General features: G+C 41.8%; 1 protein-coding gene across 1 annotated transcript; it reads left to right on the top strand.

Annotated features, from left to right (window-relative positions):
- Positions 1-26,906: 26,906 nt before the first annotated feature.
- Positions 26,907-37,305, top strand: LOC120063733 (endoplasmic reticulum junction formation protein lunapark-A-like). Its single transcript, XM_039014028.1, has 13 exons — positions 26,907-26,977; positions 27,943-28,044; positions 30,820-30,861; positions 31,441-31,628; positions 31,727-31,785; positions 31,880-31,920; positions 33,469-33,549; positions 33,853-33,904; positions 34,011-34,259; positions 35,278-35,368; positions 35,550-35,620; positions 35,917-36,069; positions 36,205-37,305. The coding sequence occupies exons 2-13, from the start codon at positions 28,018-28,020 to the stop codon at positions 36,372-36,374; spliced, it is 1,224 nt and encodes a 407-aa protein (XP_038869956.1). The 5' UTR covers positions 26,907-26,977; positions 27,943-28,017; the 3' UTR covers positions 36,375-37,305.
- Positions 37,306-72,089: the final 34,784 nt, after the last annotated feature.

Consider the following 72,089-nt stretch of genomic DNA (forward strand, 5'->3'; position numbering starts at 1 on the left):
ACGGCGTCGGGCTGTGCGCGGGGGAGAGATCTTTCAGGAAGTCATCAAACGAAATCTCTCGGACATTCGGTTTCCGTTTTATAAAAATAACAAATTTTGGTCATTTTTCCGCAGTCTCGGAAATTCCCACCAGAGGGAAAATAAATCATATTGCAAATGCACAAGCACATTGCAAATGCACGTGGCCTTTTCTCCTAAACTTATTTCGAAGACGAAACTTGGTGAGCGTAGGTTTGGCGTAATGGACAGTTGGCCCCGAACAAGATGGAGTCAAGGCCTCAACGATTTTTGAGTTATGGCCATTTTTCTGGGATTAAAGGTCAAAAACGCAAAGTAGGGTGCTAATTTGACCGCTTCACGTCAAAGTACATAAGCATACGGTGTCAGGAAAAAAAGAACCAGCCATTTATCTATCGTAATTTAAGAGAAATCGTACATTGACAAATTGGTAATGTTCACAAAAAGGAGTTAAAAAAAAAAAGTTACAGATCCAGTTGCAGTGTGTTCAGACGAACATTTTTGAAGTGGGTCTCGAAGCTCTGCGAGAATTCTGTGATTTTATGTGATTTTATGAAATAACACACACTCATTTAACCCTCTGTAAATAAGTCAGTTCTTAACATAAAGACTTAAAACTCAATATTATATAAGAGCCTACCCCAAGGAGGATATGTGTTCACTTTCAGCTTCCTATGTCAACCGGAAGTACCTTAAAATGGTGCCATAGGGTCAGTTTCGAAGGGTTAAAAAGGTCAGATCTTTTCAAAACTTCACTTGTGTGATTAGGCAACCCTCATGAACTGTAAATCAGTCATTTCTCTCAACAGATGTCAAAGAAAAGCTCTCACACACACACACACACACACAGCAAGGATGGAGTGAAAAAGTACGGTGCTTAAAGACACACAAAGCCTGCAATGGCATTACCATTATCTCCAGGCCGTGCCGAGTTCAACGAGATGCCCCGCTTGACCGTAGCTCGCTCGGTCTGAGTGCAGTGACAGTGACAAGAAGAAGGACCCAAATGACCCTTTGACCTCAATTTCATAATTTTTTGCTTTTGGGAGACAGAGAGAGAACCGTTAAGGTTAGAAGCACAATTTGACCTCAGGAACGTTCCTAAGGTCCTCCCGATCTGTGCAAGCCTAACATTGACCGTGTGGCATTAACCCTTAACAGTTAAAAGAAGGTGTTAACATCAAACAGTTTACAATGACTGTTTGAATACATTGCCTGCTCCCCTAAATTCAACCTGAAGCCTATGTGGGTTAATAATTCCTTATGAACCTGTCTTCGATGACAATCCATCAGGCCACTATGAGGTCTACCTGTGTCGATTCTAAGCTTCCTGGAGCAACCGGAAGTGGTAAAATCACCCTAAAAGTGTTTGCCATAACCAACCTGCAGTTTGAGAGAAATAGTGCATTCAACCCTATGTAAATCAGTGAGTTCTTATAGACTTAAAACTCAGGATTCTGTAAAAGCCCACTCCAATGAGGATATGTGTTTACTTTCAGCTTCCTGTGCCAACCGGAAGTGCCATAATTGGTGTCAAAAGGGCTGTTTCGAAGGGTTAAAAAAGTCAAATCTTTCCAAAACTTAATATATGTGAATAGGCAACCCTCATGAACTGTAAATCAGTCATTCATCCCATCAGATTTCAAGGAAAATTTTACACACCCACACAGAAAGGATGGAGTGACACACTGAGGCAGACAGTGCCTGCAATAGTTACTTTTGTTCAAACTTTTAAAGAACCGTCAGACCTAGAGTTCTGAAACTTTACAAACCTGTTCTAGAGCTCAGGTCGATTAAGCACGGTGAGTTATGTGGCTCTAGAAGGTTCTCGGACCGATTAAAAGCCTCGTGCATTTGCAATGACTTCAATTCATTTTGAGCATTACAAAATGGCGACATTTAGAAAAGTCTCAGAGTTGCAAGACTAGGTGCATTGAAACCGGCTCGGCCCATAGAGACGGACCCCGACATTTCTGTCCGATAGCTCATTCAAGGACCCCGTAGCAAGGCATGGAAAAAAGTGGAATTTCAGCACCAATTAAGGTCTTGCTCGGGCACCGAATGACCTATCGAGCCGAAACTTGGGATTCGAGGTCGCCTCACATAGGGCTAAACATAATGCGAGAACTGGACCCGCAGCTAGAACATAACTACGTATTATTTGTTTTATTATGGTTTAAATGGAAGGCGCTGTGAATTTCGGGCCTGCTCTGAAATATGTGATAGTTGGCTTCTAAACGAGTTGGAAAAAGTGAGTTTGGAGTCAGATGGTATCAGTTTGGTGTCTGAAAATATGTAATTGACTGATGGACACTGACTTGCTAGTTGACTTTTGTGCATTTGCAATATGTTTCAACAGTGAGGTACCATCACCAAAATCGAAATGATGAAATTTAACACAACGAGCGATGGAGAGGAACCACTATCACTGCCTGGCCATCCTGAGGTCATCAGGCCAGTCATTTTTGCATTTCTGCAGTATTTAAGAGAATGCCAAATTCGTAATGGTACATGCCCATTGAATCCTATTGCAAATGTAACGTTACATTTGCAATATGATGTGATGTTTTTCACTGTTGAATCATATTGCAAATGTAACGTGCATTTGCAATATGTTTAAACAGTGAAAAAACACCAAAATAGCATTCTGAAATCACCACTAAAAATGACATCACCATAGTCTCCAGGCCGTGCCGAGTTCAACGAGATGCCCCGGTTGACCGTAGCTTGCTCGGTCTGAGCGCAGCGACAGTGACAAGAAGATGACCCTTGACCTACATTTCAAGTCTTTTGCTTTTGGGAGACAGAGGGAGAGCCGTTAAGGTTTAGAAGCACAATTTGACCTCAGGAACGTTCCTAAGGTCTCTGTGCAAGCCTAACCTTGACCGTGTGACATTAACCCTTAACAGTTAAAAGAAGGTGTTTACATCAAACAGTTTACAATGACATCTCACCCCATAGGAGCTCATTGCCTGCACCCCTAAATTCAACCTGAAGCCTATGTGGGTTATGAATGTCTTATGAACCTGTCTTCAATGACAATCCACCAAGCCACTATGAGGTCTACCTGTGTTGATTCTAAGCTTCCTGGAGCAACCGGGAGTGATAAAATCACCCTAAAAGTGTTTTGCCATACCCAACCAGCAGTTTATGATATATAGTGCATTCAACCCTGTGTAAATCAGTCAGTTCTTAACTTCTTGCGACTACAGGGGGTGCTGTTCCGAATTAGCATTTTGTCGTCTCCAAATTAAACTGCCTAGTACTCAATTCTTGCTCGTACAATATGCATATTATTAATTCTATTGGAAAGAAAACACTTTCTAGTTTCATACAAAGTTGGAATGATGTCTGTGGGTGACCCAGAACTCTTTCTACAGCGAAATCCATGACAGACAGTGAAAGGTCTGAGAGCGAAGCTCTGGTTTCAGATCAGTTTTTAAGGTCTCTGTCTATCCTATGGAACGACACGAACTGCACCCGCCTTCCCCTGGATGTCAGTAACCAATGAGAAGTGGAATGGGCCTTCTCCGTAGCTCTCAGAGGTTATAAAAGACCAAGGAGTGAGAGTAGCCCCCCTTTCGACGCTCGCCCTTACGCAGGAAGGGACCTCCGGACGCCATTTTCACAGGCTCGGTTATCAACTTGAAATGTATCCGTCTGTAATTTAATTCGATATAGGACTTAGAAACATCATAAGGTAGTTAATTTAAACCGTTTTATAGGAAATTATATCCGTTTAGTGCGATTTTGAGGAATTTCTTTGTTGTGCACTCTGAAACTTTGGACACGTTTTGGGGTCCCGTTCGATCGTTAGTGGATATTTCGAAGGACAGAGGACATCTATCGACCAAAAGACGTTTATAACATAGAAAGGATACATTGCCCAAGAATATGATGGAAGAACAGCTCATAGTAAGCAATATTTAATATGATAAATTGTTGTTCTGTCGAAATATTTTAAACGCATATTTCGCCATTTTGTTTGGTGTAGCTTCACTTGGCGAACCCTGTATTGAAAAGTAAGGATAATTTTACAAATGTAAATCAGCGGTTGCATTAAGAACTAATTTGTCTTTCGATTCCTGTCAACCCTGTATTTTTTAGTCAAGTATATGATTAGCTTTCAATTAAACTAGATCACTCTGATAGATGACGTCAGACATATTGAGGCTTGATTTCCTAGTATTTTTATTGTGTAACCACGGTTTTGTATGGCTAAATATGCACCTTTTCGAACAAACTGTATATGTATGTTGTAAAATGATGTTACAGGAGTGTCATCGGAAGAATTCTGAGAAGGTTAGTGAAAAAATTAATATCTTTTGGCGATGTTGACGTTATAGCGCTCTTTGGCTGGAATCGATGCTCTGGTAACGTTTGCACATGTAGTATGCTAACTTATCGATTTATTGTGTTTTCGCTGAAAAACGCTTAGAAAATCTGAAATATGGTCTGAAATCACAAGAACTGGGTCTTTCCATTGCTATGCTTTGTCTATTTTTATGAAATGTTTTATGATGAGTAAATTGGTCATACACGTTGCTCTATCTAGTAATTCTAGTCGATTTGTGATGGTCGGTGCAATTGTAAACTGTGATTTCTACCTGAAATATGCACTTTTTTCTAACAAAAACTATCCTATACCATGAATATGTTATCAGACTGTCATCTGATGGTTTTTTTTATAGGTTATTGGCTATCAATATCTTAGTTGAGCCGAATTGGTGATAGCACCTGAAGGAGTAAGAAACTGATGGAGTTAGAATAGTGGTGTATTTTGCTAACGTGTTTAGCTAATAGATTTACATATTTTGTCTTCCCTGTAAAACATTTTAAAAATCTGAAATGGTGGCTTTATTCACAAGATCTGTATCTTTCATCTGGTGTCTTGGACTTGTGATTTAATGATATTTAGATGCTACTATCTACTTGTGAAGCTATGCTAGCTATGCTAATCAGTGTGTGGGGGGTGGGGGGTGATCCCGGATACGGGGTTGAGGTTCGGTAAAAGTTAACGTATAGACTTAAAACTCAGGATTCTGTAAAAGCATACCCCGATCAGGATATGTATTTACTTATAGCTTCCTGTGCCAACCGGAAGTGCCTTAAAATGGGGTCATAGGTGCTGTTTCGAAGGTTTAAAAAAGTCAGATCTTTCCAAAACTTTAAATGTGTGAATCGGTCAACCCTCATGAACTGTAAATCAGTCATTTCTCTAAACAGATGTCAAAGAAAAGCTCTCTCTCTCTCTCACACACACACACACACACACACACAGCAAGGATGGAGTGAAAAAGTATGGTGCTTAAAGACACACAGAGCCTTAAATGCTTTTAGGGGGGATCCAGACTTCCATACCCGCTCTGGGAGCACTATACTACCGCCCCAAATCAATGGGTGCTGGCCTGAGTGATTTATGGAGGTTTTCAAAAAATATTCTATGTTTTTTCTTCTGGAAAATATTTTATGTTTTTTCTTCTCGAGTCAATGGCCTGAGTGATTTATGGAGGTTTTCAAAAAATAGTCCAAACTTTTCATGCACCTGGTATTTTTTGGGGGGTTACCAGGCGTCATTTTTCAAAACGGTTGAAATTGCTTTTAGGGGGCATCCAGAGTGTCACATGACCGGATGAGGTAACTATTCTTGTTCTTCTTGTAACTTTCCGGTAGGCTAGAAGCTTTCCGGTGTTTTGCTGCTCGACACAGGTCGACGCAGGTATTGCACTTGATTTATCGTTATCGTAACCGTAGGTGCAGCCAAGTGGAAATACGAAAGCTTTCTAGCTATTTCGTACTGACGGTAATTTGAACACAAGAACGTTTCTAGTGAAAAGGTGCTTACACTCAGAGCCATGTATTTACACTCAGCCACCCTAGCCTTATTACGGGTTAACGTTTTGGTAATTTTGGTTGGCCAACAAAATGTAAGACTACAATGACTGCATACGTTTCCCCAAATGTTATACGAAAAAAAAACTTTTTTTTATTGATGGACAATGGCAAGGCTGCCATTGTATTTTCAGTTACATTCTGGTCAATAAAAATGGTTTACACGTTTATTTTTTAAGAAATACATGGAACTACAACCGAATAAAACACCATTAACCATCATGCATTGCTTACATTCATTCTATACTGAAAAGTCTGTTCAGAAAAATCGAAAACAGTACATATAGGCATAAAACCACAATGTTTTAATAGGGATTAAAAAAAGACAAAATATCTATATATTCATAACGTAAAATAAATAAATACAGGCGATCGCGTCTATGGTTGTTGCAACGGCTTGTGTGTCGCCTACTGGTTAAATTCGTGTCTTTTCGCACGAATTAAGTAGCACAGAAATTCGTGTATTTTCAAACGAATTGAACCACCCCAAAAATGCACAAAAACGCACGAAATCTGCTGAAATACATTTTGTACATATATGCGCGAATTGAATGTGAGGCTGGGCTGGGTGGAAATACAAAATAAGAAACTGACCCGACTGCTCCATCTATGGATTTGTAAATTGTTTAAACATGTTATTGCTGAAGTTATTGAATAATGCGTTATGTTGCCTTCTGCATCAGTACTGAGACTTCTGATAGTAATTTGGTTATAATAGCGTGGTAAAATAGACCTCTATCACCACAGTAATATAGATCTATCTAAATAACAGAAAATCTACATTTTTTTTTGCATTTTTGCATTTTGGCATCCAACTCATTTACAAACATGACCTCACATAAACAGACACATGACAACTTGACTTAAATCAGATTTGGAGAGCCTTCTCTGGCATCATGTTAGGAACACATTGTCCTTATTTCAGTCTGATGCTGTAAACAGTCTAATGACATGCCAGATGTTGCCATATTTGCCGTGCAGGCTAAATGTATAATTGTAGGCCTATCATGGCTTTCAAAAAGGGAGATTTATGCTATTATTAGCCTACTGAAGTAAAATAATCTCCACCCCTGTTTGTCTCAAATGAATGCTTCTGTTCAAATGTTACTTTCACATATTACATGATATAAATGTAGCTATAACCTATTAAGACAGAATTAAATAGTTAAATTAACTTATCAGGCCATAATGATGATGAATGAGATATTAATTCAGATTCAAGCCTGGCAATTTGACGCATTTTGACGCATTTTGATAGTTCTTAAATAACATTTAGAATAGCAAGTCATCCCCTCAATCAATATAAGCATGCAATTCGGTCTCTCGTAAAATATATATATATATTTTTCATGAATATGTATTGAAACATGTTCGCAATTATCTTTGGAAATAACCTTCACTGGATTAAACATAAATTCTTGCACGGTCTTTCTTGCTGGAGACTATTAAAGTGTTATGATCCACAAAGCATTGTTTTTAACGTGACTTTGTTCTTCTACCGCCTGCACCAAACGCCCGTTTGCCAATATATTATTTTATTTTCGTAAAGGATTTGCCCATATTAGCATACATCTCAGGTTTGCGTTTCAACTCTGTTCATGCAATCAACATTACACGTTTTTCTTCATAAATGCATTTAGAAATCCATTTGATTGAAATACAGAACTATCCCTGTGCTTTAAAATTTGTAGTGTAGCCTATACAGTATGGCCTACTGAACTTCACACAGCTTATCGGATACACCTGTCTTCTGGATTCACATATACAGTTGAAGTCGGAAGTTTACATATGCCTTAGCCTAATACATTTAAACTCAGTTTTTCACAATTCCTGACAATTAATCCTAGTAAAAATTCCCTGTCTTAGGTCAGTTAGGATCACCACTTTATTTTAAGAATGTGAAATGTCAGAATAATAGTAGAGAGAATTATTTATTTCAGCTTTTATTTCTTACATCACATTCCCAGTGGGTCAGAAGTTTACATACACTCAACTAGTATTTGGTAGTATTGCCTTTAAAATTGTTTAACTTGGGTCAAACGTTTCGGGTAGCCTTCCACAAGCTTCCCACAATAAGTTGGGTGAATTTTGGCCCATTCCTCCTGACAGAGCTGGTGTAACTGAGTCAGGTTTGTAGGCCTCCTTGCTCACACACGCTTTTTCAGTCCTGCCCACAAATTTTCTATAGGATTCAGGGTTTTGTGATGGCCACTCCAATACCTTGACTTTGTTGTCCTTAAGCCATTGTGCCACAACTTTGGAAGTGTACTTGGGGTCATTGTCCATTTGGAAGACCCATTTGCAACCAAGCTTTAACTTCCTGACTGATGTCTTGAGATGTTGCTTGAATATATCCACATAATTTTCCTTCCCTATGATGCCATCTATTTTGTGAAGTGCACCAGTCCCTCCTGCAGCAAAGCACCCCCACAACATGATGCTGCCACCCCCGTGCTTCACGGTTGGGATGGTGTTCTTCGGCTTGCAAGTCTCCCCCTTTTTCCTCCAAACATAACGATGGTCATTATGGCCAAACAGTTCTATTTTTGTTTCATCAGACCAAAGGACATTTCTCCAAAAAGTACAATCTTTGTCCCCATGTGCAGTTCCAAACCATAGTTTGGCTTTTTTATGCCGGTTTTGGAGCAGTGGCTTCTTCCTTGCTGAGTGGCCTTTCAGGTTATGTCGATATAGGGCTCGTTTAACTGTGGATATAGATACTTTTGTACCTGTTTCCTATAGCATCTTCACAAGGTCCTTTGCTGTTGTTCTGGGATTGATTTGCACTTTTCGCACCAAAGTACGTTCATCTCTAGAAGACAGAACGCGTCTCCTTCCTGAGCGGTATGACGGCTGCGTGGTCCCATGGTGTTTATACTTGCGTACTACTGTTGGTACAGATGAACGTGGTACCTTCAGGTGTTTGGAAATTGCTCCCAAGGATGAACCAGACTTGTGGAGGTCTACATTTTTAAATCTGAGGTCTTGGCTGATTTCTTTTGATTTTCCCATGATGTCAAGCAAAGAGGCACTGAGTTTGAAGGTAGGCCTTGAAATACATCCACAGGTACACCTCCAATTGACTCAAATTATATCAATTAGCCTATCAGAAGCATCTGAAGGCATGACATAATTTTCTGGAATCTTCCAAGCTGTTTAAAGGCACAGTCAACTTAGTGTATGTAAACCTCTGACCCACTGGAATTGTGATACAGTGAATTATAAGTGAAATAATCTGTCTGTAAACAATTGTTTAAAAAATTACTTGTGTCATGCAGAAAGTAGAAGTAGACTTGCCAAAACTATAGTTTGTTAACAAGAAATTTGTGGAGTGGTTGAAAAATTAGTTTTAATGACTCCAAACTAAGTGTATGTAAACTTCCGACTTCATCTGTACATACGGTGTATGTAAACTCTAGCCTATGAGCCTCTCAGTCCAGGATAGTTGCCACAGAATAATCCAAAGCACATAAGAACTAGGCAATAAAAAAGAAAGTACTCTGTGTCCTAAGAAAACTCATCGTGCAATTAACTTGTGACATGCACGGTTATAGTGACAATATCAGGAACATACCTATTGGAAATATGCATTACATTCACTATTGCTTGAACATAACTATCTGCAATGAGGCAGGAAAAGGAGCTGACCAGTGCTGAAACGGACTGGTTTCTACTGTGTCCCATCAATATATACAAGGGGTGACAGTTGTGACTATTGTCAATCACATAATGTAATTGTACAGTGCCATATATTTAAGTAATAAGGCCAAAGGGGGTGTGGTTACGGTGTATTGGCCATATAGCATAAACCCGAGGTGCCTTATTGCTATTATAAACTGGTTATCAACATAATTAGAAACAAGTAAACGAGTATGTTTGTGTCATTCCGTGGTATATTGTCTGATATACACAGTGTAAAGCACTTGGGTGAAAATACATTTAAGTACTAATTAAGTAGTTTTTTGGGGTATCTGTACATTACTATTTATATTTTGGACAACTTTTACTTTTACTCCACTACATTCCTAGAGAAAATTAGGAACTTTTTACTGCTTACATTTTCCATGACACCCAAAAGTAGTCGTTACATTTTGAATGCTTAGCAGGACAGAAAAATATTGAATGCTTAGCTGGACAGGACAATTGTCGAATTCACACACTTATCAGGAGAACATCCCTGGTCATCCCTACTGCCTGTGATCTGGTGGACTCACTAAACACAAATGCTTCGTTTGTAAATTGTCTGAGTGTTCAACTGTGCCCCTGGATATCCGCAAATAAAAAAATCAAGAACATTCTATCGTCTGGTTTGCTTAATATAAGACATTTTAAATGATTTATACTTTCACTTTTGATACTTAAGTAGATTTAAAACCAAATACTTTTAGAATTTTACTCAAGTAGTATTTTACTGGGTGACTTTCACTTTTACTTGAGTCATTTTTTGTATGAAAATTGGGTACTTTTTCCACAATTGAATATAAGAGCGGATGAAATGCTGTTTCAGCCAATCAGCAACCAGGACCCAAACTACAACTATATTTAAGAAATAATGCACGAGGGGGTGTGGTATATAGCCAATATACCACGACTAAGGGCTATTATTATGCACGACGCAAAGCGGATACAGCCCTTAGCCGTTGTATATTGGCCATATACCACAAACCCCCGAGGTGCCTTATTGCTATTATAAACTGGTTACCAACGTAATTAGAGCAGTAAAAATAAATGTTTTGTCATACCTGTGGTATACTGGTCTGACATACCACGGCTGTCAGCCAATCAGCATTAAGGGTTCGAACCACCCAGTTTATAATATTCAATAAACCATTAAAAAGCGTAGTTTAGGATTTTCCTGAGAAGGCAGTTTTCTTCATTTAAAATTGACTATTTTTCTGTATAACCAATCCAAGCTGACAATATTGGAGAGGTTAAACCACTTGTTTTTCTTATAAACAGAGAACATCTTTCGGACTTTGCAGCAAAACGTACACAGCATTAATCTGAAGGAAATCAAACAAACCCAATGTAACCCAGAACTCAAACCTCAGTCTTGTTTCCATCTTATGGAGTTGATTGTTGATGGGGTGGCAGGAAGTCACTCTTTTATCTAAGGACCAAACCTGTTTTAGGAGACATGAAACATAATTGATATATAATATTATGGTTTTGTTATTGATGTTGGACACTGCACTTCATTTGGTAGGAACATGACAGAAATGTGATTAGGCTACTATAAAAGTAATATGCTTTTCTTTGGAATAGCCCATTACTTCATGTATCTACACATTTCTCTGCAGTGTTGAAAGATACATGCTGCTGATTGAAAATTGCTTTGGAATGCCACTAATGCAATGCAGCAAATGTTAAAGAATATGGAGCCACATAGCATGAACTGTGTCAATTGTATGGGCTATGGGTTCATATTATGTTAGCTGAGGGTTACAGGTTTTTACTGCATGAAGGTCTACACATGTGTGACTAAGGCCAAGCTGCTTGCTTAGCAAGTAGGCCTATTGCTTATTCCTGTAAGACTAACTGTAAGTCGCTCTGGATAAGAGTGTCTGCTAACTGAGTAAACTGTAGGAGAATGATTAACATATACTCTTTCTCTATGCATTCACATGTAATAGCGATCCTAATGTTGGGCCTAAGCTTTCATGGTTAGCCATCTAGCAATTCGTTTTTGGTGAGGCAATTGGTTATAAAATAGATTAAATACAACAACAAAAAAACACTCGGAATGCATCAGATCACCTATCCCATTGTGTGATGTTTGTGTAGAGTTTGGTCCTTGTTTGCGCATTGATAAGGGATATAGATCAAATTTAATTTGGTTTAGCACTTGCTCCTTGTAACTCTAGTAATCAATTAATTATTAAACAAACGGGTATAATGTTTAGAATCGAACATATTTGTTATTTACTTAAGACTTGTTGTACTAGCACAATTTATTTTTGAACTCAGTGATAATTTATTGGCGGCGGCGCATTTCAGGAAGTGGCTTGATCAAGACCGTGCTTCGGCGACTCCTCTACTGTATTCAACAGCTTTCCAAGCAGGAGTGAGTAGCTTGGCAAAAGGTGAGTATCTTCTTTAAAACAATACAACCACTAGCATGTTATTTACCTACACGGTATACAGTTAACAAGTGCCCTTTATAAAAATAATGACAACTTTCAGCACAAGAATAGCAAGGACATTAGCCACTATGTTACATGCTAGCTAGCTGGTTAGCACCGCACACACACCATGTTAAAATGGCAATTTGGTTAAATTAAGAAAATCTGATATTTGGTTACGTTTGGCAAATAGTATTTTACTATATCAGTTTAAAATCGGATTACTTGTGCAAGTCTGCTACGTGTACTGTAGTATAATTGTAGCTAAACTTGATGTCATCATGCTGTTAAATAGTACCGCTCTAGCCAGCAGCACGTATGGTGCCAACTTGCAGACATGCTGACTCACTTGTCAATTGTTTGATATCCCGTTTAACAGTAATGTTAGCTAGCTACAAAGCAAACTGTTGCTACTGTAGCTATGCTTGTAGTTATTATTACTATTAGATTGGGTGTTAAGGAGCTGTTATCAGTTTATTTTACTATTGTGATTGTATTCAGTGACTTGCTAGCCAAACATGAGATATAGGCATGTGTATCTAAGTAAATTATCCAGGCTATGTTGTGGCATTTAGCTGGTATGCTGTTAGCTAGCATCGTGCTAAACTAGCATCGCACTATCTAGCATGGTGTTGGTTAGGACCGTTAGGACACGTGGTCGGAATTGCACATGTGCTGGTTAGTTAAAGTGCGTTTAGTTAGCATGGAGCTAGATAGCACGTGGTCGGAATTGCACATGTGCTGATAAAAGCTGCTTGTTGGCTAGCTTGGAAATAGTTTGATAACCTGCATAATAGTAGAAAGGAAAGATGTTTGCTAGCCATGCTTCTAATTAGTATTGGATTTTAAACCCTTATTTTTTCCAAAACATATGATTTAAAAACCTAAGAATATTCTAATGATTAATTAGTCTAATCTTGCAAGTAGTAATGTTAGTACATATTTTGTTATTTTACAACTGTTAGTTTAGGTGTAATGAGATATTATGTTAAACAAACCATGTTATAAAAATGAATTTTGCAGTTAGTAAACAGGTTTACCTAGACAACACCTATATATATATATATTTTTTTTTTCAATTTCAGAATAATTTGTTAATAATTAACATATTAACTAAAGTGAATAAAACATGTTTATGTAAACATTCTTTTTTAAATTCTTGGAAATCCAAAAGCGTTATTCCTTCAATGGATAAAGTGGAACTATAAGTACTACAGATTTGACACATCAAATCAACACATCCTAATTAGACATTACAAATTGAAGCATGGACGTTATACAAGAACCTGTCCATTACCATGTATCCATCAAGACCTGTCCATTACCATGTATCCATCAAGACCTGTCCATTACCATGTATCCATCAAGACCTGTCCATTACCATGTATCCATCAAGACCTGTCCATTACCATGTTTCCATCAAGACCTGTCCATTACCATGTATCCATTAAGACTGTCCATTACCATGTATCCATCAAGAACCTGTCCATTACCATGTATCCATCAAGAACCTGTCCATTACCATGTATCCATCAAGAACCTGTCCATTACCATGTATCCATCAAGAACCTGTCCATTACCATGTATCCATCAAGAACCTGTCCATTACCATGTATCCATCAAGACCTGTCCATTACCATATATCCATCAAGACCAGTCCATTACCATGTATCCATCAAGACCTGTCCATTACCATGTATCCATCAAGACCTGTCCATTACCATGTATCCATCAAGACCTGTCCATTACCATGTATCCATCAAGACCTGCCCATTACCATGTATCCATCAAGACCTGCCCATTACCATGTATCCATCAAGACCTGACCATTACCATGTATCCATCAAGACCAGTCCATTACCATGTATCCATCAAGACCTGTCCATTACCATGTATCCATCAAGACCTGTCCATTACCATGTATCCATCAAGACCTGTCCATTACCATGTATCCATCAAGACCTGTCCATTACCATGTATCCATTAAGACCTGTCCATTACCATGTATTCATCAAGACTGTCCGTGCACCTTTTAAAACAGAAATAGCACTCAAGAAGCATTTGACTCAACACCGAAGAAATGTCCATGAAACAGTTACTGCTTGTATAAAATGTGACCTCTGTAATTTTTCTGAGCCCTGTAATGTTAAGCAGTTCTTTTCTCATTTGAGAAGTCATTTCTACAACATTTTCAGACAAGATAGAACGGCCAAAGGGGGCGGTGTTGCAAAGATAGCCTGCAGAGTTCTGTCCGACTATCCAGGTCTGTACCCAAGCAATTTGAACTTCTACTTTTAAAAATCCACCTCTCTAAAAACAAGTCTCTCACCGTTGCCGCCTGCTATAGACCACCCTCTGCCCCCAGCTGTGCTCTGGACACCATATGTGAACTGATTGCCCTCCATCTATCTTCAGAGCTCGTGCTGCTAGGCGACCTAAACTGGAGCATGCTTAACACCCCAGCCATCCTACAATCTAAGCTTGATGCCCTCAATCTCACACAAATTATCAATGAACCTACCAGGTACCACCCCAAAGCCGTAAACACGGGCACCCTCATAGATGTCATCCTAACCAACTTGCCCTCTAAATACACCTCTGAGGTTTTCAACCAAGATCACTGCCTCATTGCCTGCATCCGTAATGGGTCAGCGGTCAAACGACCTCCACTCATCACTGTCAAACGCTCCCTGAAACACTTCAGCGAGCAGGCCTTTCTAATCGACCTGGCCGGGGTATCCTGGAAGGATATTGATCTCATCCCGTCAGTAGAGGATGCCTGGTTATTTTTTTTAAATGCCTTCCTCACCATCTTAAATAAGCATGCCCCATTCAAGAAATGTAGAACCAGGAACAGATATAGCCCTTTATTCTCTCCAGACCTGACTGCCCTTAACCAACACAAAAACATCCTATGGCGTTCTGCATTAGCATCGAACAGCCCCCGTGATATGCAACTTTTCATGGAAGCTAGAAACCAACAGGCAGTTAGAAAAGCCAAGGCTAGCTTTTTCAAGCAGAAATTTGCTTCCTGCAACACAAACTCAAAAAAGTTCTGGGACACTGTAAAGTCCATGGAGAATAAGAACACCTCCTCCCAGCTGCCCACTGCACTGAGGACAGGAAACACTGTCACCACTGATAAATCCACTATAATTGATAATTTCAAGAAGCATTTTCTACGGCTGGCCATGCTTTCCACCTGGCTACCCCTACCCCGGTCAACAGCACTGCACCCCCCACAGCAACTCGCCCAAGCCTATCCCATGTCTCCTTCTCCCAAATCTAGTCAGCTGATGTTCTGAAAGAGCTGCAAAATTTGGACCTCTACAAATCAGCCGGGCTAGACAATCTGGACCCTTTCTAAAATTATCTGCCGAAATTGTTGCAACCCCTATTACTAGCCTGTTCAACCTCTCTTTCGTGTCGTCTGAGATTCCCAAAGATTGGAAAGCAGCTGCGGTCATCCCCCTCTTCAAAGGGAGGGACACTCTTGACCCAAACTGCTACAGACCTATATCTATCCTACCCTGCCTTTCTAAGGTCTTCGAAAGCCAAGTCAACAAACAGATTACCGACCATTTCGAATCCCACCATACCTTCTCCGCTATGCAATCTGGTTTCAGAGCTGGTCATGGGTGCACCTCAGCCACGCTCAAGGTCCTAAACGATATCCTAACCGCCATCGATAAGAAACAATACTGTGCAGCCGTATTCATTGACCTGGCCAAGGCTTTTGACTCTGCCAATCACCACATCCTCATCGGCAGACTCGATAGGCTTGGTTTCTCAAATGATTACCTCGCCTGGTTCACCAACTACTTCTCAGACAGAGTTCAGTGTGTCAAATCGGAGGGCCTGTTGTCCGGGCCTCTGGCAGTCTCTATGGGGGTGCCACAGGGTTCAATTCTTGGACCGACTCTCTTCTCTGTATACATCAATGATGTCGCTCTTGCTGCTGGTGAGTCTCTGATCCACCTCTACGCAGACGACACCATTCTGTATACTTCTGGCCGTTCTTTGGACACTGTGTTACCCTCCAGACGAGCTTCAATGCCATACAACTCTCCTTCCGTGGACTCCAATTGCTCTTAAATACAAGTTAAACTAAATGCATGCTCTTCAACCGATCGCTGCCTGCACTTGACCGCCCGTCCAACATCACTACTCTGGGCAGTTCTGACTTAGAACATGTGGACAACTACAAATACCTAGGTGTCTGGTTAGACTGTAAACTCTCCTTCCAGACTCACATCAAACATCTCCAATCTAAAGTTAAATCTAGAATTGGCTTCCTATTTCGCAACAAAGCATCCTTCACTCATGCTGCCAAACATACCCTTGTAAAACTGACCATCCTACCAATCCTCGACTTCGGCGATGTCATTTACAAAATAGCCTCCAATACCCTACTCAATAAAATGTATGCAGTCTATCACAGTGCCATCCGTTTTGTCACAAAAGCCCCATATACTACCCACCACTGCGACCTGTACGCTTTCGTTGGCTGGCCCTCGCTTCATACTCGTCGCCAAACCCACTGGCTCCAGGTCATCTACAAGACCCTGCTAGGTAAAGTCCCCCCTTATCTCAGCTCGCTGGTCACCATAGCAGCACCCACCTGTAGCACGCGATCCAGCAGGTATATCTCTATGGTCACCCCCAAAACCAATTCTTCCTTTGGCCGCCTCTCCTTCCAGTTCTCTGCTGCCAATGACTGGAATGAGCTACAAAAATCTCTGAAACTTGAAACACTTATCTCCCTCACTAGCTTTAAGCACCAGCTGTCAGAGCTGCACCTGTACATAGACCATCTATAATTTAGCCCAAACAACTACCTCTCCCCCTACTGTATTTATTTATTTATTTTGCTCCTTTGCACCCCATTATTTCTATCTCTACTTTGCACATTCTTCCACTGCAAATCTACCATTCCAGTGTTTTACTTGCTATATTGTATTTACTTCGCCACCATGGCCTTTTTTTTGCATTTACCTCCCTTATCTCACCTCATTTGCTCACATTGTATATACTTAATTTTCTACTGTATTATTGACTGTATGTTTGTTTTACTCCATGTGTAACTCTGTGTTGTGTCGGAAGACTAATGTCTGTACAGAAGACTTTAATGTCAATATAATGGAACATACGTCTTTGTCAAGACTGCTCATAAGGTGTTTTAGTTCCATCCCTCCACCACTCTTGGCCCAGTAGAATTCAAGGAGCTTGGAAAGATGACTGTGCTGCTGCTCCAGTTTCAGCTGTTCTGCCTGCGGCTATGGAACCCTGACCTGTTCACCGGACGTGCTACCTGTCCCAGACCTGCCGTTTTCAACTCTCTGGAGACAGCAGGAGCGGTAGAGATACTCTCAATGATCGGCTATGAAAAGCCAACTGACATTTACTCCTGAGGTGCTGACTTGTTGCACCCTCGACAACTACTGTGATTATTATTATTTGACCATGCTGGTCATTTATGAACATTTGAACATCTTGGCCATGTTCTGTTATAATCTCCCCCCGGCACAGCCAGAAGAGGACTGGCCACCCCTCATAGCCTGGTTCCCTCTCCAGGTTTCTTCCTAGGTTTTGGCCTTTCTAGGGAGTTTTTCCTAGCCACCGCGCTTCTACACCTGCATTGCTTGCTGTTTGGGGTTTTAGGCTGGGTTTCTGTACAGCACTTTGAGATATCAGCTGATGTAAGAAGGGCTATATAAATACATTTGATTTGATTAACAATGTAGTAAAACAGTAAGTTGTGCAGGTAGCCTAGTGGTTAGAGTGTTGGACTTGTAAACGAAAGGTTGCAAAATCAAATCCCCGAGCTGACATCGTAAAAAGTTGTCGTTCAAGAAGGGCAGCAAAGAAGCCACTTCTCTCCAGGAAAAACATCAGGGACAGACTGATATTCTGAAAAAGGTACAGGGATTGGACTACTGGGGTAAAGTAATTTTCTCTGAATCCCCTTTCCGATTGTTTGGGGCATCTGGAAAAAAGCTTGTCCGGAGAAGACAAGGTGAGCGCTACCTTCAGTCCTGTGTCATGCCAACAGTAAAGCATCCTGAGACCATTCATGTGTGGGGTTGCTTCTCAGCCAAGGGAGTGGGCTCACTCACAATTTTGCCTAAGAACACAGCCATGAATAAAGAATGGTACCAACACATACTCCGAGAGCAACTTCTCCCAACCATCCAGGAACAGTTTGGTGACGAACAATGCCTTTTCCAGCATGATAGAGCACCTTGCCATAAGGTAAAAGTGATAACTAAGTGGCTCGGGGAACAAAACTTCGATATTTTGGGTCCATGGCCAGGAAACTCCCCAGACCTTAATCCCATTGAGAACTTGTGGTCAATCCTCAAGAGGCGGGTGGACAAACAAAAACCCACAAATTCTGACAAACTCCAAGCATTGATTATGCAAGAATGGGCTGCCATCAGTCAGGATGTGGCCCAGAAGTTAATTGACAGCATGCCAGGGTGGATTGCAGAGGTCTTGAAAAAGAAAGGACAACACTGCCAATATTGACTCTTTGCATCAACTTCATGTAATTGTCAATAAAAGCCTTTGACACTTATGAAATGCTTGTAATTTTACTTCAGTATTCCATAGTAACATCTGACAAAAATATCTAAAGACACTGAAGCAGCAGATTGTGAAAATTAATATTTGTGTCATTCTCAACTTTTGGCCACAACTGTTTATAAAGACGTCTCTTTTAGCAATGTTTTATTTGTTTTATTCTTACTCAACCCTGTCACGCCCTGACCTTCAGAGATCCTTTTTATGTCTCTATTTTGGTTTGATTGGGGTGGGTATTCTATGTTCTATTATTTGTATTTCTATGTGTTGGCTGGGTAGGGTTCTCAATCAGGGACAGCTGTCTATCGTTGTCTCTGATTGAGAACCATACTTAGGTATCCCTTTTTCCCACCTGTCTTTGTGGGAAGTTGACTTTGTTTATGGCACATAGCCTTAAGCTTCACGGTTTGTTTTGTATTGTTTATTGTTTTTTTGTCGGCATCATTTCTAATATGGCACCTTCTTGGCACTGACGGAAACATGGATTACCACAGATAACACTGCTACTCCTACTGCTCTCTCCTCGTCTGCCCACGTGTTCTCGCACACCCCGAGAGCTTCTGGTCAGCGGGGTGGTGGCACTGGGATCCTCATCTCTCCCAAGTGGACATTCTCTCTTTCTCCCCTGACCCATCTGTCTATCGCCTCCTTTGAATTCCATGCTGTCACAGTTACCAGCCCTTTCAAGCTTAACATCCTTATCATTTATCGCCCTCCAGGTTCCCTTGGAGAGTTCATCAATGAGCTTGACGCCTTGATAAGTTCCTTCCCTGAGGATGGCTCACCTCTCACAGTTCTGGGTGACTTTAACCTCCCCACGTCTACCTTTGACTCATTCCTCTCTGCCTCCCTCTTTCCACTCCTCTCCTCTTTTGACCTCACCCTCTCACCTTCCCCCCCTACTCACAAGGCAGGCAATACGCTTGACCTCATCTTTACTAGATGCTGTTCTTCCACTAATCTCATTGCAACTCCCCTCCAAGTCTCCGACCACTACCTTGTATCCTTTTCCCTCTCACTCTCATCCAACACTTCCCACTCTGCCCCTACTCGGATGGTATCGCGCCGTCCAAACCTTCGCTCTCTCTCCCCCGCTACTCTCTCCTCTTCCATCCTATCATCTCTTCCCTCTGCTCAAACCTTCTCCAACCTATCTCCTGATTCTGCCTCCTCAACCCTCCTCTCCTCCCTTTCTGCATCCTTTGACTCTCTATGTCCCCTATCCTCCAGGCCGGCTCGGTCCTCCCCTCCTGCCCCGTGGCTCGACGACTCATTGCGAGCTCACAGAACAGGGCTCCGGGCAGCCGAGCGGAAATGGAGGAGAACTCGCCTCCCTGCGGACCTGGCATCCTTTCACTCCCTCCTCTCTACATTTTCCTCTTCTGTCTCTGCTGCTAAAGCCACTTTCTACCACTCTAAATTCCAAGCATCTGCCTCTAACCCTAGGAAGCTCTTTGCCACCTTCTCCTCCCTCCTGAATCCTCCTCCCCCTCCCCCCCCCCTCCTCCCTCTCTGCGGATGACTTCGTCAACCATTTTGAAAAGAAGGTTGACGACATCCGATCCTCGTTTGCTAAGTCAAACGACACCGCTGGTTCTGCTCACACTGCCCTACCCTGTGCTTTGACCTCTTTCTCCCCTCTCTCCCCAGATGAAATCTCGCGTCTTGTGACGGCCGGCCGCCCAACAACCTGCCCGCTTGACCCTATCCCCTCCTCTCTTCTCCAGACCATTTCCGGAGACCTTCTCCCTTACCTCACCTCGCTCATCAACTCATCCTTGACCGCTGGCTACGTCCCTTCCGTCTTCAAGAGAGCGAGAGTTGCACCCCTTCTGAAAAAACCTACACTCGATCCCTCCGATGTCAACAACTACAGACCAGTATCCCTTCTTTCTTTTCTCTCAAACTCTTGAACGTGCCGTCCTTGGCCAGCTCTCCTGCTATCTCTCTCAGAATGACCTTCTCGATCCAAATCAGTCAGGTTTCAAGACTAGTCATTCAACTGAGACTGCTCTTCTCTGTGTCACGGAGGCGCTCCGCACTGCTAAAGCTAACTCTCTCTCCTCTGCTCTCATCCTTCTAGACCTATCGGCTGCCTTTGATACTGTGAACCATCAGATCCTCCTCTCCACCCTCTCCGAGTTGGGCATCTCCGGCGCGGCCCACGCTTGGATTGCGTCCTACCTTACAGGTCGCTCCTACCAGGTGGCGTGGCGAGAATCTGTCTCCTCACCACGTGCTCTCACCACTGGTGTCCCCCAGGGCTCTGTTCTAGGCCCTCTCCTATTCTCGCTATACACCAAGTCACTTGGCTCTGTCATAACCTCACATGGTCTCTCCTATCATTGCTATGCAGACGACACACAATTAATCTTCTCCTTTCCCCCCTCTGATAACCAGGTGGCGAATCGCATCTCTGCATGTCTGGCAGACATATCAGTGTGGATGACGGATCACCATCTCAAGCTGAACCTCGGCAAGACGGAGCTGCTCTTCCTCCCGGGGAAGGACTGCCCGTTCCATGATCTCGCCATCACGGTTGACAACTCCATTGTGTCCTCCTCCCAGAGCGCTAAGAACCTTGGCGTGATCCTGGACAACACCCTGTCGTTCTCAACTAACATCAAGGCGGTGGCCCGTTCCTGTAGGTTCATGCTCTACAACATCCGCAGAGTACGACCCTGCCTCACACAGGAAGCGGCGCAGGTCCTAATCCAGGCACTTGTCATCTCCCGTCTGGATTACTGCAACTCGCTGTTGGCTGGGCTCCCTGCCTGTGCCATTAAACCCCTACAACTCATCCAGAACGCCGCAGCCCGTCTGGTGTTCAACCTTCCCAAGTTCTCTCACGTCACCCCGCTCCTCCGCTCTCTCCACTGGCTTCCAGTTGAAGCTCGCATCCGCTACAAGACCATGGTGCTTGCTTACGGAGCTGTGAGGGGAACGGCACCTCCGTACCTTCAGGCTCTGATCAGGCCCTACACCCAAACAAGGGCACTGCGTTCATCCACCTCTGGCCTGCTCGCCTCCCTACCTCTGAGGAAGTACAGTTCCCGCTCAGCCCAGTCAAAACTGTTCGCTGCTCTGGCACCCCAATGGTGGAACAAACTCCCTCACGACGCCAGGACAGCGGAGTCAATCACCACCTTCCGGAGACACCTGAAACCCCACCTCTTTAAGGAATACCTAGGATAGGATAAAGTAATCCTTCTAACCCCCCCCCCCCCCCCTTAAAAGATTTAGATGCACTATTGTAAAGTGGCTGTTCCACTGGATATCATAAGGTGAATGCACCAATTTGTAAGTCGCTCTGGATAAGAGCGTCTGCTAAATGACTTAAATGTAAATGTAAATGTAATAAAGAAGAAAATGTACGCTCACCACGCTGCACCTTGGTCTACTTCATTCAACAGCCGTGACACAACCTTTCTCCCTTGCTAGACATTCAGTTGAGAATAGTGATTTAGCATGCTTTTTGTCCAGAAGAAACTACATCTTTATCTTGGATAACTTTATCTTGGACTGCAAAGCAAAACATCTTGGACCATACATTAAACACAATACTAGGTTTGGGCGATAATACCTAACTACCATGTAAACAACTATTGATAGCTGTTGTCGACGGTTGGGAAATGTATGTCTGCTCAAGTTTTTAGCATATTTGAACGTATCACACATTCCTGGTGTATGGCAGCACACAATACTGCAGTGCCCTTAGTGATATGTCAAATCCCCTATTGTTAGACTAATAACAGAATTAAACTGGTGCTGTGAGGAATTCCCAATTCAATACAAAAGCTGGTAAAACAATATTGTTATTTAAAAAGTGATTTTGATAGGACAATTCATCACTACACCATGCAGTGCTGATTTTGCCATTTGAACAGGAATTGCAATCAGTTTTGCCTCAACATTGTTTGTCAGTGGGATCGCGCCGGCCCGTCTTCAATATAAACTTAGCATTTTAGCCTGTGCTTTTGTGTAACAAATGAATTGCTTCTTGCAGGGAATCAATGTCCTATCTAAACTTTTTTTAAATATCTAGAAATATAGTTTTTTGCAGCTTTTGTAAGCTGGTCATTTAAAAAGAAAGTAGTATCAAATCAAATGTATTTATATAGCCCTTCTTACATCAGCTGATATCTCAAAGTGCTGTACAGCAACCCAGCCTAAAACCCCAAACAGCAAGCAATGCAGGTGTAGAAGCACAGTAGAGGCAGAATTCCACACAGTGCAACTTTTTAATATAATGAATGTTGTAGAAAGAGCTCATTGCCAAAACAGCACTGAATGACAGATGAGGCTTTACATGGTTTTCCCCCTCATTTTCAGTGTTGTGTGACCATGGGCCTTTGCAGCACTATAGCGGACAATCAATGGTTAACTATTTTATAAATTAAGTAACTGGCTTTAGTTCAGATAACCTCTAGCTTTAAGGTTGTTGTGAACTTGTTATTTCCAGTCATCTAGTTGCGTGGCCTTTTTCAAGCTCAGAGCACTTAACCGTGTCACGTAATCCTTGCACAGACCGTTTTGTTACGTAAACTTTAAATGTAGTTATGATAACTGTATTACTAGTTACAGTAACTTAATTGAAAGTTGACTTAACAAAATGTGAAATTAATTCCACAAAAAATGGTTGGTTATGATGTGGACTTAAGTGTTTTTTATTTGTCAACATAAATGTTGCTTTAGCTATGAGAATTCAACATTTATTGTTGACGTAATAAAGGTTTAAGTTGATTCAAATGAGAATAGTAAGTTGCACTGAAATGAAGCAGTGGACTTAACTGTCTTATTTGTCAACAATAGTGTAGCTTTAGTTATTAGAACTCCACATTTATTGTTAACACAAAGGTTTAAGTTGATTAAAGTAATATCAAATTAACAAACATCAAATTAACCGTTAATTGTTAGTTAAAATACATGTTTAAAAAGCTAGGATAACGTGAAATGCAAAGTACTCTGAGCTTGAAAAAGGCCACGCAACTAGATCACTGGAAAAAATAAGTTGAAACAACAAATATTTCACAGTGTGGACTCTATTCACATATACTACACTGACACTACAACATACACACACAGACTACAAACAACTACATACGCTCACACACACAAAACACACACACACATGCATATTGACACTATACACTCACACATAGACACCCTTTCACACTCTTCTACTGTTTATGTATCCTGATTGCCTAGTCACTTTCACCCCTACCCACATGTACATACTGTATTACCTCGTACCTCGTACCCCTGCACATTGACACGGTACTGGGGCTCCCGACTGGCGCAGCGGTCTAAGGCACCACAGGCCCTGGTTCGATTCCAGGCTGTATCACAACCGGCCGTGATTGGGAGTCCCATAGGGCGGCACACAATTGGCCCGGGTTTGGCCGGGGTAGGTGTCATTGTAAATAAGAGTTTGTTCTTATCTGACTTGCCTAGTTAAATAAAGGTAAAATAAATAAATAGTCTCGTTATTCTATTGTTACTATTTCCTTTTTTTGTGTGCAAATTTGTCATACTTCTAAACTCTGCATTGTTGGGAAAGGGCTCATAAGTAAGCATATCACGGTAAAGTCTACACCTGTTGTATTCGGCGCATAGAACAAATACAATTTGTTTAGCTTTTCATGGTCAGTGGCCACTTTAAAATGGAATTGAATAATAAACAACTCTTGCAAAAGATAGATGTTAATTATTTAGGCTACCAATATGGGAAATTCAAATGAAGTCAAAACTTGTCAGTCATTCGATCAGATTTGCCACCAATGCTCCTTATAGACACATCACTGCACTCTATACTCCTCCGTAAACTGGTCATCTCTGTATACACGTCACAAGACCCACTGGTTGATGCTTATTTATAAAACCCTCTTATGGGGGAGTGAGGCCTATCAGAGATTTACTGCAGCCCTCATCCTCCACATACAACACCCGTTCTGCCAGTCACATTCTGTTAAAGGTCCCCAAAGCACACACATCCCTGGGTCGCTCGTCTTTTCAGTTCGCTGCAGCTAGTGACTGGAACGAGCTACAACAAACACTCAAACTGGATGGTTTAATCTCTTCATTCAAAGACTCAATCATGGACACTCTTATTGACAGTTGTGGCTGTTTTGTGTGCGGTATTGTTGTTTCTTCCTTCTTCCCTTTGTGCTGTTGTCTGTGCCCAATAATGTGTGTACCATGTTTTGTGCTGCTACCATGTTTTGCTGCTGCCATGTTGTGTTGCTGCCATGTTGTGTTGCTACCACGGTGTGTTGCTACCGTGTTGTTGTGTTGCTGCCATGCTATGTTGTCTTAGAGTGCCTTGCAAAAGTTTTTTTCTATTTTGTTGCATTACAACCTGTAATTTAAATGGATTTTTATTTGGATTTGATGTAATGGACATACACAAAATAGTCCAAATTGGTGAAGTGAAATGAAAAAAATTACTTGTTATCTTTTTTTTTTTAAGTAAAGTTTTTTTAAAGTATTCACCCCCTTTGCTATGAAGCCCCTACATAAGATCTGGTGCAGCCAATTACCTTCAGAAGTCACATAATTACTTAAATTACTTAAAGTCCACCTATGTGCAATCTAAGTCACATGATCTGTCACATGTTCCCAGTATATATACACCTGTTCTGAAAGGCCCCAGAGTCTGCAACACCACTAAGCAAGGGGCATCACCAAGCAAGCGGCACCATGAAGACCAAGGAGCTCTCCAAACAGGTCAGGGACAGAGTAGTGGTGAAGTACAGATCAGGGTTGAGTTATAAAAAAATATCAGAAACTTTGAACATCCCACGGAGCACCATTAAATGTATTATTAAAAAATTCAAAGAATATGGCACCACAACAAACCTGCCAAGAGAGGGCCATTAATCAGAGAGGCAACAAAGAGACCAAAGATAACCCTGAAGGAGCTGCAAAGCACCACTTTAAGCCGTACACTCCACAGTGCTGGGCTTTACGGAAGAGTGGCCAGAAGAAAGCCATTGCTTAAATAAGAAAACACATTTGGTGTTCGCCAAAAGGCATGTGGGAGACTCCCCAAACATATGGAGAAGGTACTCTGGTCAGATGAGACTAAAATTGAGCTATTTGGCCATTAAGGAAAACGCTATGTCTGGCGCAAACCCAACACCTCTCATAACACCGAGAACACCATCCCCACAGTGAAGCATGGTAGTGGCATCATCATGCTGTGGGGGTGTTTTTCATCGGCAGGGGCTGGGAAACTGGTCAGAATTGAAGGAATGATGGATGAAGCTAAATACAGGGAAATTCTTGAGGGAAACCTGTTTCAGTCTTCCAGAGATTTGAGACTGGGACGGAGGTTCACCTTCCAGCAGGACAATGACCCTAAGCATACTGCTAAAGCAACACTCGAGTGATTTAAGGAGAAACATTTAAATGTCTTTGAATGGCCTAGTCAAAGCCCAGACCTCAATCCAATTGAGAATCTGTGGTATGACATAAAGATTGTTTTACACCAGCGGAACCCATCCAACTTGAAGGAGCTGGAGCAGTTTTGCCTTGAAGAATGGGCAAAACTCCCAGTGGCTAGATATGCCAAGCTTATAGAGACATACCCCAAGAGACTTGCAGCTGTAATTGCTGCAAAAGTTGGCTCTACAAAGTATTGACTTTGGAGGGGTGAATAGTTATGCACGCTCAGTTTTTTTGTCTTATTTGTTGTCTGTTTCACAATGGAAAATATTTTGCATCTTCAGAGTGGTAGGCATGTGGTGTAATTCAAATGATACTACCCCCCAAAAAAATCTATTTTAATTCCAGGTTGTAAGGCAAAAAAATAGGAAAAATGCCAAGGGGGGTGAATACTTTCGCAAGCCACTGTAGGTCTCTCTTTATGTAGTGTTTTGTCCTATATTATTATTGTATTTTTTATCCCAGCTCCAGTCCTCGCAGGAGGCCTTCGTCATTGTAAATAATAATTTGTTCTTAACTGACTTGGCCAGTTAAATAAAGGTAAATTAAATAAAATGAAAATACCCATCCATTTCAGGTTCAGATTAATGAAGAACATCCTGAAGTGGCCTAGGGGCAAACGCTCCACGTATGCGCGGCTTCTGACGTCAAAAGGGGGTTGCTGTTTCGTAAATAAATCATAAAAACTTTTGGTCTTCATTTAAGGTTAGTGTTAGGCATATGGTTAAGGTTAGGTTTAAAATCTAATTTTAAGAAGATAAATTGTAAAAATAATCGGCGTATATGACTTTGTCTGTGGTATCTCATGACGGCCGTGCTTGGGTCGTGCCACGCCTCTGCTTCACCCCCTAATATAACCAACATAGAGGAAATGCTGTTTCTGTATGAGAGGAACTTCGGACTCAAATACTGTCCAGGTAAATTGCTAAAAAAAAGAGTTGTAAACGCTAATGCTAGCAGATTTGTTGTGTTTTCGCTGATATTGAATCGCGTTTCCGATGAAGTGGCTAGCTAGATAGTGGCTGCAGTTCTAGCGTGAAGTTGCAGGAAGCTAAATAAAGTTGTCTGGCTAGCCTAGCACGCTGCAACTTGTCAGAACTGTTTGGTTGTTAAATTTAGTCGCTAGGTTGCCCCTTTTCTCTGCAAAAATGTGAAATTGGTTTCCAAGTTTACAGTCGCTTGACGCTGAACACGTTTTATGGCCTTCCTATTATTAGCCATAGTTAGTTACCGTAGCTAGCGAAAGCTAACTATTTAACTTAGTTGGTTTGCTAGCCAGCTAGTTAGCGAACTATAAGATACTTCATGCACACGTTTGGTAGATAGTAGCACAGGGTGCATTTGCTTGTATTTCTGCAGAATGTGAATGTCACCGTAATACCAATTTAGTCTGTATGATAATGAATTAAACATGTTCAGCAACACGCTGTGGTCAAGCGAAGTTCAAAAGTCAGTGGTGCATCTGTTTCAATTGAACTTATTGGACGCTTAGCTAGCTAGCAAGCCTAGACAGCCCATAATAGCAAAGTGTTGTTAAACTGTGAATTTGTGTACACTCATCAAACTGTTGCTTGCTCCTTTCATTTCATAAACTACACAAGTTTTGATAGCTAAATCCTTGCCAGGTCAATTGGTAAACATGCATCATGGTACCCACTTTGGATTTAGCTAGCTAATGTAGTTATATCATGTGTCAATCAATAATGCTTTCGCGGTAGCTACGATTTTGGTCTTGAGTCCCACACTCATTTACTGTCAGTAGTTCGACCCAAACATGCAGTGTCATCATAACTAACTTCCTTGCACAAGAATGGTTTGGTAATCTTTTTGTTTTAATAGATCATCCCAGTATGCATTATTAACACAACGTTTTTGTCAACAGGTGGAGAGATATTTCACTGAGGGACTTGACAAATCGGAGGCGTTTTAAAAATACCTACTTTATTTGGACCTCAATATGGGGGTTATAATATCCCGGTTTAGGGTATGTATTGCATAACCTGTTAATTTTAGTGGTCCTGTATGGTTGTTGGTAGAGCATGGTGGGTTTTATTCCTGGGGCCACCCATACATAAACTGTATGCACCAGTGTTTCCCCTAGAAAAACATTTATGCAGCATTAGAAAAGTTAGGTTGTGGCCAATGGCATGGTTTTATATAGAACAACATATAACAGATGCCCAAAATTGTTCAAATGCACAAATAGCTTATTTGAGAATTTGGCAGTATGTCCAACCGCAGACCATGTGTATGGCGTTAGTGTGGTCGAGCGGTTTGCTGATGAAATTGTTGTGAACAGTGCCCCATGGTGGGAGTATGGGCAGGCATAAGCTACGGACAACGAACACAACTGCATTTTAAGGATGACAATTTGAATGCACCGAGATGCCGTGACGAGATCTTGAGGCCCATTGTCGTGCCATTCATTCGCCACCATCACATTGTGTTTCAGCATGATAATGCACTGCCCCATGTTGGATGATCATGTTGGATGATGATGAAAATGACCCAGTTCTTCCATGGCCTGTATACTCACCAGACATGGCACCCATTGAGCATATTTGGGATGCTGTGGATCAATGCGTTTGACAGCGTGTTCCAGTTCCCGCCAATTTCCAGCAACTTCGCAAAGCCATTGAAGAACAGGCCACAATCAACAGCCTGATCAACTCTATGTGAAGGAGATGTCGCTCTGCATAAGGCAAATGGTGGTCACACCAGATACTGACTGGTTTTCTGCAATCTGTGATCAACAGATGGGTTTCTGTATTCCCAGTCATGTGAAATCCATAGATTAGTGCCTAATTTATTTCAATTGACTTATTTCCTTATGAACTATGACTTTGAAATTGTTCCATGTTGTGTTTAATTATTAATACACACACGATACGCAAAGTATTCAGCCCCCTTTCCGAGGAAGTACAAAACCTAAACATATTAAATACATTTTTTTTCCCATCTATACACTACCCCATAATGACAAAGCGAAAACAGGTTTTTAGAAATGTTTGCAAAAAACAGATACCTTATTTACCTAAGTATTCAGACCCTTTTACTATGAGACTCGAAATTGAGCTAAGGTGCATCCTGTTTCCATTGATCATCCTTGATGATGCTACAACTATATATTGGAGTCCACCTGTGGTAGATTCATTGATTGGACATGATTTGGAAATGTGCACACCTGTCTAAGGTCCCACAGTTGACAGTGCGTGTCAGAGCAAAAACCAAGCCATGAGGTTGACTGAATTGTCCGTAGAGCTCCGAAACAGGATTGTATCTAGGGAAGGGTACCAAAAAAAGTGTCTGCAGTGTCGAAGGTCCCCAAGAACAGTGGCTTCCATCATTCTTAAATGGAAGAAATTTGGAACCACCAAGACTTCCTAGAGCTGGCCGCCTGGCCAAACTGAGCAATCAGCGAGGTGACCAAGAATCTTAAGGTCACTGACAGAGCTCCAGAGTTCCTCTGTGGAGATGGTTGTCCTTCTGGAAGGTTCTCCCATCTCTGCAGCACTCCACCAATCAGGCTTTTATGGTAGTGGCCAGACGGAATACACTCCTCAGTAAAAGGCACATGCCAGCCTGCTTGGAGTCTGCAAAAATGGACCCAAAGGACTGTCAGACAAGATTCTCTGGTCTGATGAAACCTAGATTGAACTCTTTGGCCTGAATGCCAAGTGTTACGTCTGGAGGAAACCTGGCACCATCCCTACGGTGAAGCATGGTGGTGGCAGTATCATGCTGTGGGGATGTTTTTCAAAGATGAACGGAGCAAAGTACAGAGATCTTTGATGATAAACCTGCTCCAGAGAGCTCAGGACCTCAGACTAGGGCGAAGGTTCACCTTCCAACAGGACAACAACCCTAAGCACACAGCCAAGACAATGCAGGAGTGGCTTCGGGACAAGTCTCTGAATGTCCTTGAGTGGCCCAGCCAGAGCCCGGAACCTGATCAAACATCTCTGGAGAGACCTGAAATAGCTGTGCAGCGACGCTCCCCATCCAACCTGACAGAGCTTGAGAGGATCTGCGGAGAAGAATGGTAGAAAATCCCCCAAATACAGGTGTGTCAAGCTTGTATCGTCATACCCAATAAGACTCGAGGCTGTGATCGATGCCAAAAGTGCTTCAACAAGGTACTGAGTAAAGTGTCTGAATACTTATGTAAATGTGATATTTTTTATTTTTTATTTTTTTTAATACATTTGCCAAAACGTCTTACTGTTTTGATGGGGGAAAGATTTTTAGTCCCTGGCCTACACACAATAACCTAGAATGTCAAATTGGAATTATGTTTTGAGATTTGTATTAATTCAATTAAATCTGTAATGTCTCTCTCACAGCTGTAATCCCTACCAAAGGTGATTTCTTCTAACTTGTGACTCGGGTGTGAATACTTTATGTACATTAAAGTTCTATATTTCATTTTCAATAAATTAGCAAAACATTTCTAAATATGTTTACACTGTCATTATGGGGTTGTGTGAGAGGGGGGAGTGTATATTTAATCAATTTTCGATTCAGGCTGTAACACAACAAAATGTGGAATAAGTCAAGGGGTATGAATCATTTTTGAAGGCGCTGTGTGTGTGTATATATATTTATTTATTTGTCACGGGCGGCAGAAGTATGCGGCGAACCTCTAAATTCCAGAGAATAGTCCTGTGCTCTGCTAGTCCTAGCCTATGGATAGTTCCCAGCTTTCTAAACTCAAAGCAAGTCTTCATTCTCTGACACATTTAACTTGTTCTTTTGACAGACTAAGCCATCAACTGTAGAGGTTTTGGAAGGAATTGATAAGGTATGTTGCTTTTCTTTGGGGGGGGGGGTGTTGAGCAGGAGTGTTTTGGTATGTCGCTCTAGAGATTGACCTGGTTACACTATACAGCCCATCTCGAGCTTGAGGTCACTAGGCAATGTCCAGCAGAGTGACGGACGCATGTTTCCTAGCATCAGCAGAGGATAGGTCACTACACTGTCCACCAACTGATATTTTTGGGGTTTGGCTAATCGCACGAAGAACCAAAGGGTGTTTTCTTCCCCTCTTAATAAAAAGGATTGATAAGTTGGTAATGCACCCGGACATTGAATAAATAGGCGTTTGTCAAGATTACCAGAGGGATGCATGGAGAAGTCATATGATGTGTCTCTGGGATTGAACATTGATGTGGCTCTTTGCTGGTTGTTTATTTATTATACACAAGGTACAGTACTATTACATGTATCTATAGGGTTATGTTGGGCAAACTTAAAGTTACATTATTAGTAAGAAAATTGTGGAATACGAAACGTCTTTTGTCATTATAGAGAGAGTAAGTTTGGCTATATTCAATGTGTCAGTTTTTTTATCTTATATTAATGGTTAATATTCTATTTACAGGATATACAGACTGGTGAGGAATGTAGAGAACTGTATCAAAGACAGTTGAAGCAATGGCTATGGAGACTACTGCTGTACTCATCTCTTCTCTACCTGATGGCCAGCATCATTGTGTATCTCTGGTACCTCCCTGAACAGACGATTGGGAAGGTCATATTGGCCCTTCCGTCTGTGATATTTCCACTATTGTAAGTATATATTTATCTTTCTCTCTAGAGAGAGAGAGATCGCTATGTCTATTTGTAGTTTGTTGCTTAACCGTCTGTTCTAATTGTTCTTTCCACAGTGTATGGCTCCTTCGAAAGGGGCTGATTGCTCTTTTTAAAAGAAGAACAGAAAATAACAGTATGTGCTTTAGCCTTTAGTCTGCCTCATCATGACATGCTGCTTTCATTTGGTGTAATCAGTCAAATGTATTTTATTTTCTTATTTTTTTTAGATGAAAAATTGGACGATCTCAAATCACAAAAACGAAAAATTGTAAGTTAACATTTTCAGTGGTTGTCTTTTGATTGGGAGAACATTGACTGGGCTGCTTTAGAATCCGCCATAGCCGTTAGAATCCGCCATAGCCGTTAGAATCCGCCATAGCCGTTAGAATCCGCCATAGCCGTTAGAATCCGCCATAGCCGTTAGAATCCGCCATAGCCGTTAGAATCCGCCATAGCCGTTAGAATCCGCCATAGCCGTTAGAATCCGCCATAGCCGTTAGAATCCGCCATAGCCGTTAGAATCCGCCATAGCCGTTAGAATCTGCCATAGTTGTCCCCTTATACCTGGATAAGGGTGAACATAATGTGGATCCCCTAATCATTCATTAAGGGGTCAAATGAAAGCGCTGAGAAGTCAGCACTTTATATACTGTCCTTGTACTTTTTTTTTTACACCCCGTAACTAATTTGTAAGTGGACTTAATCTGCCATTTTGAGCCATTTACCTCCTTGAGATTAACACTTTTACAAGGTGGCGTACTGACGATATGCTGGAGTCTTCATGCCCTGTTCTGCTATTATTGAGCTTTTACAGCACTTTGCTTAGATAATTGCTACTCCTAATAAATAATCTAAAATCTATGCAGACAGCTGTTAATTGGCCTAAAGACTTTACTTGGTGAAGCACTCTGCTGACGTCTCTTAAACTAATAGCGTTTAGTGCTAGAAGGAAATAAATCTGAGTAATTGCTTGTCATGTCTAATAACTTTCAATAATTATGGCTGATGGATTTTCACACTCCATTATGGAAGTAGTGCATGTATTTATTATTCTCATTATGTCTAAACAATAAGCTATTTCCCTTTAAATTAAGTTTCTACACAAAAAACTAATTGAAGGATGTGTAGACCTACTACATCTGCTTTTATTCTGAAAACCTTTTAATATCTCATTGATGGTAGAATGTGGGTCTGGCTGTCAGTTGACTTTTTGTAGGTAGATGGTCTTTTATAGTGTTTCATTAGAACAGAGAAGAAACATCTAGTTGAGAATATCAGTTTTGACTTTAAACACCAACATAGTAGTTCACAATTCGGTTTCTGTGCAGTTTTATTGAGTAGTTGTATCATATTGATGTGGTGTTGAAGACTTTTTTGCACGTATTGTAAAGATCTGATCATATGTACAGATACAAGGAAGTCTATGTGGTCGTAGGACCCACCAGTTAAAGCAGTTAATTATTCCAGTCACTTAATTGGTTGTTCACTTGCTCTCTTTTTCAATTTGATTAATCACGATGTGGAAGATACGACATTGGTTATCATTGTCTCATTACGGTCATTGGATTTGAACAGAATTACTTGTGTGGAATGGTGACATGTCATATCAACACCATTAGTCAATTAACAGATCAATCAAACATAAGCTATTAGAACAGAACCTTGCATACTCAACGGAGTGTTCTGGAAGACCAATACTATGGCACTTGACTGATGAAATAACTTCTACTGAAGTACTGAATCAACCTGACTTTCAATTTGTCCCATTTCATTTCTTTAACATTTAAAAAAAATATGAACTGCTCTTGTCCAACAGCTGTTAGAGGTGATGGAAACTGAAACCTATAAAACTGCAAAAATGATTCTGGAGAGATTTGATCCTGACTCAAAAGCAAAGGTGAGAATTTTTATTTTACTTTTTTATTTAATTAGGCAAGTCAGTTAAGAAGAAATTATTATTTTCAATGAGGGCCAGTGGGTTAGTAATAGTAACAGTGGGTTAACTGCCTTGTTCAGGGGCAGAACAACAAATTTTCACCTTGTCAGCTCGGGGATTTGATCTTGCAACCTTTCGGTTACTAGTCCAACGCTCTAACCACTAGGCTACCCTGCCGCCCCAATTACATCTGCCTATGAGCCCAGTAATTCTGTGAACTAACCTTGAAAGTACATCTGTCTAAATCTTTTTTTCAATTTGAAGGTGCCAGAATCCCTTCCAAATGAAATGCCTATGACTCCAAAACCTCAACAGGGTAATGTAGTTGCTCAGCTATCTTTATTTTGTATTTACTTAAAGGCCTTTCATGTGCTTGCATGGCTTACCATTGATAAACATCCCTGCATGGTGTCCTCCATTAGAACTCCGTCAGCGTCATGTCACTCCTCGGCCCCCAGTGGCGTTGACTCCTGCCGCAGCCCGTCCTCCTCGTCCCCCGGTGGCGGTGACTCCTGCCGCAGCCAGTCTTCTTCTGGCCCCAGGGGCCACCCATGCAGGGCCGCCCCTCCACTCCGCTCCTGGAGGACCCCCAGAGAGGATCCTGTCTGAGGCTGCTCAGCAGAGCTTGATGAAGAGGCCCATGACCCCTGGCATACTTGTTCCAGGAGTGGGTGAGTGGCTGCACACGGGGACCACATCATAATGTGCTCGACTTATTAAGGTTATTTTTATTTTTTTTATCGAATTTTTGTTGCCATCCCTGTCTCCTAGTCTCACCAGTCCTTCACGGATGGGACTTTTCGATACATTTTTTAATTTTATGAAATTTTTGCAGGAATAATATTTTGTTTTACAGGTGGTAGTTCTGGCTAATTGAGTGTAGTATTTGAATCCATTATGGTAGGGGTTGCCTTAAAACAAACTGAAGGTCATGTTTGCTCCAGAGAAGAGATTATCAGTAACTAAGTTGAAAAATGTGTTTTAAAAAAATATATATATTTTAATAGAAGTTAGTGAATTTGGTGATAAAAATACAACTATTTTCGCCAAGATTTCTCAGCATATAACCTTTGACCAAGACTGTTTCAAAAATATGATGCTTACACTGTCAGTGAGTAGTGTACGTTTACTCTTATGTCAATCGTCTGGCCTTGGACACATCATAGTAAATGCAAACAGACATTCTCCCAGAGCAAGCAACATGGTGTAATTACCACGTGAGGTATAAGTTGAACCATGATTAATCAGGGAAGGCCTGCATTTGTTTTCTGGCATTGGTACTGAAAACTTAATAAATGTCTTTCTAATGCCGGGAAACATTTGTCATGGGTTCACCTTGCAAATGTTTCGTATGGCTTGATACTATCAGACACTTTTGTAAAAATACATTTTGATAATCACTATTTCCATATGTTGGTATATGAATAAACATTTGGAAACGCTTTCTGTTAGTGTATATTAATTACCGCTCAGTAACACAGCAGGGGTTCTTGTATACGTGCTGTGCAAGTGAGATCCATTTCCAAGTCATTATTAAAATGTGTCCATTTCAAACATGTTATAGTGGACCTCTTCAGCGAACTGTAGATTTGGGTCTTGCTGTTTTTTTTTATGAAGCTTCTCGTCCTCAGTGTGATTGGTATTAGAGACCTGTATGTGCAGCTAATGTTTGTTCTGCACCCCCCACAGGCCCTCCCCTGGCCAGACCTGTCCTCCCCCGGGATCGCGGCACCATGGACAGGGTTATTGAGTACCTTGTCGGCGATGGCCCTCAGAATAGGTAGAGTAGCTTCTTGGCGGTGATGTCTTGTCACCTACACAGGTGTGATTTGAACCGATGTCAGCACTATTGTTTTTTACACTGGCAATGTATTGCTATTGTGATCATTTTTCAATCCTCGGCAAAAATGATCTTCTGATTTCATTGCATGTATGCAACATATATTATTTTCTCCCTCCAGATATGCCCTCATATGTCAGCAGTGTCTCACCCATAACGGCATGGCATTAAAAGAGGAATTTGAATATATTGGTAAGATTTTGAGAAACACAACTGTCACTCTCCATCAAACACTATGCCCTACATTTGCCCTCTAGCATTTGGCAGCACTGTGTATCATCAGGCTCTTAAAGGCCTCTGCCACTACTGGCCTCTGTAAGCAGAAAGAAAGCATCTAGATTGAATATACAAATAAGGGCAACCCATTGATCTGATGCAATTATTTTTGGAATATCATTGGTTTCATCTTCACATCTGTTTACATGGAAATATATGCCAGTCATACAGTTGACAGTGCACTTCGACCATGGTGGTTTGCCTCGTTTCAGCCTTTAGATGTGCATATTGTTGTTTCCTGAACCCTGCGAGAAAGATCAGACCCCAAGCCCCCCGACTCCCTGAGATCAGTGCCGAGACGAAGATCCTCACCGACGCACCCGTCGCAACTCCACCTGAAGCTGATGAGAGCCCCGTTGCTGCAGGTATGTCTCTGCTAACCCAAGTTTTTTTTTTTTTTTTTTTTTTTCAACAAGCAGTGGAATAATCACATTGTCCAAGTTGCTTACTTACTTGAATGCCTGTTAAACCTGATGATATGTTGATCCTGTCATGTTCAGTTGAGGAGAAATGGCCTTCTCCCCCAGCTGAAGAGGAGATCCAGGAGTTGGCAGTTACTCCAACAGAGGGTGCCCCTGAAACAAAAGGGTCAGAAACCCCAGGCTGTCTGGGAGCCACCCCAGAGAAGTCCGATGAAGAGCTGGATATGTCAGACATGGCGGTTCAATAGAATGTTGTTTCAACATCATTTTAGGCTGGGGGCTATGTTGTTTTTAGTTATTTTTCTCAGTTTTTAAAGTAAACTTTAATAACATCAATGCTGTGAGTAAGAATCGCAGAATGACAGGCTAAGGGTTTGGTATGAACTTAAATGGATTTATTTTTCTTGTCTGTTATAGTGATTAGCATATAAACTGAATCCTGATGGTAGGGGTTAATGGACAGGCAATACTTTTGGGATTTTACATGATGTCAATACGTTCATTCACTATTCCAGCACTTCTGTCCATGAATCAAGAGTAGGTTTGCTAGCTAAGTATTTGGCGTTGATGCACATCTGTAGAATGTTTATATATATATTTTTTTCTTTAGTGTTTTGTTTTAAATATTAAGCGGATAAGCAATTTGCCAAATGAATATATTGTCTGTTTTGTGTGACAATGTCTGTCCATGTTGTCTACAGACAGGTAAACATGCTAATGCATGCTACTACTACTTAATAATAATAATAATAATGATAATAATGCAGAGGCTAAATGTAGCTACGCAGTTGGTCTGTAGAATTACGTTTTCTTCTGTTTGTTTTTGCGTGAGTTATTTGCTACATTGTCACTGTATTTTTGTTTGTTTTTTTGAGAATGTCTGGCCATGTTTACAGAAATGCAAAAAATATCCTGTCCGGTGTTCTATGAAATCTGTATATTTATAGGTGATGATATTTATAGATACTACAGTATTGGGACACAGTGCCTTTTGATCAGTATTGAATAGGTTTTGGATACTTCAAGCACAATGTGGCTAACCACATGTTTACACAGTAACGGTACTATCAGGAGTGCTTATTTATTGCTTAAAAGGAGAAAGCTGTTCTGCTGTTCTCTGCACCCGAGTGCCTTGATGCGTTGTGCGTTTGTACTTTGAAATAAAGACAGTCATTTTCAGTAAGCTGCATGTGTTTGCTTAGCATTATGAAAATGCCAGTTTCAGAATGTGACTGAGTTGAGTCTTTGACGTTCTCCTCAGCAGCTATACCAACTAGAGGTCGACCGATTATGATTTTTCAACGCCAATACCGATTTATTGGAGAACCAAAAAAAGCCGATACCTATTTAATCATCTTTAAAAAAATATTTGTTTAAATATATTTGTAATGTCAATTACACCAATACTGAATGAACACTTATTTTAACTTTATATAATAAATAATGTCAATTTAGTCTCAAATAAATAATTAAACATGTTCAAATAATGCAAAGACGGTGTTGGAGAATAAAGTAAAAGTGCATTATGTGCCATGTGAAAAAGCTAACGTTTAAATTCCTTGCTCAGAACATGAGAACATATGAAAGCTGGTGGTTTAGTATTCACAGTTCAATATTCCCAGTTAAGAAGTTTTAGGTTGTAGTTATTATAGGAATTATATGACTTTCTCTCTATACCACTTGTATTTCATATACCTTTGACTATTGGATGTTCTTATAGGCACTATAGTATTGCCTGCCTAATCTCAGGAGTTGATAGGCTTGAAGTCATAAACAGCGCAATGCTTGAAGCACAGCGAAGAGCTGCTGGCAAATGCAGGAAAGTGCTGTTTGAATGAATGCTCTATCAAATCATAGACTTAATTATAATATAATAAACACACAGAAATACGCGCCTTAGTTTCTGGATTTGACCATATTAATGACCTATCATTTCGAAAACAAAACATTTATTCTTTCAGTGAAATACGGAACCGTTCCGTATTTAACGGGTGGCATCCCTAAGTCTAAATATTCCTGTTACATTGCACAACTTTCAATGTTATGTCATAATTATGTAAAATTCTGGCAAATGAATTACGGTCTTTGTTAGGAAGAAATGGTCTTCACACAGTTCGCAACGAGCCAGGCGGCCAAAACTGCTGCATATACCCTGACTCTGCTTGCACAGAATGCAAGAGAAGTGACACAATTTCCCTAGTTAAAAGAAATTCATTTTTAGCAGGCAATATTAACTAAATATGCAGCTTTAAAAAAAATATATACTTGTGTATTGATTTGTTGTTAGGTACACATTGGTGCAACTGTTTTTCAACTTTTTTCCCGAATGCGCTTGTTAAATCATCCGTTTGGCGAAGTAGGCTGTGATTCGATGATAAATTAACAGGCACTGCATTGATTATATGCAACGCAGGACAAGCTAGTTAAACTAGTAATATCATCAACCATGTGTAGTTAACTAGTGATTATGTTAAGATTGATTGTTTTTTATAAGATACGTTTAATGCTAGCTAGCAACTTACCTTGGCTCCTTGCTGCACTCGCGTAACAGGTGGCCACCCTGCCACGCAGTCTCCTCGTGGAATGCAATGTAATCGGCCATAATCTGCTTCCAAAAATACCGATTTGTTATGAAAACTTGAAATCGGCCGACCTCTAATACCTCCCGCTGATGCAGACAATGCTGCTACGGGTATGTCTTTGCTCACTGTTCAACCTCAAGGTACAGAAACGACAATTGTAGAGCAAGTATTTATTTACTATAACTTATCTGGATCATGGTGAGCCGAAAGGAGAATCACTGACTGACTGCCTTGTAAAAACTGGGGATAATGATCCTCATTTTCATTTGAGACCAAGCAGCCTGCTCCCCCAGCTAAAGGGGAGATCCAAGACCCCCCCCCCAGAGAATTCAAATGGTGTGCTGGATGTCCCTGTTTTAGAAATGTGTATTGCATGTCACTACATAGACAAAAACAGGTGAAACTATAGTCCCAACTTTGTTGAAATGAGCTATTATGAGCTGTTAGTTTGCTGGTTTGTCAACCACCTTGCCACTGTTCCAATTCACCTGTCACCATTGAACGTTTAGAAGAACACAGTAAAACAGTCAATGTTCATTAGCAAGCTTATTTTAGCTCGTTGATCATTTCAGACAGCGTAAGAGAATGGTGTTGACAACCTCAGCCATTCTTGATGGCTTGACAGTCATCACTGCAACAAAGTTGCCCACTGCCTTTTCGTGACCCTTTCCCCCGAAGATACATCGTCAACTGTTAGTGGGGTCAACATCACACATTTTTTTTCTTTGGGTTTTGATCATGTACGTTTAGAGACGTGACCTTCCGTGTTTAGTAATGCATTAATGTGACACAAACAGTAACGCCTGATTCCACCACATGCTGCTTGAGGTTGACCTCTGACAGGAGCCATACAGGAAAAATAGGACATCAATAGAACAGTGTTTTAATCTTTCTTTCACCATATATACACTGAACAATAAGTGTTTCCCCCCCCCTCATGTTGCATGAGGGGGGGGGGGGGAGATCCCAGAATTGTGTCATACGCACAAATTTGTTTACATCCCTGTTAGTGAGCATTTCTCTTTTGCCAAGATAATCCATCCACCTGACGGGTGTGACATACCAACAATCTGATTAAACGGCATGATCATTACACAGGTGCATCTTGTGATGGGGACAATAAAAGGCCACTTCAAAATGTACAGTTTTGTCACACAACACAATGTCAGAGATGTCTCAAGTTGAGGGAACGTGCAATTGCCAGAGAATTGTATCCACTTTTCTTCTACCATAAGCTGCCTCCAACATAATGTTAGAGAATTTGGCAGTATGTCCAAACGGCCTCACAACCACAGGCCACGAGTAACCACATGGGTGGTCCTTTCTCCGAAGTGGATTGGCTTATGTCCTCCCAGGCCAACCCATGGCTGCACCCCTGCCCTGTCATGTGAAATCCATAGATTAGGGCCTGATTTATTTCAATTGACTGATTTCCTTATATGAACTGTAACTCAGTAAAATCGTTAATTGTTGCATGTCGCGTTTATATTTTTGTTCAGTTTAGACACTGTATGTGTATTGCCACCAAGGGTGTGCATATAAATTCACTCTGGCTATCTACTCGGATTTCAGAACACTCTTCTGAGTGTGCCAGAGTGCAAAATAAGAAACGACAACACCCAATGAATATGATCGGTGTTAATGTCGGCCACAAAACATAATTGTTGCCAGCAGCACAGTTACAGTGCATTCGGAAAGTATTGAGACCCCCTGACTTTTTATCCACATTTTGTTACATTACAGGCTTATTCTAAAATATATTAAAATGTTTTTCCCCCTCATCAATCTACATACAATATCCCATAATGAAAAAGCAAAAATAGTATTCAGACCCTTTACTCAGTACTTTGTTGAAGCACCTTTGACAGTGATTACAGTCCTGAGTCTTCTTGGGTATGACGCTACAAGCTTGGTACACCTGTATTTGGGGAGTTTCTCCCATTCTTCTCTGCAGATCCTCTCAAGCTCTGTCAGGTTGGATGGGGAGCGTCGCTGCACAGCTATTTTCAGGTCTCTCCAGAGATGTTCGATCGAGTTCAAGTCTGGGCTCTGGTTGGTCCACTCAAGGACATTCAGAGACTTGTCCCGAAGCGACTCCTGCGTTGTCTTGGCTGTATACTTAGGGTCGTTGTCCTGTGGGAACTTAAACCTTCACCCCATTCTGAGGTCCTGAGTGTTCTGGAGCAGGTTTTCATCAAGGATCTCTCTGTACTTTGCTCCGTTCATCTTTCCCTCGATCCTGACTAGTCTCCCAGTCCCTGCTGCTGAAAAACATCCCCACAGCATGATACTGCCACCACCATGCTTCACCATAGGCATGGTGCAAGGTTTCCTCCAGACGTGACACTTGGGAACCTTCAATGCTGCAGAAATGTTTTGGTACCCTTCCCAAGATCTGTGTCTCTACACAATCCTGTCTCTGAGCTCTATGGACAATTCCTTTGACCTAATGGCTTGGTTTTTGCTCTGACATGTAGACAGGTGTGTGCATTTCCAAATCATGTCCAATCAATTGAATTTACCACAGGTGGACTCCAATCAACTTGTCATCTCAAGAATGATCAATGGACACAGGATGCACCTGAGCTCAATTTCGAGTCTCATAGCAAAGGGGCTGAATACTTATGTAAATAAGGTATTTACGTTTTTTTAAAATATATATATACATTTGCTAAAATTGCTAAAAACCTGTTTTCACTTTATCATTGTGGGGTATTGTGTGTAGATTGGTGAGAGAAACATGTATTTAATCAATTTTAGAATAAGGCTGTAAAGTAACAATGTGGAAAAATTCAAGGGGTCTGAATCCTTTCCGAATGCCCTGTATGCTGTGTTTAGATGGTAAACAGCAAACCGGATGTCATTGTTTTCAATGAGAGCACAACGGTAAATGCCATTGAGTCTGGCGGTGAATGCAGTCAGCCGCCACAGTAGAAGGGACTTGCTGCCAGAGTTCAAATATTTAAACTTTGGCCATCTGCCCTAGCGTTGTTTTCTACCGGATGTTGATTTACACTGATTGCTTACTGAAATCACCAAGGCAACGCATACTTTCTTGCTGGCTTGATTTAGCGGTTACCTTTTTTGCTTTCTTGTTCCGCTATTCCGACTGGTATGGCGGTTTTAGCGTGCCTTGTCTAAACGCAGCATTACAGTCACCAACACTCTAGATAACATTAAAACAGCCTAACCTGCTCTGCTAGGGAGAGTAAATGGTCAGAGTGAGATGTTCTCTCAACTTTAGCCAGTTAGCTTTGGTGCTTGACTGCAGTTGTGAAATCAGAATTCTCGGATAAACCCTACTCTCTCCGTCAGAGCGTCCAGTGTGTGCTCTGATCGCTCCAAGTGCGAAACACACTGAATTTATGAATGGACAATCTGACAAAACCCTGAATTTATGAACGGACAATCTGACAAAACCCTGAATTTATGAACGCCTAGCCTCTGGCACTCCAGAGTGAATTTAAGAACACACCCTAAGGTTCCAGAGAGAGTACCATGTTAAATACCGTAACTCTACATTTCACATTCAGTGAGCGTGTCATGTTGAATACTGTAACTCTACATTTCACATTCAGTGAGCGTGTCATGTTGAATACTGTAACTCTACATTTCACATTCAGTGAGCGTGTCATGTTGAATACTGTAAATCTACATTTCACATTCAGGGAGCGTGGCATGTTGAATACCGTAACTCTACATTTCACATTCAGTGAGCGTGGCATGTTGAATACCGTAACTCTACATTTCACATTCAGAGTAGAACACTGAACATTAATTTCGTGTTTCTACCTGCTGCATTACATTATATACATCACTGTCACTTCTGACTGCACAGTCAGTAAAATTACTATCTGTGTAGAATGCGTTTTGAATGCGCATCAGTTTCAGTGATAGTTTCTCCTTTATGGAAGATTTCACCCGGGAATATCTGTCAGAGAACAGATAGAGATTTGAACAAATCCACCCTTACCACTATTTCAAAACACATTAAATAATAAAACATAACCTTGCATATGACAATAATGTCTAAAAACCTTAAAAATAGAGAAAATATATGAATGACTTTCTCTTACCACTTACAGTTGAATGGATTGATGCTCCTGATGGGCATTCTCTGTAAGTTTAATGAATGACTCGGACCACCATACAAGTCACAGCCTATCAGCTGGTTGAAAATAATAATTGTCTGCAACTGACCTCAAGGGCAAACTCTTTCACATGTTATGTAAGCAACTCCAAGCAATAGATATACATAGTGTATGGAGGCTTTGTGTCTCCATTTGTCCACAGCTCTATGATATCAGTGAGCCACTAATTGATTTTCAAGGATGACAAATGACATACAAGGCCCAGAATTAGAATTGGCACTGGTGCCAAGGTTAATTCTGTGCCGCGCGAAACAAAATGTAGTCCTACAGCAGGCTGTCTCAAAGTCTACAGCTATTTTCATACTCATCGCTCACACGGGCATTCCGATCCAATTGACTCAAATTTACACTGATCTTTTATTTATACCCTGAAAAAAAATAGCAGATAAGAAACATACGTTTTCTTGATATTGCGTTTTGTCATATCTAGCAGCCAGAGATTGAAATCCTGCGGAACAATTTTCGGACGAAATGAAAGAGCGTGGCCTCCTGAACCCTGGAGGAAAATAACCTCGCTGGTTGATGTAGAATATTAAACAGAGGCACAGAACAAGTTACCTAGACACGTGCATTATGGCTTCTCACTTTTCCAATGCTGCCCCTGAACGTGAGCAATTCATAATATTCCTCATCTCAAAAAAATACCCTTATCGTTATCCATCTATCCACTGTACTGAATACAAAAAAATACCTTTATCGTTATCCATCTATCCACTGTACTGAATACAAAAAAAATAATTTATCGTTATCCATCGACCCACTGTACTGAATACAAAAAAATACCATACTGTGTCACAAAATGATAATACAAAATTGACTTTTAAACATACACTATGTTTCTGTCCATCATAACGTAGATCATACAGATATATAAATATACTTATGAATGATTCTATATTTTTTTCATCCAAGAGTGTATGTGAGACAATGTGAAAAGGAAAAGGGGAAGACGAGTGTCACAAAAGCAATTAACATGCCCGAAATATTACAGATCGACATTGGGTTGTTGACAACAGCATCGTTACACTGTAATATCAGCGCCATCTCCTTCAGAGAAGCATTAAAACCAAATTAGAATATGATACAAGAGCTTGCCTTGATGGTTTATAATATGAGATTGTTTCTGAACAGTTGATTTTTGCCCAATAGTTCTTGGCTACTTGGACTTTAAATGCTACTTGACAAATACATTTGACAAAAGGTCATCACCATCTTAGAAATACAATTATCATTTGAAACCACAAAATAAAATTAGGTAACCACACTTCTATTTTTTCTCCATATTTCATTTATTAATGAATGCATCTCATACAGTGCATTGCATAAGCAATAAACTACTGGCAACTATTTTATACAAAAGAATGACTTTCAGGGATAAGGCTTTTTAGAAATGGAGACTCTCCATTCTAAATTCTACCCCCAACAACTCATATGGAAGCTTAGACTGCCTAGTCAGTTACATTATGAAGGTTAAATGCTATATTTAGGGGCTCCCATTCAAAAACATGATAAAGATTTTCTTAACTGAAGTTTTCCGGCATTTTCAACACCAGTGGCGGTCGGTGACGTTTAAGATGAAGGAGGACAATTTTTTTTTTCATGAACATGGCCTTATTTCTATTACATCATATTGGATGACTGTCATTCATATTCCACTCACCAGTTCAATGTAACATCGATAGATTTAGGCTACTACATGATACAACATTTTTCCCTATACCCATCATGAGATTGTTATGACCTAGCCTATGAATGAAAGTTTACAACGTAGGTGCAGACAGGTCGAGAGAATGTTTTGAGGTGACAGACATTGTCACATTCAATACCGCCTTGCACACTTGCCGGCATCTAGCTGATCTAGGGTGTAATCATTAGTCCAACAGTTGCAAATTAGAGTTTCTGTTGGACAAAGTCAGGTATGTTTATCCCTGTTTCGTTCCGTTTGCTTCCGTTTAAGAAACGCTTTCAACAGAATCTGCGGAATGAATACACCCCTGATCACACGTAAACATAGTTCATTTTCATAGCATGCCACGTTGTATTCCTTCTCGCCTCTATGCACTATCCTCCTCTCACCTTTTCCCTTCGCTTGTGGACTTCAATGAACAACACATCAGCTGTATGTGACCAGGCGAAAAAACCTTTCCAAACCAAACCATATCATAACCGCTACACACAGCCTACATTGTTATCACCATATTAGCTAAAGTAACGTCATAGTCAACATAGCTAATAGAACTAATGCGCTTGTAAACCCGCTACAATCATGCAGTACAGTGTACAGTCAGTAAGAAGTTTAGCACTTACACCGGCGGGTACCGGTGTCAATAAATTAGTCAAACCAAAAGCTTACCTTGACTTGTGTAAGAGGTGCGTAACTGGCTGCAGGGAAGTCAAGCGCAGGAGAGCAGAAATGGGTAACAACCAGAGCAGTTTAATGCGGCAAAACAAACTGCACCCAGAACAACAAAATACGGGTTGAAATAACCCGTCGCAAACCAGTCTGAAGTGCACAAACACATTACAACAAACATTACAACAAATAATTCCACACACAGACATGGGGGGGAACAGAGGGTTATATGCACGTCAAGTAATGAGGGAATGTAAACCACGTGTGCGGGAAAACAAGACAAAACAAATGGAAAATGAAAGGTGGATCGGCGATGGCTAGAAGACCGGTGACGTCGCCCGCCGCCCGAACAAGGAGAGGAACTGACTTCGGCGGAAGTCGTGACAACTTGGAAGAGTTCCAGAGTTCGTTCACACACACCACGGAGGGGGTTTCTACCCAATACTTATACTGTAGCTAGAAAAGTGGGCAAAACACACACAACTATAATGCCCTGATAAAACAAAGGATAAATCAACCAAAATAGCCCATTGTAAACAGAGGCCAACGAACGGAATAGATCTACATCCCTTAACAAGGGATGAAGTAGCATTTAGCATCGTACTGCAAACAAACGTCTACTCTTGAACTTCAATGGCTCATACAATTGTTAGAAAATTGTAATTTAACTATTTTTGTTCTTGCAAATCACCCAAAATGCTGCCACCAACGCAAACCCTGGCAGCAACAACAACAAAGTAATAAACAACAACAACAGATGGTTCAGTTGGAACTTGGTAAACATGTGTTGGATAGTCATAGCCAGCTAGCTAACATAGCATCCCTCTGTTTTGAGTAGGCTAAACTAGCTGCATTTGCTAAACCAGGACGTATTGGGTTTAAGGTAAGTGGTACGCTGTTCATCTAAAATGGTGTACAAATCTTTAATCAAGGACAATGTGATTACATTTAACATGATCACTTAGTACGGACTTTTCAATGTGACCTCACCTGGGATTTGAACTCACAACTATTGGATTTGGGGTATGCTGATATATGAGATGCCAAAGTGCCTTCATGTGCTCTATAATTGTAATAATTATAGCACATACAAAAAATTCTAATTTCCAGACTTTTCTACCCAAGATGCTTTTTTTTATGGACAAATCTCCTGTTGTGCTCCAGAATCAGGCAGCACAGATCTCAAGGTTCTGGAAGGGAATGGAGAATGGTTGGCCTGGACTAACACACAGCGCTGACAGTACTTCCTGTGGAAATCACACAAAGCATCCTTCAGGCAGCAAGTTCATTTCATGGCTTCATCTATTACCACACTGTCATTGTTAATTGTCTTATTTTTTTTGTATTTTTTTTACCTCTGCAGGATTCTCCAAAATGGCCCTATCGAATGTGACAGGAGGAAGAGCATTAAGCATCTAACAAGATGATATCTAAGTTCAATGTCCTACTCCTCTTCTGATTTATCCCTGCAGCAGATCCTTTTCCTTTCTGTCATAAAGACCTCTATAAATCAGTGGTGCCTATGGAAGCGCTGCATAACAGGCTCCTTGGATTTGTATCCCCTGTGTTAGCTATTAGGAAGCCATTACTGACACATGTTCTTCCTAACAAACAAACAATAAATAAAAAAATCTAATACCAGCAAGATTAAGGAGACTATGAGAAAACGAATTAGTAACGATTCAACATGAGCCCCTATCTAAACAATATATGGTAAACGAAATACCAACCCCATAATCCATTGCTGTGTCATTGGTATAAATCTGTGATACATGTGATATTTCTTCTAAAGTAAAAGGGAACAGTAACTGCTCCATCTCCTAAAGGCCCTGGGACTAGCTGGCTATAAACTCACTCAAGTGTGCTGGCGCTTATACTGTGTTTTACCAGACCTTTGCTCCTCTCCCCTTAGAAGACAAACTGCCATGGTTTGAGCTGAAATGATTTCAAATAGATTTTCCAAAATGTCTGTCACTAGATTGCTTCCATACATTATTTCTCTTGAATGGGCAGAAAAATAGAGGGTGTAAATCAACAAATGAATCACAACAGCCGCTTTACCAGATGGAAACAAAAAAAGCTTTCCTTCAGTGTGTGTGTGTGTGTGTGTGGTGTGTGTGTGGTGTGTGTGTGTTATAGCTTTATAAATCATCAGAGACCGTTATGGGGTTTGGAGGGTCCTGTCTATTCTATTTTACATGTCTCACTCACCTTGGGACACAGTTGAGCTAGGATAGCTGCTTGCCATGGGTAAGTGCTCCTTTGCAATACTGCACTTAACAATGGCATACTGTAATGTGCACTGTACTGGTATTTCTGTCATTAGATGTGAACAACATGTACAATCCATTTATTAAAGAAAAATAATTCCAATCCGATGTGCCTTTATTTCACATTTAGGATGGAAACAATGAATTATATTTTTTCCACAATTCACAATTTGATTATTTGACAATGTGCTTTGCGTATCCCTCGACAATAGTTTTCAGGAACTTGAGTTTGAATTAGGATAGGCGAAAAGTGTTACATTTCAAACAACAGCTTTTGTAATTTCAGTCCCCGACACGGTGGCTACAAACTCTTGATGGGGTTGTTCCATTAAAGAGAGCAGCTGTACAGATTAACACACTGTGCTGCAATTCAGCATGATAGTCATGCACATGTGCAACATTGACCTGCATGACTCAATCCATCTCTGTTTGTTGCAGACAGATTTTATGAGATAAAGATATAGAAAAGAAGTGCCACAAATGTGCAGAAATTGTGCTGAATTGTACCAACAGATAAATTAAAGAGCTGCTTCCCTGATTTTCATTTCCCAAATGAAAGAATTACAGCTTGTTATTGTTCTTTATCACCACAGTGTCATTTAGAGCAGCAGGTAGCCTAGTGGTTAAGAGCATTGGTCTCGTAACTGAACGAACTCTGGTTCAAATCCCCAAGCTGACTACGGGAAGATCCTGTAGATGTGCACTGGTATAAGAATCTCTGCTAAAATGTAAACATACAAGTGACACCTTTCAGGTAATCAGGAACCAATATAATTGAGTCCATTGCTTGTGTCCTTGACCTTTGGTTGAACTGCTTCAAGTATAATGTCTACTGTAAAAAAACAGGCTACTGTATTGATTGAACTTGTTAAACATTTAAACGGTGGTCTGTAATGTGACTTTGCTTCTACCTGCACACACTGTACTGTACAGTACTGCTCTGAACATGTAAACACTGTTGTATTTCTTACTACAGTGTGATGGCCCCAAGACAACATTCATGAAGGTAATTATGTCAATAAAGCTTCAATGGGAAAACAATTTAATGTTGTTGTCTTCATGGACATTAACTCTGTGCTGCCTTGCTACTAATTGCTATGAATACTTGCCAGGTAGTCCTTTACAGACATTGCAAACCATAATTAATAATTTAACAGTCTTTGAGGCCATAATGCTCATCAGTTATTAATCATAAATGCATTTTGCTGAATAAATAAAGCTTATGATTAATGATGGAACTTGTAATTGGGCTGTGAGAGTATTACTCTGGGGAGAGCCTTCACTTGAAGGTATATTCAATAAATACCTCACTGAAACAGGAACTACTGGAACTCTTGTCACGGTAGTCAATTCATAGCCAGCCTAATGTCCTACAAAGGCTAAGTGCAGTAACAACAATTTTGGTCAACGTTTTTTGATCTGTTGTAATGGCCTGGTGTAAAATCTGACAAATGTGGTATTTCTTTTTCCTAACTATAGTATTGTAACGACCCTGGGTTTATAAGCGCGGAAATCGACTCTGCCGCACGAGCATGCTTTTGCGGCACAGTCGATAGCGCGCTGGACTTCGGGCTAGAAGGTCGAGGGTTCGAGACCTGCTCCCTGCTGTTTCATTACAGTATATCATGAACCACCAAAATTTACTTGGAAGTTAGATTTTGCAGTTAATTATTTTATGTAGATACTGCATTGAAACGGAACTAACATTACTCACAGTGTGTTGACACAAGTATCTAGCTAGCTGGCTAGCTATCGTTAACATGCTGCGTGTCTCACTTAATACTCTTGGGTAACAGATAACGTTAGTTGGTTGGCCCAACAAAATACCAGCTAACGTTTGCTATGCTAACGCTAGCTAACTACCTATGCTAAATCATCCAGAATTCATTTACCCAAAAAAGCAAAACAAGTTGAATGGAAAACGTACTTTCTCTCTCATGTGTTTATATTTTTGATCTACAACACTTTGTTTCTTATGCAGCAATCTTTCATGTTTGTATTTTGCACACTGACATTCTCCACGACTTTCATTGCGCACTGTTACATGTCAGGTAGTTGTTATTTCAAACGTTGTGCAGATGGGCAGATCTTGACATGATGCCTTGATCCCTGGGATAAATAAATAATTGCACCAATGCATCCCACCCAAAATGAGGAATGTTCCTCAACAGTGAAAGCCTTGCAAGGTTGTATGATGGAATAAGGGTTTGTTTTATGACCATTTTAAGTGCATTTATAAACCATTATTCAACCAAGCTTAATAGGCTTACAATTTGACAAGCCCGAATGACTCACAATTTCAACCATAACTTTTTTATTAATGTGTCTAAAAATGCTAATCGATTGTTAAACGAAATGCAAATGCATCGTTAAATGATTTAACAATTTAAACTATTCATTGATGTGAACCGTTTGTGAAGCCGTTTTTGCCATTGGGCCTGAGCATCAGACTCCAGACCCCTTTATTGCAGAATTGTGTCAATGAGGTGGTCGGTTTTCAATTGGATAACAATTATGTGATTTGTGCAGGCTGAAATATGGTGCCTTGGGATGCTATCAGAAACGTTATTTGTAACAAGCATGGTAACAAGCAATCGTTGTTACACCCCAGTAATTGCAGGCTGCAATTACCACCAATTAATTAAATGTTGTTATTACAGTGTAGCTATGAATTATTATAATTAATTACAGTACTTGTTACAGTAATATCGACCCCTTAAAATGAAGTGTTACCCTTTTTTGCCCTTCACTTTATTAACAGAAGTTCTCCGCTAAACAGAATCAAGATGCTCTGTCTAACCTTCACTACCGACCGTTTCAGAACGAAGTTCACTACAAATACAAAAGTTGCAAAAGTATTTGCAATTGTTACAAACAAGTGAAGAATACAATTATGCTTCAAATGAAAACCGAGATTACTTCATTAAAAGATACATAGACTACATGGGCCTATATAGGCTATTTCAATCATATTTCATGTTCCATCAATTGAGTTCCATTTTGCGACTATAGTCTACTGTCTGTAATTGTTTTGTCTCAATGTGCTTCATGATGTGTGACAACATGTGCGCAATGATGTGGCAAATCTGTGATTCAGTGCATTATTATTGGGTAAAGCATAAACTAATAAGCCGCATCAAACGCCTATTTGCATTCATAGGTGGTAATATCTCGTTAAGAGCTGATCCGTCGTCAGTATTGTGGAATAATTATAATATTAAAGTGAGATTTGAATGGAGAAAGCTGGTCCGAGAGCAGCGCTGCGTTTCTTTAGATAGCCTACGCTCAGTATCGATACATGGCCTAACAACGCACTTAGCGAGAGTTCTCGCCACATGTGTTTGGGAAACACTTATAAAGTTGTCTGGTAAATAAAGATACACCTGGTAAGATCATCGTAATGCTTTAAGTTACATCGCTGCTGGGAAACGAGGCGCTGAACATGTATTATTAAAACTGTGGAAATGCATTCCAGTAGTCCAGGGCCGGTTTCCCGATAGAGATGGAATAGACTTTCCTACAACGGCCGAAGCAGTAACATGCGTTCCCCAAAACACGAGGCAGAGAGAACGGTCGATGCGTTGTGTTTCGATACTGATACGATCGGAAAAAAAGGGCGCGCTGCTCTCGGATCAGTGTTGTCCATTCAAATCTTATCTTAACATTACAATTATTTCACAATACTGACGAAGGATCAGCTCCCTGAGATATTGCTACCTTTGTCTGTAAATAGGCCTGCACCTCGATGAACTTCGCCTTAAGAAGCTTTTGGAAAACCAAGCCCTTGGACATGCAACTCTAGTCATTGGGGGCCGGAGTGGTGTCACACTTTCCCCCCATCCCTAGCAAACACAGCTGATTAAGAGACAATTTATGCTCGATCCGAAAATGTGGTTGTAGGCGCGGTATAGATGGTGGGAAGAAATTGCTGTGCCTTGGACAGCACGCAGAGGCCAAATTGAGATCAGTTACACATGGCCATGCGCCTCTCAAATGTTGTGACTGCAGAGGGCTCCCTCCATACAGCTCCGCATTGACATGATTGGTTGGCGGTAGGTGAGGGTGCGAGGTTTTGTATAAACACAGACTCACTTCCTTGACAACTTCCTTCAGAACAGCTCTGCACTGCTCGGTGAAGCTCAAGAAGTGTGAATGCCCTGTCAACAATCAGGTACCCCCCAGGACTGGAGTTTTCCATCCTGTAGCCTACAGTAGACACTAGACAGGGACACAATTGCACGGGCTAGTTTGGACCGGTAAATCTGACTTATTCTTATGACTTGCCTAGTTAAATAAAGGTTACATATATTTTTTAAAATAAATTAAAAATAATAATGTGGACAAGACTTTGGCGTACTGGACAATGTTTGGCTCTCAATTATTGTTAAATGTGTCAGTGCGTGCAACATCCTACCCGAAAATCACTCCCCTGCTCCAGGCATCCATGCGTGCATGTAGGTAATGTTGGCATGATGTTTTTAAAAGCTATTATTCTGCACTTACCTTATCACAAAAACACCTACTCCGTACACCTATTCCAGAGTTTGTAATAATTGTACACCGTGAATAGGGGGGTTCGGGAGCCTTGCTAATGCGATTATTAAAGCACCCGTGTGTTTGTGTGAACTTCATGTGATATCATGCTTAATATTTGCATCAAAAGGCACAACTGCAAAGCATAGCTAATCGAAGTGGTGTAAAGTACTTAAGTAAAAATGATTTCAAGTACTATTTAAGTCGTTTTTTAGGGTATCTGTTTACTATTTATATTTTTGACAACTTATACTTTTATTTTACTACATTCCTAAAGAAAATAGTTCACTTTTTACTCCATACATTTTCCCTGACACCCAGAGATACTCATTACATTTTGAATGCTTAGGAGGACAGGAAAAGGGTAAAATTCATACAATTATCAAGTGAACATCCCTGGTCATCCCTACTGCCTCTGATCTGGCAGACTCACTAAACACACATGCTTCGTTTGTAAATGATGTCTGAGTGTTGGAGTGTGCCCCTGGTTTTCTGTGAAAAATAAAATAAAAAGTAAGTGGTGCCATCTGGTTTCCTTATTATAAGGAATTTTAAATGATTTGTACTTTTACTTTTACATTTGATACTTACGTATATTTTTTAGCAATTACATTTACTTTTGATACTTAAGTATATTTAAAACCCAAATACTTTTAGGCTTTTACTCAAGTAGTATTTTACTGGGTGACTTTCACTTTTACTTGAGTCATTTTCTCTTAAGGTGTCTTGACTTTTTATCTCAAGTATGACAATATAGTTGCTAAGTTACAAAATGATCTCGGGGCCCTACTCTGCATGGTGCACACTTTTAAAAAAATATGACGGGGAGAACTGTGAAAACTCAAGCCATCTATGTCTAACTACTGATTTTACACAGAAGATCTGAGTGATGAAAGGCTTTTTGATATATCTCCCTGCTTCACCAAGTCCCTTGGAGTGTTGAGCGATAAAAAACCCCTGTCAATATACACCTATTAGAGTGACCAACATCCCTTCCTATCAGCACTTAGTGGAACATAATGGTGTAGACTTGTTAGTCAAGTGTTGTGATATTTAATGGTAAATGGGCTCATGAAATAACGATTGCTTGCCGTACATTTCTTTGCCTAATTAATGATTGAATCCCAGTAGTAAGGGGCCAGCTGTGACATGGTGAGCCTTAGCAATAAATACCAAACTGATGGGGTAACCTCACCAAGCTTAGAACCATCGCTGGCCCCTTTTCACCTGTCACCCAGACAGTCAGGGAGTGAGCAATAGCAACCCTCTAAGGACTACCCTGCTTAGCGGTTTCTGCCTTGTTAGCAATGTATAATGGTGATCAAAACGTAAACAGTGGAGAATCAAGACAACTGTCTGCCCACTACCTAATTGGCCTATTGTTCTCTTTCTGATAAATGGTTCATGACTATTAGAGTTTTTTGGATTTCAGCTCCTTATTAACAGGCCACAGTAACTACATTTACCAACCAACAGATACCGGGGTCTCAAAAGGAGATGGGGAGAAAAAATGTTTAATTAATATCAATAAAGGCCAATGATTAGTTTGACAGAGGGTTCCAAGCTAACTGTGTGTTCTGTCTGAGCTAACTTGAAGGGAATAACACTGGCAAATTAGCATAACTCTGTATTCACACTCCATGGAGGTGGCCAGCAAACATCTGTTATGTTAGAAATTCAAATAGAATTCCTGTTAGTAACACTGGCTGTGGTTGTATAATCAGCCATTCTTCTCTGGTCATTTTGAAGCCACTAACAATGCCCCAGTGGCTTGGCGGAACGCCTCCCTCTGGGCTTTCCAATCAGATCTGGCCCCATGTGGACCTGGTCCTAACAACAGGCAAGTTAAAGTGGACTCTATGAGCGGGGCTTGGCTTTGTGCTGCCCAGGCTCATTCTCCTCAGACAAGACACTCTGCTGGAGATGGGCAAACATTTAAAAAAAAAATATATATATTTTTATATATACAGCAGATGAATGAATTGTAAAACACAAGCGAGTGGATTTTTCACATGCTGGAATACAGCCACTTATTCTGCTGCTCACCATGTGGTTTAATGTCCCATGCTAACCAGAGGTTCCTTTCAGGGTTGGTTGAATGTTTAGGAAGAAGTGATTTATGCCATACATTCTCTGTCAAAAGTGAATATCTGCATGAAATCAGACAGGACAGAGAAGAGGGGTTTCCTATTGCGTTGAAAAGGTTTAATAAACCATCTCAACTAAACACACTGGACCCAATAGCTACTTTTACATTAACTATTACCTACACTGCACTCATGGAACACCAATATTGAGCTTTATTAGTTAACTTAGGGCTGGATTCAATCCTTATTCGCGGAAGATCCGCATTAAAATGTAAAGGCAATTTCCAAGTGAGCCGACATATGCTGTGTTTATAATGAATGCAGTCTGCGTGAATGCTGGAACATTGCCTGTAAATTTCTATAGAGCTATAATGCGGATCTTCCGCTATACAGATTTAATTGAGCCCTTATATATATATTTTTTTGTGAGGAAAAACTTACTTGAAACGTACAGTACTCCTCTGTCATGACCTGCTGATTCATGACAAAACCAGTGAAGTAACATGTGACATCTATGATACTATTGGCCAAAACAACTTTACAATATTAACTCTATGTAAAGCCCTGTAGAGGTTTCCTGTTGTCTTAGAGTAGTTATGACAGCCGTGTGTAAAGATCCTTTCCTGGCTGGTGTCTGATTTCAAGACTCATCATGTGCACCATACACACAGGTCGGAGCATGTGACCTAGACAGCCCTAGTGTTCTCAGAAAGGTCATGCTGAAGAGGATCTCTTTGACCTCATCTCGACCTGACATTTAAATGCAAGCTTGTTTATCCTAACACGGAGGTTGCCTTTAAATGTCTCGATGCGCAAAATAAACATTTTGTTTACTGATATTGTTCAGGTTGAACTGACCACCTATTGTGGTGGACTAGGCCTATCCAGTTGTGTTTCTGATATTGTTCAGGTTGGGCTGATCACCTATTGTGGTGGACTAGGCCTATCCAGTTGTGTTACTGATATTGTTCAGGTTGGGCTGATCACCTCTGGAGGTGGACTAGGCCTATCCAGTTGTGTTACTGATGTTATTCTGGTGTGTTTTACCACCGCTGGAGGTGGACTAGGCCTATTCAGTTGTGTTTACATTCCTCTCAAATGTAAATGTATTTCAGTCTGCTGCACCAATTTCATTGCAGTCGGGTTCCTCTTTGATGCAGTTCTCTTGTCCCCCAAACAATTGAAGTGTAGACAATGGAGGCATAATGATATATCTATGTACCCACCATCTGGAAGAGAAGCTGCATCTGTAGGCCATCATTGTGAATGAGAATTTGTTCTTAACTTCTCTAGGGTATGTGGGACGCTAGCGTCAACAGCCAGTGAAACTGCAGGGCACCAAATTCAAAACAACAGAAATCCCATAATTTAAATTCCTCAAACATACAAGTATTTTACACCATTTTAAAGATACACTTGTTGTAAATCCAGACACAGTGTCCGATTTCAAAAAGGTACGACGAAAGCACACCAAACGATTATGTTAGGTCAGAGCCAAGTCACAGAAAAAGACAGCCATTTTTCCAGACAAAGAGAGGAGTAACAAAAAGCAGAAATAGAGATACAATTAATCACTAACTTTTGATGATCTTCATCAGATGGTACTCATAGGACTTCATGTTACACAATACATGTATGTTTTGTTCGGTAAAGTTCATATTTATATCCAAAAATCTGAATTTAGGCGGGACGCTACTGTCTCACTTGGCCAAAAGCCAGAGAAAATGCAGAGCGCCAAATTCAAATAAATTACTATAAAAATCGAACTTTCATTAAATCACACATGAAAGATACCAAATTAAAGCTACACTGGTTGTGAATCCAGCCAACATGTCAGAATTCAAATAGGCTTTTCGGCGAAAGCAAACGATGCTATTATCTGAGGATAGCACCATAGTAAACAAAGAGAGAGAAGCATATTTCAACCCTGCAGGCGCGACATAAAACGCATAAATAAAAATATAATTCATGCCTTACCTTTGACGAGCTTATTTTGTTGGCACTCCAATATGTCCCATAAACATCACAAATGGTCCTTTTGTTCGATTAATTCCGTCGATATACAGTATATCCAAAATGTCCATTTATTTGGCGCGTTTGATCCAGAAACACACCGGTTCCAACTTGTGAAACGTGACTACAAAATATCTCAAAGGTTACCTGTAAACTTTGCCAAAACATTTCAAACTACTTTTGTAATACAACTTTAGGTATTTTTTAACGTAAATAATCGATAAAATTGATGATGGGATGATCTGTGTTCAATACAGGATTAAAACAAACTGTAGCTAGCTTTCTGGTCACGCGCCTCTAACAAACAGGACACTTCGAGTGACCCTCGTTCAAGATGGCCGTACTTCTTCATTACACAAAGGAATAACCTCAACCAATTTCTAAAGACTGTTGACATCCAGTGGAAGCGGTAGGAACTGCAAGAAGGTCCCTTAGAAATCTGGATTCCCAATGAAAATCCATTGTCCTCGGGGTTTCGCCTGCTAAATAAGTTTTGTTATACTCACAGACATGATTCAAACAGTTTTAGAAACTTCAGAGTGTTTTCTATCCAAATCTACTAATAATATGCATATCTTATCTTCTGGGGATGAGTAGCTGGCAGTTTAATTTGGGCATGCTTTTCATCCAAAATTCCAAATGCTGGAGAGAGAAGTACCCTAGAGAAGTTAACTGACTTGCCGAGTTAAATAAAGGTAAAATAAATAAAATAAATAAATAAATCTGTACAATATGCAGGAGCGGAGAGCCTCGGTAATCCGGGGGCAGGGATCCTCGGTAATCTGGAGCAAGGAGCCTCTGTAATCTGGAGCAAGGAGCCTCTGTAATCTGTAGCGGGGAGCCTCGGTAATCTGTAGCGGGGAGCCTCTGTAATCTGTAGCGGGGAGCCTCGGTAATCTGGAGCGGGGAGCCTCAGTAATCTGGAGTGGGGAGCATCAGTAATCTGGATAAGGGAGCCTCAGTAATCTGGAGTGGGGAGCCTCTGTATTCTGGAGTGGGAAGCTTCGGTAACCTGGAGTGGGGAGCCTCGGTAATCTGGAGCCTCAGTAATCTGGAGTGGGGAGCCTGAGTAATCTGGAATGGGGAACCTCAGTTATTTGGAGCAAGGAGCCTCAGTAATCATGAGCGGGGAGCCTTGGTAATCTGGAGTGTGGAGCCTTGGGAATCTGGGGCAGGGAACCTTGGTAATCTGGAGCCTCAGTAATCTGGAGTGGGGAGCTTCAGTAACCTGGAATGGGGATCCTCTGTATTTTGGAGCAGGGAGCTTCTGTAATCATGAACGGGGAGCCTTGGTAATCTGGAGTGGGGAGCCTCGGTAATCTGGAACGGGGAGCCTCGGTAATCTGGAGTGGGGTGTAATCTGGATTGAGGAACCTCTGTAATCTGGAGTGGTGAGCCTCATTAATCTGGAGCCGGTAGCCTCTGTAATCTGGAGTGGGGAGCATCAGTAATATGGAGTGGGGAGCCTTGCTAATCTGGAGCCAAAGTAATCTCGATGGGGGAGCCTCAGTAATCTGTAGTGGGGAGCCTCAGTAATCTGTAGTGGGGAGCCTCTTTAATCTGGAGTGGGGAGCCTATGTAATCTGGAGTGTGGAGCCTCTGTATTCTGGAGTGGGGAGCCTCGGAAATCTGGAGTGGGGAGCCTCGGAAATCTGGAACCTAAATAATCTGGAGTGGGGAGCCTTGGTAATCTGGAGTGGGGAGCCTTGGTAATCTGGAGTGGGGAGCCTTGGTAATCTGGAGTGGGGAGCCTTTGTAATCTGGAGCGGGGAGCCTCGGTAATCTGGAGCCTCACTAATCTGGAGCTGGGAGCCTCCAGGAGTCTGGAGCCTCAGTAATCTGGAGCAGGGAGCCTCAGTAATCTGCATAATAAACAGAGGATTTATCTCAGTCTAGTTTGATCACAAGCAATCGATGCACTTCATTCCCTCACTCTGACTGGTTAGAAAAAACAACAAAGTTTCAGTACGCCTGCCTGCTGTATCCTCCAGACATGTGGGGGTCACAGTGTAGTGCCGAGATGTTGATTTAGCTTGGAGCTACACATTTACACTGCACTCAATTTCATATTCATGACAACCATAATTAGGACACTCTGGGTTATCATTTTGCAGGAGGACTTTGCTCATGTAATGTTAGATACATCATCATAGGAGGACACAAGGCAACATCAGCGTTCAGGACCGTGCCAGACCTTTCAGGGGACAGGTTCTCAAAATGAAAATAGGGCTGCCCTTGGCAGTACTGTTAATATTAAAACTAGGCAGCTAGCTACACACACTAGCCTGGTGACCACATTACTCAAGCCATGCATGTTTTGGATACCGGGCGTGCGCAATCACTGTACCTGACAGACTGGGAAAAAGGCAACAGGGTGTGCTCGAGCTTCATACAGGGCAGAACAACAGGCACAACCAACGGACGGGGTGGTGGGGTGGCGAACTTGACAACGACTGTGACGGCCATGTTCTGTTATAATCTCCACCCGGCACAGCCAGAAGAGGACAGGCCACCCCTCATAGCCTGGTTCCTCTCTAGGTTTCTTCCTAGGTTTTGTCCTTTCTAGGGAGTTATTGTAACGGCTTTCCTCTTCCTCTTCATCCGAAGAGGAGGAGCATGGATTGAACCAAGACGCAGCGTTGCAACTTGACATTATATTTATTTCACAAGGACGAAAACGAACACGAAAATATACTTGAACAATTTACAAAATAATAAACGATGTAGACAGACCTGGACGACGAACTTACATGAAACACGAAGAACGCATGAACAGGAAAAATGACTACATAAAACGAACGAACAAACAAAACCGAAAACAGTCCCGTGTGGCGTAACATACACAGACACTGACACAGGAGACAACCACCCACAACAATCAATGTGAAAACACCTACCTTAATATGGCTCTCAATCAGAGGAAATGAAAACCACCTGCCTCTAATTGAGAGCCATATCAGGTCACCCTTTAAACCAACATAGAAACAGAAAACATAGACTGCCCACCCAAACTCACGTCCTGACCAACTAACACATACAAAACTAACAGAAAACAGGTCAGGAACGTGACATAACCCCCCCCTCAAGGTGCGAACTCCGGGCGCACCAGCACAAAGTCTAGGGGAGGGTCTGGGTGGGCATCTGACCACGGTGGTGGCTCAGGCTCTGGGCGAGGTCCCCACCCCACCATAGTCAATCCCAGCTTACGTCTCCCCCTTAGAATGACCACCCTCATTTTACACCCACTTAATTTAAAGGGTAACCTTAAGATAAGGGGCAGCACCAGGACAAGGGGCAGCACCAGGACAGAGAGATAGCTCAAGACAGAGAGGTAGGTCAGGATAGAGAGGTAGCTCAGGATAGAGGGGCAACTCCGGACTGAAGGGCAGCTCCGGACAGAGAGACAGCTCTGGACTGAGGGGCAGTTCTGGATAGATGGCAGCTCTGGGCTGAGGGGCAGCTCATGACTGGCTGACGGCTCTGGACGCTCATGGCTAGCTGACGGCTCTGGACGCTCATGGCTGGCTGACGGCTCTGGACGCTCATGGCTGGCTGACGGCTCTGGACGCTCATGGCTGGCTGACGGCTCTGGACGCTCATGGCTGGCTGACGGCTCTGGACGCTCATGGCTGGCTGACGGCTCTGGACGCTCATGGCTGGCTGACGGCTCTGGACGCTCATGGCTGGCTGATGGCTCTGGACGCTCATGGCTGGCTGACGGCTCTGGACGCTCATGGCTGGCTGACGGCTCTGGACGCTCATGGCTCACTGGCGGCTCTGGACGCTCATGGCTCACTGGCGGCTCTGGACGCTCATGGCTCACTGGCGGCTCTGGCAGATCCTGTCTGGTTGGCGGCTCTGGCAGATCCTGTCTGGTTGGCAGCTCTGGCAGATCCTGTCTGGTTGGCGGCTCTGGCAGATCCTGTCTGGTTGGCGGCTCTGGCAGATCCTGTCTGGTTGGCGGCTCTGGCAGATCCTGTCTGACGAATGGCTCTAGCGGCTCCTGACTGACGAACGGCTCTGACGGCTCGGGACAGACGGGCGGCTCTAATGGCTCGGGACAGACGGATGGCTCAGACGGCGCTGGGGAGACGGATGGCTCAGATGGCGCTGGGGAGACGGATGGCTCAGATGGCGCTGGGGAGACGGATGGCTCAGATGGCGCTGGGGAGACGGATGGCTCTGGCCGGATAAGGCGCACTGTAGACCTGGTGCGTGGTGCCGGAACTGGAGGCACCGGGCTAAGGACACGCACCTTCAGGCTAGTGCGGGGAGCAGGGACAGGGCACACTGACCTCTCGAAGCGCACTATAGGCCTGGTGCGTGGTACCGGCACTGGTGGTACCGGGCTAAGGGCACGCACCTCAGGGCGAGTGCGGGGAGAAGGAACAGTGCGTACAGGGCTCTGGAGACGCACAGGTGGCTTAGTGCGTGGTGCCGGAACTGGAGGCACTGGGCTGGAGACACGCACCATAGGGAGAGTGCGTGGAGGAGGAACAGGGCTCTGGAAACGCACTGGAAGCCTGGTGCGTGGTGTAGGCACTGATGGTACTGGGCTGGGGCGGGAAGGTGGCACCGGAAATACCGGACCGTGCAGGCGTACTGGCTCCCTTGAGCATTGAGCCTGCCCAACCTTACCTGGTTGAATGCTCCCCGTCGCCCTACCAGTGCGGGGAGGTGGAATAACCCGCACCGGGCTATGTAGGCGAACCGGGGACACCATGCGTAAGGCTGGTGCCATGTAAGCCGGCCCAAGGAGACGTACTGGTGGCCAGATATGTAGAGCCGGCTTCATGGCACTTGGCTCAATGCTCAATCTAGCCCTACCAGTGCTAGGAGGTGGAATAACCCGCACCGGGCTATGCACACGTACAGGAGACACCGTGCGCTCTACTGCGTAACACTGTGTCTGCCCGTACTCCCGCTCTCCACGGTTAGCCTGGGAAGTGGGCGCAGGTCTCCTACCTGCCCTTGGCCCACTACCTCTTAGCCCCCCCCCCAAGAAATTTTTGGGGTTTCTTCTCGGGCTTCCTTGCTAGCCGCGTACCTTCATATCTCCGGTCTTGAGCTTGATTCTCCGGCTTCCAGCCACGTCTCCTTGCTGCCACCTCATACCACCGCTCTTGGGCTCTCGCTGCCTCCATCTCCTCACGAGCGTGGCGATATTCCCCAATATGTGCCCAGTGTCCTTTTCCCTCCAAGACTTCTTCCCATGTCCAAGACTCCTGTTTAGTCCACTGCTCGAACATACGCTGCTTGGTTCTGATTCGGTGGGTGGTTCTGTAACGGCTTTCCTCTTCCTCTTCATCCGAAGAGGAGGAGCATGGATTGAACCAAGACGCAGCGTTGTAACTTGACATTATATTTATTTCACAAGGACAAAAACGAACACGAAAATATACTTGAACAATTTACAAAATAATAAACGATGTAGACAGACCTGGATGACGAACTTACATGAAACACGAAGAACGCATGAACAGGAAAAATGACTACATAAAACGAACGAACAAACAAAACCGAAAACAGTCCCGTGTGGCGTAACATACACAGACACTGACACAGGAGACAACCACCCACAACAATCAATGTGAAAACACCTACCTTAATATGGCTCTCAATCAGAGGAAATGAAAACCACCTGCCTCTAATTGAGAGCCATATCAGGTCACCCTTTAAACCAACATAGAAACAGAAAACATAGACTGCCCACCCAAACTCACGTCCTGACCAACTAACACATACAAAACTAACAGAAAACAGGTCAGGAACGTGACAGTTATTCCCAGCCACTGTGCTTCTACACCTGCATTGCTTGCTGTTTGGGGTTTTAGGCTGGGTTTCTGTACAGCACTTTGAGATATCAGCTGATGTAAGAAGGGCTATATAAATACATTTGATTTGATTTGATTTGATATCTATGCACGTACCTGTCAGCATTACACACTGACATGTGGTGGACCTAGTTTGGCAGGTTCTTACCTCATAATCAATAGCGTACCACCAGATAGACTAGAGGATTGGTAACCATCAGATAGTTTAGAGCAGTGGTTCCCAAACTTTTTATAGTCCCGTTCCCCTTCAAACATTCAACCTCCAGCTGCCGTACCCCCTCTAACACCAGGGTCAGCGCACTCTCAAATGTTGTTTTTTTGCCATCATTGTAAGCCTGCCAAACACACACTAGATGATACCTTTATTAAACATAAGAATGAGTGTGAGTTTTTGTCACAACCCGGCTCGTGGGAAGTGACAAAGAGCTCTTATAGGACCAGGGCACAAATAATAATATAATAATAATCAATAATTTCGCTCTTTACTTAGCTATCTTACATATAAAATCTTATTTGTTCAGCGAAAATTGTGAATAATTCACCCCAGTGTGCCTGTGTTGTATTGGAGAGAGTCTCAGTCTTAAATAATTTTCCACACACAGTCTGTGCCTGTATTTAGTTTTCATGCTAGTGAGGGATGAGAATCAACTCTCACATAGGTATGTAGTTTCAAAGGGCATCAGTGTTTTAACAGAATGATTTGGCAAGGCAGTGGCTTCTGATTTAAATAAAATTTTCACAGAACTGCTTGTTGCAATTTTGATGAGTCTCTCTTGTTCCGATATCGGTAAGTGGACTGGAGGCAGGGCATGAAAGGGATAACGAATCCAGTTGTTTGTGTCGTCCGTTTCGGGAAAGTACCTGCATAATTACGCACCCAACTCACTCAGGTGCTTTGCTACATCACATTTGACATTGTCCGTAAGCTTGAGTTCATTTGCACACAAGAAAATCATACAATGATGGAAAGACCTGTGTTTTGTCCTTGTTAATGCAGACAAAAAAGAGCTCTAAAAAACCTGAATAAAAACCGTTAGTTGACATGGGCTAGTTGATCTGGAACTTTCTAACAAGTTATACAGTATAGCTCTCTAAGGTATGCAATGACTAACATGATTGAGAAACTGATGATGCACTACCCAATTTCAAAATTGCACCTTGTGCATTCTACTGGTACAACTTTCAAGAGTAAGTTTAAAGCCGGACTGAGTTCCTTAAAAAAAACACACAAAAAAAACCCAGCGCCTCTCGCATCCGCCCTGCAGACCTATAGTCACATACTAAGAGGGGAAGAAAACCCTTTTTGTTTTTATGATTTTTCTCACATCTTCATTTGGTTCTTTTTCAGGAATGAGGAATGTGGAGGAATGTGGAATAAGGCACAGCTTTTGATGACACACCCAACAAGTAGAACACATTTTACCTCTGAAAGAATAAATAATAGAAATACTAATATTAATGTAAGGTATGTGTGCTATCTTATCTTGTACATAGCTCAGTGTTTTAGTAGCCTGAATATTACATCTGTGTTTTAGTAGCCTGAATATTACATCCGTGTTTTAGTAGCCTGAATATTACATCCGTGTTTTAGTAGCCTGAAAATTACATCTGTGTTTTAGTAGCCTGAATATTACATCCGTTTTTTAGTAGCCTGAAAATTACATCTGTGTATTAGTAGCCTGAATATTACATCCGTGTTTTAGTAGCCTGAAAATTACATCTGTGTTTTAGTAGCCTGAATATTACATCCGTGTTTTAGTAGCCTGAAAATTACATCTGTGTATTAGTAGCCTGAATATTACATCCGTGTTTTAGTAGCCTGAATATTACATCCGTTTTTTAGTAGCCTGAATATTACATCCGTGTTTTAGTAGCCTGAATATTACATCTGTGTATTAGTAGCCTGAATATTACATCTGTGTTTTAGTAGCCTGAATATTACATCTGTGTTTTAGTAGCCTGAATATTACATCCGTGTTTTAGTAGCCTGAATATTACATCCGTGTTTTAGTAGCCTGAATATTACATCCGTGTTTTAGTAGCCTGAATATTACATCTGTGTTTAAGTAGCCTGAATATTACATCTGTGTTTTAGTAGCCTGAATATTACATCCGTTTTTTAGTAGCCTGAATATTACATCCGTTTTTTAGTAGCCTGAATATTACATCCGTGTTTTAGTAGCCTGAATATTACATCCGTGTTTTAGTAGCCTGAATATTACATCCGTTTTTTAGTAGCCTGAATATTACATCCGTGTTTTAGTAGCCTGAATATTACATCCGTTTTTTAGTAGCCTGAATATTACATCCGTGTTTTAGTAGCCTGAATATTACATCCGTTTTTTATTAGCCTGAATATTACATCCGTGTTTTAGTAGCCTGAATATTACATCTGTGTTTTAGTAGCCTGAATATTACATCTGTGTTTTAGTAGCCTGAATATTACATCTGTGTTTTAGTAGCCTGAATATTACATCTGTGTTTTAGTAGCCTGAATATTACATCCGTGTTTTAATAGCCTGAATATTACATCCGTGTTTTAGTAGCCTGAATATTACATCCGTGTTTTAGTAGCCTGAATATTACATCCGTTTTTTAGTAGCCTGAATATTACATCCGTGTTTTAGTAGCCTGAATATTACATCTGTGTTTTAGTAGCCTGAATATTACATCTGTGTTTTAGTAGCCTGAATATTACATCCGTGTTTTAGTAGCCTGAATATTACATCTGTGTTTTAGTAGCCTGAATATTACATCTGTGTATTAGTAGCCTGAATATTACATCTGTGTATTAGTAGCCTGAATATTACATCCGTGTTTTAGTAGCCTGAATATTACATCTGTTTTTTAGTAGCCTGAATATTACATCCGTTTTTTAGTAGCCTGAATATTACATCCGTGTTTTAGTAGTCTGAATATTGTGTAGGTCTGAAAGATGTCAGTATGGAAAGTATTGATAAACAATCTCAACAGCGTTCCCAAGACCCGAAATACACCTAATTAAACATGCATGACGTTTATCTCCCAGCTGCTGAAATGGGAAAATGCACAAGGCAGGTGCGTTGAGCTCCCAGTGAGGCCATCCAGGGAATGATATAGAAGTGCAGGAGTGACAGCTGTCCAGGTGCTTATTGAGATATCAGAATCAGTCACTGTGAGTTTAATGTATCTTCTAGGGTTTTTAATGTTGTCACTCTCTGAGCAGTACATCAGACAACTAACTAGAAATGTTTGTTTATTGAGCAGTCGCCTTATCAACCTGCAAAACAGCAAGTACATCTGAGAATGCTAACTTAACTAACTCCGGTAGGCTACATTTTGAAAGCGCCCTAATGCATACTAAATGTCACAAATATGAATACGTTTTTGGTAAGTGCATTAGTGTTCCAGTTTAACCTTAACTGCTGTTACATATAGTTATGACAGTGTTATAGTAGGACACGTTTCCCAATTCTCCCAAGCCTCCCTGTCAGTGCCGAGGTTTTTCTACTCAGAATGCATTAAGACCAGTGACAACATGTTTGGATGTCCCCATAAAGCACACCCATCGAGAATTGGCTTGTGGAGAGCTCATCCTATACAGGTTCATGTTTTTTCCATCATGCTCCTTCTTCTGGAAGCACCTCTGCAGAGTGGTCACTAGCTGGCACGCGCCACAAAGCCATACAATCTGATTTTAAACCTAACCCTAACCTTAACCTTAACCACAATGCAAACCCCAATGCTTAACCCTCACCTTAAATGAAGACCAAAAGTTAATTTTTGTTTTCATTAATTTTTACCGTATATATAGCCTGTTTTTACATGCAGCTGGGTCATCTAGTGGAAATCATCCCGATCCGCCTCCAGGGCAAGATTCATGACAATAAACGTCAATTTGCTTATCATACAACGGCGATTGCTTGATATGAAAGGCCTGCTTTCCTGTGGAATTCTGGAGAGCCCTGCACAACTTTGAATCAGCCAGTGTGTCTCCATGAGCATGTAAAATGTTATCGAGATTTACAGGAAGGTTTTCATCATAGACTCCATCCCAGGCACCATCTCATAAACAAGCAATGTTTGCTTGAGGTTAAATTATACTCTGAGGTCCTGATTTACAATGCTGTCAAGGATCCATTTGTTGTTCCAGTTCTGCAGCGCCTCTGTGATTGGTCATCCGTGTGTTCCAAATTTGGGCTCAGCTCTTCAGTTTAGGAGCTTGAGGATTTCTAAATGAACAAATGCATAAATAATGGTGGCTTTATTCAGAGTTAATAAGATCAAGAGAAATGAACTTTTCACAGATTCAAATGGCTCTTAGATTTAAGTATACCCCCAGACTCCTCTTGATTTGATGGTAAAAGCCTAGCCAGCGCCAATCTTATTTTCCTGCCTTTTTAAAGGGAACTCATTGGGGTATTGGTTCACCACATGGATTCCTAAGAGATCTGATTAAAGGGAAATCCCTCAATGTTTTACCCTCACTTTTTCCACTAATGAATTAGTTGCACATTGCAAATGCCTATACTCGCCTCACATCCCCATTACTTGTCACAGGAGGTAGAGACCTGTCTCTGAAGGCAGGGATAGATGCTGAAAAGACAAATTGTATATATGTTTTAATCCCTTTGTGACATTCCTCATATTAACTATGTGTTCTATTCCATAAGGCACAGTGGTTCTACATCCCCACCCAATCAGCTCCATGAGGTCAGTTGTTTTACAAAGTAGAAGTTTTGATTCAGCCGTAACCAGACAGACTTCTCTAGAATGGTCTCATTTAACCAATCATGTCTTCTAGAAGAGGCTATAGATCTGGCACACAAAGATACGTTTGTTTAGGTGAACTGAGAGGAATTACTAAAATAACGGTGCATCTGCTAACTCAAGTTAGTTGAACTCTACTAACATTGCCAACTCTACTAAAAATATCTTTCCATTGGACATTTTCTGGGGTAATATGCAGGTGCGTTCCGACTCTAATTTCAGTCAGTCTTTTCCCAGTGCATTCTCCCTGGTCCTGTATATTCATAACGTACATAAAAGGTAAATCTCTAAACTGGAAAAAAAAAAGATTGCACAAGCATTTGCCATTACTGCACACAGTGATTATTGGTCAGAATGAGCTATCTTTGTAAACCAGCCCCTTAAGTTGAGATTTGAATTAGATAGTACATGTACAAGTAATATCTTAATTACATTTACATTTACATTTAAGTCATTTAGCAGACGCTCTTATCCAGAGCGACTTACAAATTAGTGCATTCACCTTATGATATCCAGTGGAACAACCACTTTACAATAGTGCATCTAAATCTTTTAAGGGGGGGGGGGGTTAGAAGGATTACTTTATCCTATCCTAGGTATTCCTTAAAGAGGTGGGGTTTCAGGTGTCTCCGGAAGGTGGTGATTGACTCCGCTGCCCTGGCGTCGTGAGGGAGTTTGTTCCACCATTGGGGTGCCAGAGCAGCGAACAGTTTTGACTGGGCTGAGCGGGAACTGTACTTCCTCAGAGGTAGGGAGGCGAGCAGGCCAGAGGTGGATGAACGCAGTGGCCTTGTTTGGGTGTAGGGCCTGATCAGAGCCTGAAGGTACGGAGGTGCCGTTCCCCTCACAGCTCCGTAGGCAAGCACCTCCGTAGGCAAGCACCATAATTAATGATCAATGTCTAATCAATGATGACCACAGTCAGATTCAGAGGGGAAACATAATGTTTGCTGACTTGAAATAATGCATTTTACTCTCTAAGTAGGCCTATTGGATGAAGTAGTTTGGTCCCAAGACAATGCCTATTGGATGAAGTAGTTTGGTCCCAAGACAATGCCTATTGGATGAAGTAGTTTGGTCCCAAGACAATGCCTATTGGATGAAGTAGTTTGGTCCCAAGACAATGCCTATTGGATGAAGTAGTTTGGTCCCAAGACAATGCCTATTGGATGAAGTAGTTTGGTCCCAAGACAATGCCTATTGGATGAAGTAGTTTGGTCCCAAGACAATGCCTATTGGATGAAGTAGTTTGGTCCCAAGACAATGCCTATTGGATGAAGTAGTTTGGTCCCAAGACAATGCCTATTGGATGAAGTAGTTTGGTCCCAAGACAATGCCTATTGGATGAAGTAGTTTGGTCCCAAGACAATGCCTATTGGATGAAGTAGTTTGGTCCCAAGACAATGCCTATTGGATGAAGTAGTTTGGTCCCAAGACAATGCCTATTGGATGAAGTAGTTTGGTCCCAAGACAATGCCCATTGGATGAAGTAGTTTGGTCCCAAGACAATGCCTATTGGATGAAGTAGTTTGGTCCCAAGACAAGGCCTATTGGATGTAAATAGTTTTTTGTTTGGATTTGAATTAACATGGACTCACAGTCACAACCCAAGCTGTTAGCTCTGGTGGTCCAAGCTCATATACCCGACTTCATTTGGCAGTATTTCTGGAGAAGAGCGAGCTCATTTTAAATTCATGACACACACAGTGTTTACATGTTCTTGGTGCATGACAGGAACTACTGTAGCTTGTATATTAACCAGTGAGTTAAGCTGTAATGATAGCATTATGTTCTATTAACGAACAACAAAAATCATGGATCATTTGCCGTATCAGGCTTGCTTAAAAAGTACCATTAATTGAATAGTTTCCTGAGAGTGGTGACAATTCATTGAGAGTTTTGGACAGTTTGTTTTTATACAGTTATACAGAAAAGCCAAAGTGTCGGCTTGATACTTAGCTATTGGATTGTGCTTTCTGTTCAGGACATGACACACAGTGTACACAGGCCTGTTGTGGACAGTGACAGTCTGGGTGGGGCCCCTGAGTTCCTCAGAGGAGTTCACAGAGCCTCTGCTTGGCATGAACGTAGCTATATTGAACTATGTATCCTCTCTTGTTTCAGTATACATTAAAGGAAAGGGGGATAACTAGTCAGTTGTACAACTGAATGCCTTGAACTGAAAATGTGTCTGGCGCTTTAAACCCTCTGAATCAGAGATGTGCGGGGGGCTGCCTTAATCAACATCAGTGTCTTCGGCACCCAGGGAACAGTGGGTGCCTGAACTGCCTTGTTCAGGGGAAGAACGACAGATTTTCACCTTGTCAGCTCAAGGATTCAATCCAGCAACCCTTTCGGTTACTGGCCCATCGCTCTAACCACTAGGCTACCTTCCGCATCCATTAACCAATCTCTCTGTAGAGAGAGCTTACCCTTTGAAACGTCAAATCACAGAGATATACCTATTTTTGGCTGGGTTTGCTTTAGTGGCAGATGAGGATCTAGGTCAAAGTTAAGCACCAACATGAATAGATGACCAATCCTCGAAAGCTTTTTGGCAACCAAAACAAATGCTATAGTTCAAATCTAATACACATCATGGTTAGCTTTCGTTTTGTTCAGCGTTTAGAGGGTGGGTACTGAGGAGGCCTTGACATTGCCTGTTCAGATTATCGAGGCATTAAATTGTGCTCTCATTCACAGCTGCTGAGAAATGAGTTGGAGATTAAAGGCCCCTGATGTCAGTAATTACTGCTTCGGTTGTTACATGGTCATTTATGAACCATTAAGCTCTGCACTAAATGGACAGTAAAATAATAACGGAGGAGCCAACAGACAACGAATTTTGCGCAAATTAAATGTATGTTAGATGTATGTCCGTTGCTCATTTTATACAGTATTTTTTTGTTCATCTTTATCAAGGGTGGCAATGATTTCAGAGGTGAATGTAGGTTAGAGGGCAAGCTTAGAAACAAGGAAGTAGATTTCCTATCAGATCAAAATTGGAAAATAAGATGTTCGGAGACGAAAGGTTAAAGTATGTTAAAGGATATCTTCACGTCTTATAGACTTCCCTTTAGACTTGTCACCTACCCTGAAAACGATTTATGTGGCCAGGAGAGACGGTCATCCATGCTTAAGATTTTTGTTTAAAAAGCCACCACACCTTTAAAGGACAGTACAATTGTAACATGATTATTTGGTAGACTGCAGTGACTTCAACATGGCATTAGAAATACTAAGCACACTATTTTTGTCCATTAGTAACGTGCTAAAAAAATGGAAAGGTTTTGCTCATGTAGTCCATCCACATTGTGTTTTGGGCCTTGATCCAATTAGGGGAGGTGGTTCCCAAAACACAGCACTTTGTGATATCAGCTGGTTAATCCTCTTCCCCTAGTGATTTCATTGGTTCATTCAGGAGGGTCTGTTGACATTTCCCCTGCCCTGTTAAAAAAGGCGACAGCATCTCAAGTGAAATGGAGTGTTTTTTTGCCCAGGCGGGGAGCCCCATGTGGCTGCTGGCTCCCAGAGGGCCTGTGATTTTCCTGCTTTAAGTGGCTACTGTCAACACTAATTCGTCTCACTCCTCCTCCGCCCCATCCAGAGGGGGACACACTCCTAAAGTTTTAATAAAATATCAGTCATAACACCCTGTTTGTTTTCTGGGGAGGACCCTGAAGTTTTAAAGCCACAAAGGCCATTAGATGCCAGAACAAAAGCACATCCCAAAACCACATACTGTGTTACACAACACTGGAAGTGTATGTTTCCACTAGCAACCAGCAGCAGGCCATGTATCCACTAGCAACCAGCAGCAGGCCATGTATCCACTAGCAACCAGCAGCAGGCCATGTATCCACTAGCAACCAGCAGCAGGCCATGTATCCACTAGCAACCAGCAGCAGGCCATGTATCCACTAGCAACCAGCAGCAGGCCATGTATCCACTAGCAACCAGCAGCAGGCCATGTTTCCATTAACAACCAGCAGCAGGCCATGTTTCCATTAACAACCAGCAGCAGGTTATGGCTCCACTAGCAACCAGCAGCAGGTTATGGCTCCACTAGCAACCAGCAGCAGGTTATAGCTCCACTAACAACCAGCAGCAGGCCATGTATCCACTAGCAACCAGCAGCAGGTTATGTATCCACTAGCAACCAGCAGCAGGTTATGGCTCCATTAACAACCAGCAGCAGGTTATGGCTCCACTAGCAACCAGCAGCAGGTTATAGCTCCACTAGCAACCAGCAGCAGGTTATGGCTCCACTAGCAACCAGCAGCAGGTTATAGCTCCACTAGCAACCAGCAGCAGGCCATGTATCCACTAGCAACCAGCAGCAGGCCATGTATCCACTAGCAACCAGCAGCAGGCCATGTATCCACTAGCAACCAGCAGCAGGCCATGTATCCACTAGCAACCAGCAGCAGGCCATGTATCCACTAGCAACCAGCAGCAGGCCATGTATCCACTAGCAACCAGCAGCAGGCCATGTATCCACTAGCAACCAGCAGCAGGCCATGTATCCACTAGCAACCAGCAGCAGGCCATGTATCCACTAGCAACCAGCAGCAGGCCATGTTTCCATTAACAACCAGCAGCAGGCCATGTTTCCATTAACAACCAGCAGCAGGTTATGGCTCCACTAGCAACCAGCAGCAGGTTATGGCTCCACTAACAACCAGCAGCAGGCCATGTATCCACTAGCAACCAGCAACAGGTTATGTATCCACTAGCAACCAGCAGCAGGTTATGGCTCCACTAACAACCAGCAGCAGGTTATGGCTCCACTAGCAACCAGCAGCAGGTTATAGCTCCACTAGCAACCAGCAGCAGGTTATGGCTCCACTAGCAACCAGCAGCAGGTTATAGCTCCACTAGCAACCAGCAGCAGGTTATAGCTCCACTAGCAACCAGCAGCAGGTTATGGCTCCACTAGCAACCAGCAGCAGGTTATAGCTCCACTAGCAACCAGCAGCAGGTTATAGCTCCACTAGCAACCAGCAGCAGGTTATGGCTCCACTAACAACCAGCAGCAGGTTATAGCTCCACTAGCAACCAGCAGCAGGTTATAGCTCCACTAGCAACCAGCAGCAGGTTATGGCTCCACTAGCAACCAGCAGCAGGTTATAGCTCCACTAACAACCAGCAGCAGGTTATAGCTCCACTAGCAACCAGCAGCAGGTTATAGCTCCACTAGCAACCAGCAGCAGGTTATGGCTCCACTAACAACCAGCAGCAGGTTATAGCTCCACTAGCAACCAGCAGCAGGTTATGGCTCCACTAGCAACCAGCAGTAGGTTATGGCTCCACTAGCAACCAGCAGCAGGTTATAGCTCCACTAACAACCAGCAGCAGGCCATGTATCCACTAGCAACCAGCAGCAGGTTA

This window comes from Salvelinus namaycush, chromosome 19 (genome assembly GCF_016432855.1).
Source record: "Salvelinus namaycush isolate Seneca chromosome 19, SaNama_1.0, whole genome shotgun sequence".
Lineage (NCBI taxonomy): Eukaryota > Metazoa > Chordata > Actinopteri > Salmoniformes > Salmonidae > Salvelinus > Salvelinus namaycush.

Excerpts from the sequence above, each read along its gene's own strand:
- LOC120063733 (XM_039014028.1), top strand. The coding sequence starts at position 28,018 with ATGGGGGTTATAATATCCCGGTTTAGG. Across the intron at positions 30,862-31,440 it reads TTTTGGAAGGAATTGATAAG|GATATACAGACTGGTGAGGA; the intron begins GTATGTTGCTTT and ends TTCTATTTACAG. Across the intron at positions 35,369-35,549 it reads GGCGATGGCCCTCAGAATAG|ATATGCCCTCATATGTCAGC; the intron begins GTAGAGTAGCTT and ends TTCTCCCTCCAG.